Here is a 70,206-nt window from a genome sequence, read left to right on the forward strand (position 1 = left end):
TGGATGTGTTTATACCTCTCCTAAAGGCACAGGCACAGGGTGCTGTCAGACTTCAAGGCCTGAATTCCCCCTCTGAGTCCCGTCTAACACATTTTGCCAAGCTCCCTCCAGCCCCCACCCCAGCTGAGTGCCACCAGAGTTTGAGAACACGCCACGCCAGCCCAGCGGGGTAGATTTCTTTAGGGCCCAGACTAGCTGCCTTTGAAATCTAACAATAGTTTTACCAATAAGAATAGAATTAGTGTTAATAAGCTACATTTGTGGATTTTTTTGGTTGGAAAAGTAGGAAAGTATTCTCCTTAATATAATCAAAATATATTTTGTATGCCATAATTACAATAATTAATAATGCTGCTTAGCAGTTATTAGCACTCGGTGCATTGTTATGGTGTCTGCATTAGTTGAAGTTTAATAATGAGGTTCATATAAATCCAGAAGAAGAAAATAATGATATGGGGAGTGGTTGTAGTGCTGTGGTCTGATGGCTTCTTGCTTTAATGTAAGCAACAAATAATTCCCTCTGGCTCTCAGCATTTGTGGATAAGGCCATAAAAAAGGAGGAGAAGAAAAAAAAAAAAAAAGAGGAAACCTCAGCTTATAAAAATGCCACCCTTACTTTATGACTCGGAGAGAAACGTTTGTTGTTTGGCTAATGACAATATTAATAACTTGTGTTGGGGTGGCTGATGTCATTCTTGTGCACTGAACGTTTGCACCCAACGTGCGGGGGCCGTGGGCCCACCTTCCAGCTGGTCCTCAGAGTGTGGCACGGGCCATCCCCTGGGTCATTGCCACCAACACTGAGCAGTGTCACAGCGAGGGGACAGGCAGCAGCCCTCAGTTGGAGGTGACTTCAGGAGATGTTGGCAGGTCTTGCAGCTGAGGCAGGGAAATGATGTCCTAGCCTGGCCTTGGGGATTACTTTTTTAATGCAACACAATTTACTATCTTTCCTCCCAAATGACTCTTGTCTTTAGCTGTTGTGGACCACCTGCTGTCCCCTACCATGGGCTGGGAGGAGCTCAGTGAGGAGAGAGCTGGTCTTACGAAAAGTGAGGCAAGACTTGCTGGGACTTGGTTTCCTCAGATCCCAACCCTCAGCTGAGCTCTTGCTCACTCATACTCCTCCTCTCTCTCGTTGCATTTTTTGTCTCAGTTCACCACATCTGATCACCGTGTGTAAATCATTATTCACTCACTAGATGAATAAAAAGAGGTTGAGAGATAAAAACCATTCACCTTATATAAAAAACTGTTTTCTATCCAATATTGTCACCAGTTATCTGCTCCAGTCCATGCTCCATCCTCTCGTTCTCATCCCAAATTATGCCAGGATAGCCTGACAGGCCATGGGGAGCCTTCCAGTGTTCCCCGCCAGCAGGAGACCTTTGCATCCCTGTGCCAGGTCAGTTCTAGCATGAGCTGGACTTTGGGAAGGTGGGTAGGAGTCAGTGGGCAGGGTCAGGCTGCATGATCCAGCATGGTCCAAGCTGCTCATCCATGTGAGAAGGTAAATAAAGGGTCAGATTTTGGCTGGGACCTGTCTGCTGAAGGTGAGGAGCTACGCCAGTTTACACCCCCTGAGGGCCTGGCTGCTGGAGGTGGGTGACACCAAAATACCAGTGAAAGGCTTTAGTGCCATCAGTGTGCACAGAATTCTGGAAAACTCATCATGGCTCCAAAAGGAGATAAGGGGTCTCCAGAGGAGACCTGCACCTCCAGGGCTGCGTGACTGTTGATGTTTCATCCAGGCACAAACCAAGGGGTCTGTGCCCACATGTGGCCGTGCTGGTGGCTGGAATGTCTTCCCAGGGGGGTCACGTGCTGCTGGCACCAGAAGCCTTAGGGAAGAAGCTTCTGGTTCTGATCATCTCTCAACAGCCTGAGATATTGGAACCAGTGGTTTCCTGGACAGAGATGGCTTTTCAGCACAGTTCAAGGTACAGTAGGACCGACTCCACAGGGTCTCTGCTCAGAGAGGGATTTTCTTGTTCTATGGTGTGACAATGGGACAGAGAAGATCCCCTGGAGAAAACTGGCTTCCAACCACCATCTGCTTGCTCAGCAAAGCCTGCTCTCTGTGCTGGGTGTCAAAGAAGTAATTGTGGGTCAAACTACATTTCTGTGTCCTGGTGTGTGTTTAAGGAAGATTTTTCTGCAGTGACAATCAACAGTGCCAATGACTTTAGGGTCAGCTCCTTTCCTCCCTAATCCTGCTTTCTATTTTCACATACTTCTGCATGAGCAAGCCCTGGAGATCCTGCAGCCAGCTGCCAGCAGAGATACTCAAAATACAGTTTCAACACAAAAAGAGATGTAGTTTTGGTACTTTAGCAATGATTGCCTCTGGCTGCCTTCGGTCCAGGCTCAAAAGACAGAAGACAATATTATATTTTTTCCCTAATGATTTTCATATCCCCATTTTGAAGCTTCAAGTAATTTGGGGAAACATCAGACCAGTGCATGCTGGTCCCACAGACGTGTCCTGGGACTGGATTTTGAAGCCTGCCTGGCTTTTATTTTTTTTGCCCTGGCTGCCTTCAGCCTCTCTAGCCAATGACTCAGTCACTATTTCTATTCTCTTCCCACTTCTGTTCCTGCTTCTCTAAAGTTTTGGTCAGTGGCAGCAGCTTTTGCTAATGTCTTGTGGCTGCTTCCCTCTGAGTTATTATTGGAGATGCCTACGAAATAACAGTGGTGCTCTGTAAGACACTGCTGCACCACTGCAGAAAATATTTACCAAAGATGTGGTAAGCAGCTCTTTACTGGAGTGACTGGCGTCTGCTCTGAAGCGGACCAGACGCCAGTCACTTCAGCAAAGAGCTGCTGCAACAGAACAAATTGCCCAGGGCAGCAGATCTTGGGAAGGGAGAAAAGCCAGCAGCCCAGTCTGTCTGTCTTTCTGTTTTCTAAGGGAGAAAAATTATCTTTTTACAAGCCTGCCCTAGTTGGCTCTGACCAGCTCTTCCCAGAAAATACCATAGTAAGTAGAGGAGCAAACTATTGCATAAAGGGACAGGTTGCCATTTACATCTGACCTTTCTCAGATCTGCTTTGATGTCTTTGTCAACCTGTGCTTCCTTCTTCTCCAGCCCAACAGTGTTTTCAGCTCCTTCTTCAGGAGAGCACTACTGGACACAACAAACCTCATTTAAAATCCATTTTTGACATATTCCTGTAGTCCTTCTGCTCACTGGACCAGCTCCAAATAGAATAACCCTTTTTCTAATCCTGCCCTGCCAGGGAACTTCCAGGTTTATGTTTGCAAATTGTATGGGCAAACATGGAGAGGGGTAGATTGATTTTTTTTTTTAAAGACACTGGGCTTGGAAAATAATGCAGTTTGCTGCTGGGTCAGTGTGGTGGCAGCCTGCAGCTCTGGCCTGTTTTTCTTACTTGGATAGACCTTTACCAGCTCCAAATATGACAATTCACCAAAGCCAGGCCAAAAAAAAGTAAAGGGCAGTTTCAGATCTGGGCGTTATCTGTCTGGAAAAGGCTCCAGAAAGACAGACTGTCTCCACAGGCTGCTGAATACATGCAGATAAAAAGGACAAACTCCTGTGTTTGTTGGAGGTGGTGTGGTTTTTAGATGTGTCCTCTGGTGGACAAGGGAGGTTGTAAGTCCCTTCCTATGTGAACAGAGCCTCTGGTTTATGTGCTGTGACTTGACTGCTGTAGCCAGAGCAGGGCAGGAGGAGCTGAATGGCTGGCCCTGCTGTTTGGGCAGCAACTGGGGAAGCAAAGAATGAGGCTGAGGTTGGTGGCAAGAGTTTCTGTGGGTCTAGAAATCCCTAGACTGCTCTCATGCAGATGGATGCCTGGAGTCAGCAAGTCAAGCTTTCTCCTGCTGGAGTCTCAGAGGCTGCACCATTCTAGGCCTGGCTGGATGTGACTTCTCCTCCCCATCCACTTCTCCATCTTGCACTGGTGACATCGAATGAGAGTCCTGAGAGCCAATCCTTGTGCTCACACTGCTGTGGGATCTACTGGAGGGTGGTCACTCACAACTGATCATGAGGTGGGATGTCCTTCTAGATGAAGTGACTCAGGAGTCAATGTCTTCATCCTCTCTCTGCTGTACCATCACCCAACAGTGTGGACCTGTTGGGAGACAATTTTACCTCTGTGGGCTTGACTAGAAACCCAGGCTTGTGCCCAGGCAGCCCTTCCAAGCAGCACTTTGTGGAAACTGGTAGTTTGCTACCAAAAAAAAAAAAAAAGTTTTGGTTTTGCCAAACTGACATTTTCTGACACAAGAAAACATGTTGCCAAAAAAACTTCCCAACCACTCTGCTGGGAATGTGCTCTTTGCCATCAGTCCCCAAGGCTGGAGCTGGGGTGTTGAAATGTTACTACAGCTCTGGAAACTGTGAGTCAGCTTCTCCCCACCCACAGCAGATACTCGTGGGAAGGGCCTTGAGAAGCCTGGAAACTCAGCAGCTCTTGCCTCGTGGAGTTTCCATTAACCCATTAACATTAATTTCAGGTCTGGTGAAATGGAGGATTTGGAGAATTTCTATGGGATTTTGTCCCTTTTTTTCTTCCCCTGTCCCCTTCCTGATTCTGACAAATATTGGAGGTTATTTGATTTCAACTCATCCCTCAGCAATTCAGCTGCTGTGTCCTCGGTTGACCCCTTGAGCTCCATGGGACAGGCTGGACCTGGGCAGCAAATACAGCACCTGCTGCTGTGCCATTGGATCTGGAGTGGGGGATTGGGATGGGTCATTGGATGGCAAAACCTTCATTCCACGTGGAGGAAAGGTGCCAGTGGAACACTTTCCCTCTCTAGAAGTGCTCAAGGGCAGGTGGGATGGGGCTTGGAGCAACCTGGTCTAGTGGGAGATGTCCCTGCCCATGCAGGGGATTGGGACTAGATGGTACCTAAGGTCCATTCCAACCCAAACCAGGAGAGGTGGCAAAGGGTGACCACAACCTGAGCCCAGAGAAGCTGGGATGGGCTTTGCTGAAGCCCACCTGGGACAGGGAGACACTTCAGGGTGGTGGTGAGATCACATCCTCTACTTCAAAGATGCTGAGATCCGGGACCATGGATCCAGCACTTGTGACATTCTCCATAAAGGAAAAATCTCCAAACTTTTTTTTTGTTTTTTTTTTTTAAAGTTTTGGATTTATCAAAATGCCTTGTTCTGATTTTAGCTTTTTTCCATTTTGAAGACAGTCCAAGGTCCTATCACAGTGTGTTACTGCACAGAACAGAACATTTGCAAGGGTAAAATGAAAAAGTTGATTTGAGCTGGAAAATCACAGCAATGTCATTAAAACAAATGAAACAGGACATTCTGATGCTGTCAAAACTTTCTTCTTTTTTTTTTTTTTTTTTTTTCTTTCCCCCTCTGGTTCCTTTCAAAATCAGCTTCCAGTAAAACCAGCCTGATTTTATGAGGTATTTTAGATTTTGGCAGAGCCCCTGGCTCTGGTGCAGCAGTTTTGTGGTGATTTCTCTGCCTGGGCTCATGGTCTCTGTGCCCCCAAAGTGCCCCTCAGCCTTTGCTGCCTCTCAGCATCAACTCAACAGGGTTCCTGCCTCAACCCTGTTTTTAAGGCATTAAAATAATCTACATAATCATAATATGGGTGTTAAATAATCTAAATAATAATAATCTGAGGGTTAAAACACCATTTAAATGGCAGTTCTTCATGTCGTGCTTTAACCCCTGCATCCTTCTCTTTGGAAAGAAACGTGTTAAATATTAGAGATTAAAAAAAGGCAGAAAATGTTGCTATTATTTTCCTTTACTGAAAACTGTTCTCAGCACGGTCTGTGCCCGCAGGTTTGGGCTCTCTTTGTCACCTCCCTTCAGCTATGCTGGCATGGATGTGGTGCCAGTGCTGGCCCCTCTCCCCCAGCTGCAGTTGGGCTTTGGGAAGAGGTTGGTGCTGGTGCCCCCCCGGCCACCCACATCCTCCTGGGCCCGAGAGGGTTTGGCTTTATATAGTACCTGGGAGATCCATGTCAGATAAGGCTGGCAAGCTTTCAAAAGCCTCTCTCCAGCTTTTGTGCCAAGACCTATAGGATGTGTTCCAGAGCATCTCCCAGGAATGTTTGTTATTATGACAGGCCAAAAAAAAAAAACCCCACACAAAAAAGAAACAAACAAACAAAAAAAACACAAACAAAAAACACAAAAAACCCAAACAGAAAAAAAGAAAAAAGGGGGTAAAATAGGCAGTGAAAGAGCACATTGCTGGTAATGACTAGAAATCCTTTAATACCCAACATGACTATAAATTGTGTGTGCATTTTGACAAGTACAATTGAGCACTCTCTTTTTCTTGCCCCATCTGGGAGCCCAGAATAATGTGCTCTTGTTGCAAGAGCTGCCATGGATGGGACAGCAGGAGAAATCAGGAGCTCTCCACTTCTCCCACCCACACCTATGCCCCCAGAGATGGTCAGCACCCCTGCATCCCGTGGAGGCTCCATTGTTCTTGGTACCATATTGCACACACCATGATTATATAGTGTTGGAGAAGCAGTAAGAGGTTGCTTGCTGAAATAATAACCTACCCTTAGCTTAAAGAGTGCTATGTTTAAGGTTTATATATATTTAAATGGTGGTAATTGCACATTTGTGACATAGTGTAATTTGGATGGCAGTTTATAAATAAGATACTGGAAAGAAAAGCATCAGCTGCATTTGGGGAGGTAAATCTTGGGGTCATGCAGGGCAGGCTGATCCATGCGGATTTTAAACAAATGTTGGAACCTCTGGGGAGCAGCCTGGGGATGGACAGGGATCCTGCCTGGGTCCAGGATCCAGGAAATCCCAATTTCTGCTTGCAAGTCTGAAGGTGGATTATTTTTTTTTTTGCAGCCCTTCCATGCCTTTTTAACTTGCCTTTATCCCTAACATGAAAAAGGCCAATAGCATTTTCTTTCCCCAGCTGGTTGTTGCCTGACTTCTAGAAACAGCTCTAAACCATCATCTAGGTACCAAATGTGGCTGCTCTGCAGGTCGGTGAGCTCTGGGGTTTAGCACAGCCATGATGGGACATAATTTCCACACAAAGCAAGGCCGTGCTCAAGTAACATCATCTGGTTTTCCCCCTGGTTTGGTTTCTGCGCAGGGAGGGACCATCAATCCCAGGGGCAGCAGGTCCCTTGCAGGATTTCTGTGACTTTTTGATACTGCATTTTTAATGAGGTAAACCAGACATTTTCTAACACCCACCCCCCCAAAAAAAAAAAAAGAGGCAGGGGAAAAGGAACTTTGCCCCTGGTCCTTCAGGTCAGTGAGGGCAGAAACAACCCCAAAGTCAAAAGAATCCCTTCCCATACTGTAATTATGGTGGTGCAAACCTCAGCGGCCACATGGATTGATTTTAAACCGAGTATTTTGGAATCCCTTACGTGCAGCTGATGCAGACAGAAGAAGTTTGCCATAAAAAAAAATATAGTGTGGACTCAACAGAGTGTATTCAAATCATGGTTTTTAGGTGCAGCAGCGGAGGTTTGGGGCAACGGGGACATCAACCTTCAGTTACTGCAAGAGCTCCCTCTCCGCGCTCAGGTTGGTTGAAACACATGCATTGTTTTGGTTTGGGGGCTGCTTTCTGGGTGTTGCTTGCTTTTTTTTTATTCCTAGCTGGGAAATAAATTACCAAGATTGATTATTTTTTTTTTTCATTAGCAAAGTTTTCCCCCCTCCGCGGCTGGTTTTTGGGACGATGCTTGCTGCTCTCAGCAAGGTTCCCACGCGCGACACCAAGCCGCCTGAGGGGACAGTGGGGGGGCTTCGCTCACCCCCTCCCGCCTGGCCTGCCCCCCCCGCCCGGGGCCGCGGCGCACACGGGCACGAGGACCCAGCGCGGCGCGGCCCGCGGCGCCCGCGGAATGTCTTTCATTCACGGGCACGGCGCGCGGCGCGGGGGGGGGGGGAGGGATCCGGACCAATCGGCGGCGGCGGTTCCGCGCGTCACGCGGCGGCGAACCAATGGGAACGCGCCGGGCCTGAACTTTTGCCACGGCGGACAAGTTGATACATCGCGGGGGTGTGTCCCGCCGCCGCGGCTCCGGCGGGGGGGGCGGGGGGGGGTCTTTAACCCCTGCGTTGCCACGGCGTCGCTGTGACCTACTTTGATGGGACGGTTTGGGTGGGAAGGGACCTTACAGATAACCTAGGCCAAGCCCCCTGCATGGGCAGGGACACCTCCCACCAGCCCAGGCTGCTCCAAGCCCCATCCAACCTGCCCTTCAACACTGCCAGGGATGGGGCAGCCACAGCTTCCCTGGGCAACCTGGGCCAGGGTCTCACCACCCTGACAGTCAAGAATTTCCTCCTCATGTCTCACCTCAATCTCCTTTCTTCCAGTTTTCATCCATTCCCCCTCGTCCTCTCCCTCCCTGCCCTTGTCCCAAGCCCCTCCCCAGCTTTCCTGGAGCCCCTTCAGGCACTGGAAGGTGCTCTCAGGTCTCCCTGGAGCCTTCTCTTCTCCAGGCTGAACACCCCAACTCTCCCAGCCTGTCCCCAGGGCAGAGCTGCTCCCCCACTTTCCCCGGGGCAGCCGCGGTGAGCCCACCCCCTTTTTCTCAAACATCTACATCCCTGAGGAATGGGGGAAGGGGGGGAGTGTGTGAAAGGCGCTTTCCCGAGGGGAAAAGCGGGGGGGGGGGGGGGGTGGTTTCATGCGTGTGCCTGTCCCTTTAAGAGTTGAGAAACCGGAGCCGGTGTTTGCGCAACGCCCGGTGCCGCGCGGAGCCGCCAAAGTGTCTAGACTGGCACATGATGGGGCCGCAGCCAATCGCGCCGCCGCTCGCGAGGGGCCCTGCGCGCGCGCCCCAGACACACAAAAGCCAGCGAGGGCGGGAGGGCGGCGCGAGCCAGCGCGGAGGAGGCGGCGGCGGCCCCGGCGGCGCGCGGGGAGCGGCGCGGAGCGGAGCGGCACCGGCCCCACCGGCCCCAGCGCCGGGACCACCGGCCGCGCTCTGGGATACCTACAACACGTGCTGACACCGGCCTGCGCTCTGGGTTCTGCTGCTGGGCTGCCGGGGTTTTTTTAATACCTCTTTTCTTTTTTCAATTTTTTTTTTTTCAAATTTTTTTTTTAATTTTTTTTTTTTTTTCCTTACGATTTTTGGCCGAAGGGACCCGATACCTCCCAGCGCCCGTCCCCCGCCGGGGCATTCCCGCCCCCCTCCCCGCCCGCTCCCCGCGCCCCCGTTGTGCGCTGGAGCCGAGCGCTGCCCCGGGCTCTCCCCGTCCCGCGCCCCCGCCGGCCGCCCCCGCCGCTCCCCGCCTGGCTCCGCGTTGGCAGCCGATGTAGGGCACGGCGCGGCGCGCCCGAGCCCCAGCGCCGCCACGGGAGCGGCCCCGCACCGCCGCAGGCGTCGGCGCAACCCCCGCGGCGCCGTCTATGCCCGCTCCGCGCTCCCTCCCCGCCGCCTCCCCCATGGTGCGGCCCCGCCGCGGGCCGTCGGCGAGTCGCTGGGCAGGGCCGCGGGGAAACGAACCGCCGCGCCGGGTGCTGCGGGCAGCCCTGCGAGGGCGGCGGGTCTGAGATGAGATAAAGCCGGCGGCGGAGCGAGGAGCCCCGCGGAGGGGGGTGGCGGGGCGGGGGGTGGCGGCGGAGAGCGACGCGACCCCCGGCCGCCACCGTGTCGTATGTTCAGGTCCAAACGCTCAGGGCTGGTGCGGCGACTTTGGAGGAGCCGCGTCATTCCGGACAGGGACGGCGGAGATGGGAGCGCCAGGAGCGGCCACGACCTCGGAGTCACCGGTAGTTTTAAAATCCCGGAGAAAAACCCTTCGGCGGAGATCCGCGCGGTAGCGCGCAGCTTACTGCGGGAGGCGGAGGAGCGGCGCGGCGGGGCGGGCGAGGCGGCTCCGCGCCGCGGGGACCCCATGGCGGAGCGGCGAGGGGCCCGGTTCCGCGCCCCGCCGCGACGGGAGGGCGCCGAGGGGGAGAGCCCGCGGCGGGCGCAGGAGAGCGACGGCCGGACGGTGACCTGCTGCCTCTTCACGGACCGGGAACCGGGCGACCCCCAGGCCCCCGCCGCCGCCTTTGGCCCCCCCAGCCCCGACGGCGCGACCGACGGCGGCTCCCCGGAGCGGCGGGGCCGGGAAGGGCGGTCGCGGCTGCTGCTGCTGGAGCAGGAGCTGAAGGCCGTCACCTACTCGCTGCTGAAGCGGCTGAAGGAGCGCTCGCTGGACAGCCTGCTGGAGGCGGTGGAGTCCCGCGGGGGGATGCCCAGCGGCTGCGTGCTGGTGGCCCGCACCGAGGTGCGCTTGGGGGGCCAGGCTGCACCCCCCCACCTGCTCCTGGGCAAACTCTTCCGCTGGCCCGACCTGCAGCACCCTGCCGAGCTGAAACCCCTCTGCGAGTGTCAGAGCTTCGGCGTCGCCGACGGACCCACCGTCTGCTGTAACCCCTACCACTTCAGCCGCCTCTGTGGGCCAGGTGAGGAGCCGAGGGATTGGGGGGGGGGGGGCGGGGGGCGGTCGAGGTCTTTCCCCCCCCTCTGTTTAGGGCTACTGGCTCCTTGGCTTACTTTGAACCCGCGCAGCAGCGCGGATGCGCGGCCGGGATGCGCCTGGTCCGGGGTCTCCCTCCCCGAGCCGGCATCCCCCGTTCCCCCCCCCCCTTCCTCAGCCAACAGTTGTGCTTGAAAAGCCTTTTATTATCCCCCCCCCTCTTCCCGCCGAGGTTCCCCTGCTATTTAGGTGCAGAAGGGGCGATAATATGCAGTTTGCATCCTGCTGGCGCCAGGCTGGCTCGCTGGTTATCGGAGCGGCCGCGGAGCCGGGCAATTACCGCCCCGGCTTAAAGCCGCAGGGCCCCGCCGAGGGCAGCGGGCGGGGGTCGGGGGGGGTCGCGGGGGATGCCCCGGACCCGCGTGGAACCGGCGGCAGCTGGAACCCGGGCACTTCTCAGGCTTTTCTAACTTTTTTTGCCCCCCCCGTGGCCAGAGGGACGGCGGAGGACACCGACCTCCTGCTGACGGGCCCTTTCCTGGCAAGAGCTTTGATTTCAATTTTAGTTTTTTAATAATTTATTTTGCAATCCGGGATCCTGCCTGGTTTTGCATCATTTCTTTGAAAGAAACTTGTATGCTGGGCGTGCTTCCCTCGAAGATCGCTAGAGGCTGGAAGCAGCTTGCTTTTTTTTTTTTGGAGCAGGCGTGCAGTTGTAGGGACTGGGCGTTCAGTTTAGAACCGGGCAGAGTTTCCCAGTGACTTTCCTGCAGCGGGGGTTGTTTTCCCAGCGGTGTGTGGCTGCAAGCCCTGGGCAGGGAGTAGTAGAGAGCAGAGCTTTTCTCGAGTGGCTCTTATCGGTTTGATAGTGGGTGTCTGTGCCAGGGCCCCACCCGCTCCGCCCCGGCGCTGGGGACGGCGGCGGGAGCTCGGGAAGGGCCTTGATGCCCTTTTCCTCAAGTGTTTGCATGACTCTCTGCAGAGACCGTCCCCGTTTGCGTTGGACACTCACTTTTCTGTGGGGTGACAGAGCTGAGTGGTGTGAAAACACCCCAGCGCAGGACCAACCCCGCTGCGCGTGGCACAAGTTGTGTTACATCCAGACTGGGACTTTGGCACCATTATTTTTTTAATTTGAGGCTCTTTAAGTACCCTGTGAAAAGAGCACCTTGCTGCTGGGCCGCTTGCTCGATGAGGGGAGATGAGGAACTTTTTCATAGAAGCAATAAACGACCAGGGGCCATCCCAGAGCCATCATGGGGGGATGCTGAGGTTGTTCTTATTGAGCAAACGCAGGCTGAGCTGCTGTTGTGTGGCTCAGTGCCTTGTGCTTGGGTCTGTGGGGGAGCTGAGGAGCACACCCTTGTTTCAGTAGTCTGGGGTCAGTGTGGTGCTGCTGACTTCTCAGGACAATGTCTCACTAAAGTCAGTGTCTGCTTAAAGTTGCTGCCATGATAGCCCAGCCAGCTGCATGCTGCTCAATTTTAGCAAGTTATAATTCAAGAAACATAGCACTGCCATAGTTCTGAAGGAAAAAAAAAAACCTCACTGACCAGTGCACGAAGTTGATGGAAGACCTCGGTCAGCCTTTTGCGTGATCTTGACTTTTGCAAGGGCGGCATGAGCCAGTTAGATGACCTGATTCAGCAAAGCACTCTGAAGGACTTGCTTAACTTTAAGTGCATGACTGCTGATGTGCTGCTGCTTGAAGCTGAACGTGTGCTTGGGAACTTGGCTGAACCAAGGTCAGGGTGAGCGGGATCATGAGAGGCCTCTGCTGTGGAGCCTGTGTTGGGATGGACCAGCGTAACTTCAGTAGCTGAAGCCAGCCTGGCCCCTGGTGTCAGGCTTTGTAAGCTGAGAGAGGAGTGTCTGATCATCCAGCACCCTTTTTCAGTCCTTGTAATGTGTTTGGGGAGCTCAGCGTGTGTTTGAGGCATGGTTGGAGGGTTGTCTTCCAACACAGATGATGGAAGCATCATTCTTCGGCAGCAAGGTGCCATTTTGTGTGCTGTGGGTTGTGGGTATCCAGACAGGGTAATGGGGTTTGCAGGAGAACTGCAGCACTTTCAGTGGTAAAGCTTGCTCTGAAAGGCCACAGTGGAGCCCCCCTTTTTTCAGCGGTTTGGAAAACTCTTGTTCTTCAGTTGGTTCCAAGTGGGTTTTCTTCCATTGAGTCTTTATAAGGTTGGAACAGTTCCTACCCTGAAAGAGAAAGCACGAGGGTTTCGTTGAAGAACCCCACAGAGCACTAACATAAAGTTTTGTTCTTCCAGAGTCTCCACCACCTCCCTACTCTCGGCTGTCTCCTAATGATGAGCAAAAGCCACTGGGTACGTGTTTTCTCTCTTTTGATCTCCTGGCAGCTCTTTCATGGTGCAGTGCTGGTACTGGTTTGAAGACATCCCTACATAGCACGTCAGGCAGAAGCCAACACGTCGGGATTTTATGGCTGCTCATTATTTCTGAGCAAGCATCAGCTGACAGGTTTTAAGAAGTAAATGGATGTCAGTTTATCATACCAAATTATGGTGTAGACACATGCATATTTTCCAAAATAATACGGAGCTCTATTTTAAATGAAGGCGTAATGAAAGGTTACCTGACGCCGTGCCCTGTCTGCGTGTGTAATCTGTGGGGTGACAGAGCAGAGGGGGAATGGGAGCTCCTGGGTGCCATTTCCATCAAGCCCTGGCTGCTCAGCACCACGGAGGAACCTGCTATTACCCTTCCTCTCTTTATTAAAATGAGACATAAACTCTTTGAAACCCAGTGCTCTGTCATTTCTGAATGTTTTTTTCACTTCTCCTGATGAATTATAAAAGCTTTTTTTTAAATAGCCTAATGAAAGTGCCTTGGGTGGGAGGGTGGAGATGTTCTGAATTGGCATCACCACATCCTGACTATCCTTTCTCAGAGCCCACTTCTTGCTCAAGCAAACGGGAAGCAAAGATGCAGGAGGGAAGGGAGGAATCGCATGCCCCTCTTGGGATTCTTGTCAGGACTGGTGGCTGTGTCAGGAGTGTGGGATTTCTCTTTTCATCCTGTGGTTGGTGGCTCTGATTTATGGAGGGGAATGACCGAGGCGAGCTGCAGGGACAGGGAGGAGACAGGAGGCAGGGTTTGCCAGGACGTAGGAGCAGGACAGCGTGCCTGTGTGTCCCACCCTGCCCCAAGGGAGGGTGGGAGCTGCCCATGCCAAAGGTGAGTCCCTGCCCTGCCAGGCCTGGCAGCTGCCTGCAACCAACACTCCTGCACCCACTGCCTGTCAGAGGGACCAGCTCCTTCATTCCTGCAGCCACGCTGCAACAAAGGACAGTGACCAGAGCATCTTGCAAAGCAAAATTTGCAGGTCATGGCTTTTTCCCCAATGTTTGTTTTTTGTTAGGTATGGAGAAAAAATGGAGTTGTCCTTCCCCATGCTCCCACTTCCAACTTAATTCCCTTTAGAAACTGCTTGTGCTGCAGGGAGAGATGATAGTGAGTGACACGTGACTATTAAAACAACAGCCAGGGATTGAAATTTGCTTCAGTGGCTTGTTTGATTGGTAAAATAATAGTTAATCTGTGAGCAAACAGTTGAGCAGTTAATTAGAGGGGTGTAAGCAAGAGAGAATAACAAAGACTCTTAACTTGTTAAAACAAGGTTTCCTTCGCTTCAGCAAAGAGGAAGGAAGGAAGGAAGCAAGAATAAACAGCTTCAAGAATTTTAATGGTGATAATTAAGTATAGTAACTATGAATTGTTTAGAGGCTTAATGTAACTTTATCCAGTAAGCACCAAGTTCCTACTTGTTTGATCAACTTAACTGCAGTTATTTTTGTGGTCGAAGCAATTCAGACTTTGCATTTGCATGGTAGAGGTACAAAGTTAATCGCTGCTTTCTGGCCCAGTGAAGAGTTTCTCTTGGGGAGAGGTGGGCTGGTGACAGGAAGCTCAAGTGCTCATGTAGTACTTGCAAAGACAAGAGGACAAAAATGCTTATTTTTTTTTCTATTTTTTTTTTTTTCCCCCAGATCTATCAGATTCCACGTTGTCTTACACTGAAACAGAGGCTACAAACTCGCCCAACGTCACACCCGGAGACTTCTCAGGTTGGCAGATGTTTGCGCCTTCCCACACGTGCTGGGGAGCTGGTGGCTGGGGCAGGGATGCAGGAGGACCCAGGGGGTCATGGTGCTCTTGTTCATTTACATTCTTGGTGTGAAAAGAAGGAAGAAAAGAGCAGCTATTTGAGTTGATTGTTCAGAGATGTCTGCGCTCTATGGGTTGTGATAAGAAGCTGTGTGTGGGACGAGTGTGCTGGGACAAGTGGTGTGGCTGCAGGACCATGCATGTCCCCCACGGAAGCCACCAGGACCTCTCCTGAGCCCTGGGGTTGTGGGCTGGCATAAGGCTGGGCTGTACCCAGTCACCATTCTGGTGGAGGGAGCCATGAGGCCGTTTCAAATGCTGGTGGTTCTTGCCGAGTCTGCCCAGCTGGTGTTACCTCTTGGGTCCTGGCCCTGCAGTGCAAACCCTGCCTTTGGGAGCAGGGCTCCCAGCTCCCATCCCACTGAAGCACCCGAACAAAGCTTTTGCATAATTAGGTCCTGGTTTTCACTCTGCCCCACCCTTGCAACCTTTCATTCATTTAATGGTGCTCTGTAAGGCCTGGGGTGCTTTTACCTGCAGGCAGGCCGGGAGTTGAGGCTTTCGTTTGATGGTGTTGGGTTTTGGCTGCTGTGATTGTTTCATGTCTTAAATCTTGAGTGTCCTGTCCCAGGCTGGCTGTGTGGAGGGCAGGAAGGACCCGTCTGTAGGACCAGGTTTAATTTCTCTATAATAAATGGTCTGGTTAATGGTCTGAGAACTGATGAACACTGACTGGTCCTCATCCTGGTGAGGTCCCATGTGCCTCCTTCAGCAGTTGAGATGGGCTTTGTGGTGGGGTAGGACTTTGGGCACCTTGGTGCTGAGTTGCCAGATTGCTTGAGTGCATGGATAGGGTTTGCTGCTCCCTCTGGGAGATGCTCTCAGTCGGTGGTGGAGGGAACCCTTGGGTCCATGAGCCACAGCTTTTTGCTTCTCATTCTCTGCTTGCAAAAGCTTGTGACCGGTTTGGTGAGACCTGTGACTTCCTTGGGATGTTTAAGCTGATCCTGACTCCGTGGCAGTCTGAAGAGCATTTAGACAGCACGGCACCGTGGTGTCACGGTGTGGTGGCGCGTTCCCCTCTGGGGATTTTCCCTTCTCCTTTCAGGTTCTCCTGCCGCGGTCGCTGTTGCCGCGTGCCGGCCTGCCTCGCTTTTGTTGTGCTGCCAAGTGTCCGTGGCAGGGGAACAATTGATAGCCAGGAGTTGGATCGTTTGGGGTTATGCTATAATAAATATCTGCTAGCAGTGCCTAACGAACATTCCTCGGGGTGGATACACGTCCGTAAAGCTCCCCATGCCCATGGATTTTATTGTAACTTGGTAATTGCGATTAATTATATCAGCTGCGTTGAAAAACTGGGGTTCCTGAGGATGTAATGGTTCAGCTTCTCTCGCAGCTGAGCTCTTTATGGGACATCTGGTGGATTTTCTGGAATAGAAGAGAGATTTTAGCTTTTACTTAACAATATAATGATAACATGTGACTGAGATTGTACTGAAATTGGATACCTCCTCTCCCCCTGTATAGTTTCCAGTGGTGTAACTTTTAATAAGAGTCTGGGGCTGGGTGATTTATTTTTCCCCAGTGCTCATGATTGCTGAAAGAGGATAAGAGCTTTGCTGAAGTTAACCCATACTTGTCATCACAGGGAAGTAAAAGGAAAAAACCCACTTAGACTCAAGTTGATCTGCCATATTTCAGTTTGTTTATTGTCCATTTCAGCTTATTTAATAGGTCAGCTTGAAATGTAGGTCTGTGTAAAGGGTGCACAAAGCACAGGGTCTTCCTGCCTTTTCTTGTCTGTACTGAAGGAGCTCAATGTGCATTTAACTCTTGTTCCAAAAATAAGTACATTTTGGATCTAGCATCAAGCCACTACTATTTATTGCTTCAGCTTTGATCATCAAAAAGGCTTTTGCTACTAAAACCACAAAACTCAATTTTGGATAACAAAGAGAACCATTCTTTCCCTGTTACTTGTTTACTTGGTGAACTTCTAAACAGGAAGTTTTAGATTGAAGTTGAAGATCATCTCTCTCATAGGTATCAATTAAAAAAAAAAAATAACCCAACCTGTTTTTGAAGTCAACCTTTTCATAGCCGGAATACTGGTCTTAAAAAATAGGAAGAAGTCTTGAATAAACTAGCAAGCTCGCTATGAAATTTGGAATAACAGTCCATGTGAACTGGAAGCACAAGTTCTGAGTAGTTGTGCGGATGTGACCTTCTGTGTTGTGAGCCAGATTGATGGATGATACCCCAGAGTCCTCTTCATCTGAGGATCGAAGTGTTTGGGTCATTAAATGAAGCTGTTTGTCCAGGAATTGGTGTCCAGTCACAACAGTTCCCTAGAGAGCAGGTTTTAGGAGCACATGTAGTTGGGCTGGGGATGTTCCTGATTTCTCGGTGAGGTGCAGTGGCTTGGGAAGATCTGATTTGGTGGGGAAAGGCACCTGGAGACATTTGATCCTGATGGTTCCATCTTTTGAGCTCATGCAGTGTCACATTCAGGCTTGTGGGGTTACAAAGAGGGGCTTCATCTTTTCCTCATTTGCTTTATTTCTGGAGCCATCTATGCCTGGGAAGCAGAGGTGACAAAAACCAGCTGCTCTGGAAGTTGTATTCCAAGCCCAGGTGGTTCTTCTGGCCAGGGTTGTGCTGGTCCCCTGGGTTCTGGCAGAGCCTTGGCTGGTGTCGGCGTCCCCATGGCTCCCCAGGCTGGAGCCGGGAAAATACCAGGGAAAGGGCAAAATCCATCAAGGCAGAAACAAAAGCTCAGCCCCATGACTCATAATTGGTGGAACATTTGTAGTAATTTTTTTTTTTTCCCCTCAGACTTGGCTCCTCCAGCACATGCCAAGAAGCTGCTGTACCCGTTAGACTTGCCAGGCTTGTAGAGGGCCGCGCTGCTGCTGCGGGAACTGGTTCCATACAGTGGGGACGTGCTGGAGCAGATGGGGTGGGCCACGGCATTCCCTGTCTTCTCCTAAATCCCACAGGGCTGTCCTTGGCTTTCCTTGGGGAAGACTCTCTCTTAAAGATCATGCTCCTTGGTGTGCCCCTTGCACTGTGCGCTTCATCTGTCTTTCTGGCTAAAACAACCCCATGAATTCTGCAAGTCACAGCCAGAGTTTTTGCTAGTGATGGCTGTAGATTGTGGAGGTTCTGAGGAGGGGAAGGGTTGAATACAGCTAGGAGGACAGAAGGTGTTGCTGCTTGGAAGCCTTTTGTAGATCTCCACGGTGATCTGACCACTGCTCTTGTCTATCCTCTAGAGAGTGTAGAGATGTTGGTGCATCGCTTTTCTTTGGAGCAATAATAAATGAGGATGAGTAATTAGCTGTAGGAGCCTACAGGTAGGGATGGGTGCAGCTCACTGCTGCCTCACAGCAAAGTCCCCAGCCGCCATGCAGAGGTCCTACACTGCTGGGTGTCTCCATGGAAGATACTGAAGACAGTGCCTGCAGCAGTCAGTGCTGAGCTCTCACGGTAGCTGGTTTTCCTCCAAATGAGCGACTCACCAGCAGAGCCTGTCTTGTGTGTCCCTCTGTGTCTGCCCTTTACTCCTCACTTGACTGGGAGTCATCCCAGTGTTTGTGTGGAAAGGTTCATGGTGGGATGGAAGTGCCTTTGTGATCCCATGTTGCCCACAAGTCTGGAGGCAAGTTTTCTAGAGGGAAAAGGCTCCTTCCGGAGGGCGGACATCCAGCTTGGAGCTGGGCATGGCACCTTGGCAGTGAAGAAAAAAGTGCTACCAGGGGAGAAATGAGAGCCGGGAACAGGAGAAGGGCAGAAGAGTGTGGTTTGCACCAGCAGCAAGAGGACTTGCAGGAGGCCAGGGAGGGTGCTTCTTTCGAGTTATCAGCAAATAACTCTAACAGTCTGTTTTCTGTTAGACTTTGAAATCAATTCACTTCCCATGTGCTCAAACTCTTCAAGAGTTTCAGCTTTGAGGAACCCATTTGTAGCTGGGAACATGCAGCCAAAAGAAATTGTGAGTTGGTGGTTTGCTGGAGGGGTGATTAAGTTCTCTCCCCACTCTGGAGAGGTGGCCAGCCTTCCCCAGAAGTGGAAGCACATGCCTGAGTCTGCTCCAAGCAGCTTTCCCAATGCCTAGAAGATGACAGGCTTCATGTAGAGATGGGATCTGCTCAGTGACTTACTTCATGTTATCCCTTCCGAAGTTGATGGAGGATAATTGTAGATTTGACACAGAGAGGAGACCAAATGGGTTGGAGCTGATTTAAATTATTTTGGATTTTTTCAAGGCTTGGGAATGTGGAGAAGCTGTTTGTGGGGTGGTGGTGGGACCGAGGGTATTGAATTTGGGGAGCAGGGTCCCTATACCCCCAAAGGAAGGAAGGCAGGAACGTGCCCATCCATCCCAGTTGGTGACTCAGCTCCCTGAAGTGATGCCACGGTGCCAGAGCCAGAGGGTTTTTTCTGTTTCCAGCAATATTTAGGATGAACTCAAGGAAGCATATTTAAAATCTGCTGAATGGAGAAGGTGAATGTCTCTCTTCCTCTCCCCCCAGAAATAACAGACTGCAAGGATTTATGCTAACAAGGAAATTTATGAAGATCCTGTGTGTTAGGAGTAGGAAAAAAAAAAGCCTATAAATATGTAGGGCGGATATGTGTGGAAACTGGGCAAACATTGCCCTTTCCAGAGTGGGGGAGAGCTTGTGAAATGACCTGTTAACAGGAAAAAAAAGAAGATATTTTTCTCATTAATAAGGCAGCAATTTCTTTGGGGGGTGAAATGTTGGTTTTGCAACTTCTGATGCTTGCCTCTGGCTTTGGTGTGACTCGGTGCTGGGCTCCCACTGCAGTGCTGGCTCAGGTTGGCAGCACTTTGGGCTGGGAGCTGCGGAATGGGTCTGACCCAGCAGGACCTTGGGCTGGGGGCTGCAGGATGGGTCTGACTGGCAGTGCTGTGGAGCTTTTTAGTCCTTTTTCTTCTCCCCTTCTTAATGCAGAAGCATAAATCCATTAAGAAGAAAAAAAAAGAGCACAGCATATCTGTGCATCCAGTTTAATCACAGACAGATGTTTATTTGGGCCAGTAATGGTTTTGGTTTCCTTTTTCTTTCATATTTAACTTTAAGTTTGCTGGCGTGTCTCACCCTGCGCAGTCTATAACAATCAGGGTTTGGCTAAAAACCCTCCTTGTCGGAGGAGTGCGGGCGTTGCCAAGAGCTACTTCTTTGATGCAAAAAAATACATCCTGGAGGTGCTTTGTCAGATGTTTTTATATTAAACATTTTTCCTCCATAGTTGTAGTTTGCCAACGGGAAATAAAGTGCATCTATTTTCCAGTGTCGTTAGTTCAGAGAGGAATTCTTTGCTCGGTGTGAAGGTTTTTCTCACGTGACCGTGGATGGCTGCAAATGTTGGAATCCCCATCGGAGAGCGTGACCGTGCCACAGCATCCTTCCCAATGGGTGGGAGAACTTCAAAACAACAACCTGCCTCCACTTGGGGTTTGTTCTTGTGCAGCTTCTGGCCCTGCCTGGGGTTGACATCAAAGGCAACGTTGCGAACTACAGGGTGAATCATGGAATTAAACCCTGAAAGGGGAGGTAGAGAAGCTTTGGGAGTTGACATCCCCAGGCTTTCATTGCCTGTCCCCTTTGGAGAGATGCAGGTGTGCTCTTTTGTTCTCCAACAAATGTCAGTTTCTGAGTTGATTCTTGCATTGTGTTTGTGCTTGCCATGGTGGGTGGCAGCTCCTGGAGTTCAAACACTTTGGAGCAGAAGGAGGAGGAAAGCTATCATTAATCCTGCAGCTAGCAGGCTCCTTGTGTCCAAAGGCTGTTGATGACAGTGCTTTGTCCATGAGGAATGTATAATGCAGCAGAGAGTGCTTCACTTGGGTTGTTGACAGACAGCTGAAGATGTTGCCCAGAGCATTGAGACTGAATCAATACACCCCTATATACCTTGAATACCTATATACCTCCTTGAAGAAGGAGCCCCTTAGATCAAGGCCAGGGAAGATGCTCCGTCTGCATAGTTGTTTCTTCATTGAAGCTCTGAAGAGCAACTCAGGGTGGACCACCAAACCCAACAGCCATAGTGTTGAGGTCATCAGGAGCTTGCTCTTGTAGAGCTGGCTGATGACCACACTTCAATGACATAAACTCTTGTGTTGCCACCAGTACCCAGCACCCTGTCTGAGGAAGCTGGTGACCCTGTCCGTGCAGAGCATGGGCATCTGGACAGAGGATGAAGTTTCAGCTGTGGCTGTGCAGCTGTACAGGGGTTTCCAAACCAAGTGACACCCGTTCATGAAAAATATCCACCAAGTTAGGAGCTTGCAATGCAAACTTTTGGTCTCAAAATCAATTTGGAGCTGAGCCGGAGTAGTAACGTGGGGAAGAGAAGGGTGAGGGACCACTGGGTAATTTGCTGGAGGTGGGAAAAGAGATGGTTTGTGCTGAAGGTCTGCCAAGGAGGGAAATAAAGGTTGTTTGGAGGCTTTGCATCCTGCGCAGCATCATTACCAGCCTCCAAAAATACTGTCTTCTCTGAGGGCAGCTATCTTCTGGACTGGGAGACGGGGACTCGTCCCTTTGGTATTAGCTGTACAGAGGCTTTGTGAGAGCAGTGTCCTTCTCCATCGTATTGATGGTGTCAAGGGGGGAGGATGGGAGGGAGCCTCCACAGCACCCTGTGTGTAACCAGGGCTGCTGTGTCCCAAGGACCTGCCCACCCTGAAGACCATCTTCAGTTGAGACAGCTCCAGTGACGTTCTTCATCTGAGCTGATGAAACAGTGGTGTACTCCATTCTTCCCACATGCTTTTCCCTGTGAGGAACCAGGGAATCAGTAATGTTCATAGGGTAGATGGGGCAGCTGAATTGAGCTGACGTCTCCCATGTCACCTTCCATTGCTTGCATCACTTCACAGGGAAGAACATCTTTGCTCTTCAGTTATTATGATGGCTGATACTACTGCTTTAGCCCTCCGAAACAGACAATACTTAGAAAGATGTGGACAATCAGAGCTGTCCCTAGTCCAGAAAATGGAGTAAAAATAAGTAAATAATCTGCTGGAGCTGTAGGATCATCTGTCTGGAGTAACACTGATTGCTTGGTGCACAGAGAGTGGAAAAAGGTTGGTCTTATCAATCTTTGGCCCCATGCCTAGTGCAGGATTAAAGCTGCTTTGCAGATGATACCTCTTTATTTAGGTGTGTACACGCAGCTTCTGGCTCTGAAGGAGAATTTGTGGTGATGGAGCCAGGCAGGACGATGCCCTGAAATGAAGGTACCACAGGCACTATTTGGGGAGCACCATTTTGATGTAGGCAATACACTGAATTTCTCAGGATGTTTCTGCAGAGGAGAGTTGTTCTTTCCTCCTTCCCTTTACCTGGAACTGGGATGACTTTTCACAGCTAGCTGGGATGTTTTCAGCTTAGAAGTTCTTGGAGTAAGTACAACACCCAGACAAAATATGTTTTTGTCTGTGGTTCATTGAGTCGTTATGATGTTTGGCCTTGAATCACAGGATCATCGCATCCTTCACTTCCCCAAGCACCTAAGCATCTCACTTAAAAAAAGAAACATCAGGAAGTAAGCAAGTTACTTAAAAGTAAATTAGTTTAATCTTTGTAGCCAAAACATTACATTTTTGCACCCTCTTAGGATCTGGATGTGGCTTTCTAGGTAGTAAAAGTTCTTTTGATGTAACTTGGATTGTGTCTTTTAAATAGTGTGTATCTGATGGTGCGTCTTTGAACTTTTCCTTGTTCCCTTCTCCTGTGCTTTTGTTTCTAAACAGATTTGCTGAAGACTGGACACAGTGTATTTATGGCCTTTGAAAATGGTGAATGTTTTGAAGGAGGAATTTTGGCTTCTTCCAGGGACCTGTAGAGAGAGGCTTGTGTTCACGGTTACAGTAATAGATATTTTTTTTTGTGTGGCACTTTGATGAGTGAGAGGTGTTTATAGGTGTGATTCATAACTGAGTTACTAAGGTTTTCCACGGAAATAACTTATTAAATCGGTGGCGCTCACAGAAACGATTGAAGTCTGTAGATTTGCTGTTCATCAAAGGCACCTCCTTTCCCAGACTCCAATACCTAACTCAGCATTTTACCTCTGGAGGATGCTCAGACCCAAAAGGGCTGTGCGGTCTTGGGGCTCGAGACGTGTTTTAGTAAGGAATGAAAAAAAACCGCCCTAAGACAAACTGGAAAGGAGGGGGGAAAAAAAAACCAACCCTTTCATGAAAACATCCCTGGTCGTAGGGAGCTGCTGATGGTTAAAACTGGTTTTCTGGAACACTGCTTATTTGTGTGGACTTTACTTTGCTGCTCAGCAGCCGAAAAGTACATCCCTTTACTGCCGCTGGCCGGGCTGCTGCCGGCTTTGAAGTGCCTCAAGCCCCTGGAACCGCAGGTTCAGTTTACTGGCAAAGGAGACTTGGCTCTTTGTCCTTCCAAAGTGCTTGGGATCGGAGGGGATTAGGCACGTGGCTGCTGGCATTCCCAGCCCTGCCATGTGTCCTGCTGTGCTGGGGTCTCTGGGAGGGAGGAGAGAAGCAGGCTGCCTCCCTGGTCACTGGGAATTGAGTGGTTCAGCAGGGCAAAACAAAACCGGGGCAGCAGGGATCAACCATCCAGTCCAACCCTCTGCCATGGGCAAGGACACCTTCCATTAGGCCAGGTTTCTCCTCACAGCAAAGAATTTCTTCCTCAGATCTCATCTCAATCTCCCCTCTTTAAGCTTGAAACAGTTCCTCCTCATCCGTCACTCCCTGCCCTTGTCCCAAGCCCCTCCCCAGCTTTCCTGGAGCCCCTTCAGCCACTGGAACGTGCTCTAAGGTCTCCCTGGAGCCTTCTCTTCTCCAGGCTGAGCAATCACAACTCTCCCAGCCTGTCTCCAGAGCAGAGCTGCTCCAGCATTTTCATGGCCTCCTCTGGACTCTAACCAGCAGCTCCATGTCCTTCTTAGAGGGAATGAAGAATGGGGAGGGACATTGGATCAGTGAGGTCTCACTTTGCTCATGGGGCATCACATTTATGTGGTGCTTGTCCCAACCATGGGCTGCACTCTTCCTCCTGTTCTGTGCCTTTCCCTTGGTTGATTTTCGCAGGAAGTAGGTGTTTAGTCAGAAGAAAAGCATTGCTACAAGGGCTGAGTGCTGAGAGAAGGGAGGTTGATGAAAAGTTGTGCAGTGCCAGCACTGGGGTCCTGCTTTTGGATGCTGACCACTGTTGAATTCCTCCTTTGGTTTTTTGTTTGGTTTTCTGTAAGAGCAGAAACATTTTGCGTGGAAAGGCCTGTCTTGGCTGACCTCTTCCAGAGTTGCTGAACACTTGTCATGCCCTTCACAGTTCCTGGGGCTGGAGCAGGGATTAAAGGGTCTCCAGCATTGAAGTGCTGGGGCGTGTTCATAGAATAATTGAGTCGTTTTGGTTGGAAAAGACCTTTAAGATCATCAAGTCCAACCATTAGCCCAGCACTTCCAAGTGTTGCTGTCCCTTCCTGGAAGGTCTTTTCCTTAGGTGAGAACCTGAGCATCACTTCAGTTTGTCATCCCAGGTTTTGGTTATGGGAAGACACCAGCAGCATCGTGGGATATCAGTGCAATTAAAACCAAAGCCCTATTCCTGCCTGAGCATCTCCTTAATCAGCCTTTTATTAGCCGGTTCAAGGCAAGTGGCTCCTGACAGTAATTTGATTGCCCCATTGCTGTGATCTGGACTTACTGTTCAGCTGGTGGTAAACAAACACACCACTTCTCCTGGGTTTTTTGGTTGGTTTTGGATTTTTGTGTTGTTTGGTTTTTTTAATGTGTAATAATTAGTTCTGATGGCCAGACCTGAATTCCCTCATACAATACAACCTGTTCCTACCTCTCCACAGGGATGCAAACTTTGGCTGGGAACAGGCAGGCTGTGAAGCTTCTCTGTGAACTCAGCATTTTGCAGTTCAGGTTATAAAAGCCCATGGACAAAACCTGCCAAAAAATCAAATTCCCAACAGTGCAGGAGAGAGGCATCAGTAGAGAATTTGTATTTTTCTTCACAGCAGTTTTCTGTTCCTGGGAGAGCAGGAGGCCTTTCCTGGCTGTGTTTTAGAGGCCAGAGGAGGAGTTGGAGGCTTCATCCTGCTGCGGGCGCATCTCTTGATGCACAGAGGATCACACCAGGGATACCCAGGCAGAATTTCTCACAGCAACACTGTGGAAGGGTTTGAGACACAACTGTGTCAGTTTTATCTACATATTCCATTAGCAGGAGTGAAACGCGCCAGCAGAAAGGCTGTTTTTCAGCTCTTCCCATTTATTAAGGTCTCATTTGCTAGGATTTTTCCATTCAAGGAGCCAAAGAATGTTATAGACTTTAAAAAAAAATCCCAGTTGCTTTATGCTTTTACACATTGTGATGCAATCCACTGTTGCCTGTTGAATGAGGAAAAAAAGCATTGACTGAAGGGTTTGCAAAAATGGCCCTGTAGATACCTGCAGGGAGGTGGAGCACTTGGGTGTCTGGTTAGCAGGTGATGACAATGCTGTGTTGTCTTTAGGTTTATTCCTCCAGAGACAGGTGGATCCTGGAGGGATAGATGTGCTGTTCAGAACACATCACTTGCCTTTTTTGTTTCCCTTCTGGCTCTTCCAAAGCCAGGCCTGTTCTGGGGCGGGTGCCTGGCGCTGCGCTTGGACAACGCTCTGTTTGTAAGATCCCGCACTGGCAAAATCCCATGTTTGTCCACTTAGAAGAATGAGGCAGCTGATTCATCTCCCCTTCTTTGCAGAAAGGCTGTGGGATCCCAGCCTGGCCTGTCCCACACTGGTGGCAGGGAAGGCAACCATGGCCCATAGTGGCTGGGAACTCCCCTGGCTTTGCTTTTCCTCCTCTCTGAATTAGTGCTGGTGTGTCACTGGACCCCAGCAATGCCTTTGGGAGCATTGTCACCTCTTCCCCCAAGCCCTGTAGCACCCACAGATCCTTGTGCCCTCAAACTCTTGGGCTGTATGTGAAAGTTACCTATTTGTAATATTTTTCCCCATTCTTAGGATCCCAAGAGGCTGTGACATAACCTGCCTTTTTGCAGAAAGGGAACTGTGGGATTCCACTGAAGGCCTCACCTTGTGCTCAGTGCTGCGGGTTTCTGTAGGGTCCCACACTTGGAAAAGGGAAGCAAATGTGTTGGGGAAGGTCTTTATGCTAATTAGGTCTAAGTAATAAGCGAAACGTGTGGGAAGTGCTGAACTTAAGTTGTAAAGACACTGTGAAATACTTTGTAGACATAAAAAATGCTGGTGGAGGTGATGCTGCAGGGGCTTGTTCCTGAGGAACATGGGTTAATTGTCAGACTTGGTAGAGTTAGATGAGTGTTTGGTAGAGTTAGGTTAGTGTTAGGTTATGGTTGGACTTGATGGTCTTAAAGATCTTACCCAACTAAAATGATTCTGTGATTCTGCTGGGCTTGATGTGGCTGCTGATGCTCTCTGCTCCTGTCCAGGGGCCCGTCATGGTAGTAAGTGCATTGTACAGTCTCTCTGTTGGGGTTTTTGATGGAGCAAAACTGTTGTGGCCCTTGTGATGTTGGCACTGTTCTTGCCCATCTGAGAAGAGGAGCCCTCATCCATGCAGATGTTGAGATGTGTGAGTGAAAGTTATACTGAGTCTTACAGCTGAGAGTCACGGGTGCTTCTAAACAGCTCAGACTCCAAGATTAGATCTGGTGGGTTTTGTCTAGTGCAACAACTTGGTGTATCCAGCTGTGGGGAAAGGGAGCAGATGTGAAAAAGGGGAGTTCCAGACCCAAGCTGTCCATATAAAGTGTGTCTGCAGCTGCCATTGAAGTCTTGAGCTGTTTCTGCCATGGGGCTGATAATGGTAAATCTGAATCCATGAGACCTAGACTGTGGCCTATTCAGAACTAGAGAACTCATTCTAACAAGATTTTATGAAGCCCTGAAAACACAACTCCATAGTTTTTGGGAGGGAAGTAGGTGCCTGTGCCAGGCTGAGGAGCAGCAGTCTTCCTTGGGGGGGGCAGGGCTTGTTTTTACCCCAGTTTCTCAGGAATTGCTTTCTGAGATCTGCAAAAAAAACCCCAACTGAACAAAAAAAAAAAACAACAAGAAAACTTTATGAATCAACCGGGAAGCCAGTAAAAATTAGTAGTAACAAGCTCATTTCAATAGAAATGGGTTTGCTGCTCTGCCGGCTGCCAACCATTTATGAGACTGGCTGGGTGCCGGCGAGCAGGGTCCAGCACACTGCATCCTTCCACCCTCCTGCTGCTGGAAATAATTTGTGACTTAAAAAAAAAAAAAAAATAACTCTATTGTGGAGCTTGTTTTATGGTTGGGGCCTGAGTTGGGCAAGGGTGACAGCTCTAGCTAGCTCCAGTTTGCAAAACCCGGTTGGGGGCTTTTTGCTCCCTCTCAGGTGGCTTCCTGCTGGGTTTTGGCAGTGTAGCTGAGGACGCTGGGCGAGTGTTTCATCCGTGGCACATTCAGTCTGCTGGCTGGATCCGGTGCAAGGGGAAGAGCTGGGTTGAGGTAGCCATGCTGATGTTGCTGGGAGGGTTGGATGCTGTCACGTGCCATGTGCTGAGAGCCAAAGGTCACTTGTCCTCCTGGTTCAGCCAAAGCAGTCAGTGCTCCTGCAGTGTGAGCTCTTGTCCTCACGGGACAGGGTGATCCTTGAACAGGGGGTGGGCAAGAGGAGACTCGAGCTATTTTGTGTCCCTTCATGAGCTGATGGTACACCTTGTGCAGGAGCCATTTGCTGGGATACCCTGGGCCACTTTGCTAAAGCCACTCGCGTGTGTGGCTGTGGAAACGTTCACCCCAGGGGAGAGCAAGGAAATTCCTTTGCGAGTACAAAGTAAGGTAAAGACCCTGTACACGGGGTGAGTTGCTCTTCCCCCCATTGTTGAGCTATTTTAATGAAAGGGAAAGGTCAGCAAAAGTATGTTTTTTAAAAAAAAAAAGTCACTTGCATATCACTGTTTTTAGACTAGGAGCACTCTGAGCAGCTTCTTTGCCGCTGAAACAAGAATATTAGAGTTATTTTTTTATTTCCAGGTAATCAGAGCCAGATATTTTGAAATATCCATGGTCTTTTTCACATTGAATTCGGATTGAATTCAGCTGGGCTTGAAAGGGTCAGTCATTTGAGACTTTTAACATTAAAGATCTTTGCAAATTAGTTTTGCTCTTGCTATGCTGAGTTTGTTTGTGTAAAAAACCCTCAGTGGATTTGGTATGTGTCTGTCTTTGAAGGGCTTTGCTTCAAAGGCTGCTTGCACTTGGTGTTTGATGCTGAGCTCTGCTGGCTGGGAAGCTCGGCTGCTTCGCGGGGAAGCCTCAGCTAATGACTTCATGAAAACCTGCAGGAAGGACAAGCTGAGCATGGCTTTTCAAAGCCTTCAAGGAAACTGGATGCCTAGGACTCATTCCTGATAGGAAACTAGTGCTGGAGCTCCTTCAGGGCCTCACGTGTGCTGATGTACAGTCCTACCCCATCCTGTACTGCACACACAAGGATGCCCTGAAGCCTTCCCACGCACTGGCTGCACGGAGCCAAGCACATACATACATACATACATACATACATACATACATACATACATACATACATGTTGATGTAGCAGGGGGTATAGCTATCTTTTTAATTATCCTAAATGAGGCTTGCATGCAGAACTGGGGCAGTTTGCCTCCCATGGCCAGCAAGGTGTTTGGGGCTGTGGAGATGGGTGTTTTGGAGGGGTCACCAGCTGCTGTTTGTTGCCTTGTCCCAGGGCTGTGGGTTGTTTGGGTCACCCTGGGTTTGGTCTCTGTGATTGATAGAGTCTGAAATGTGGTTCCCTCCTTGCTCCTTTCCTGCTTGCTTTGGCAGGAGACAAAAGGAGCCCGTGGGTGACCTGCATGGTGTTGAGAGATTTAGGAATAGTTGGTCCCAGAAAATTAAACTGAGATCTTTGCACTCAGAAGCCAACCAGGAGATGCAGTTGGACCATGGCTATTTACGAATTATTTTTAAAAAGTCAAACAGTAAAAATAATATTGGAAAGTTTCCTGATTTTTTGGCTTGAAATCTGTCTTTTCCAAAGGTAATTTAATCTCTGAAGCAGAAATGTGAGAACCTGTCTGACGTGGTGGTGTTTTGCGTTTTGGATCAGATCTGTCACCAAACAGGTTTTGTTCACGGTGGGGCAGGAAGCCCTTTCCCATCCAGCCTGATGTACACGTGCACATCCCACCGTGCTGCAAATGTTAATTGTTCCTTCTAAAATACGTAAGCAGCAGCAAAAAAAGGAAGGGCTAGTGGAAGGGCTGTCACGTCCCAAAGCCTTGGACTGCTGAAGAGAGTTGCTTTCAGAGCCCAGCAGAAAACATGAAGGTTTATGTGAGCAGAGAGCTTGTTGTCCATGTGAAACACGAGGCTTCATTTTGGTGATGCTCTTGGGCTGCCTTCTCTGGCTGATGGGAAGGGGCTGCCCTGGCTGGATGGAGGCAATATGATCAATCAGGGTTTAAACGAGGACAAAGCAACCAACCCCAGAACATTTCTGAGAGCCAGAAGATAATCCCGGATCAGCTGGGGCTCAAATCGCTACCGCTCCATCACTGCCTTGCAGAAAACGTTAGTTTCTCTCCTCTCCCCCTTTTTCTCCCTCTCATTGAGATTTGTACACAATATTATTTTAATCCCGATACTCTCACCCCTCCTTCTCCCTCTGCCCTTCCCTGCAGGCTCTTCCCCCCACGCAGGCTGCAAGAGGCCCACAATGAGAACCAGATTTCCCCTCGGAGGCAGAACAAGCTGCGCGCGGGGGCCGGGCCAGGGCTGGGCTGGCACTGTGCGGGGCCCAGGCCTGCTTGGCCCTCACTGCTGCCTGACTCCAAAATGCTTTTTTTCCTGCCTCTGTCCTCTTTGAAACCCAGGGTGTTTTCACTCCTGGAGTTTTGGGCTGGCTCCCGAGCCATCCCACCTCAGAGCACGGCCTGGGTGCCCGTGCTGGGATGCGGGATGGGCCACCCAGCTTTCCGGCTCACGGCCCTGGCTCGGCCACCCCCGGCCATGGCAGCACAAGCTTTGCTTTGTTTGCTCGTTTGTTTGCTCATTTGTTTCTCAGGCTCTTCTGTGGGTCAGGCTGCCTTGGTGCAGATCCCTGGGTTCGAGTGCTTGTTGAGCATGGGAAGCCTCTGCTGGGATTTCAAGGCATGTTTTGCATCTTAAGGGTCTTAGGCACTCAGAGGATGCTTCCAAGGCAGGCAAGCAAGTTGAGGATTTAACTGCAAGCAAAATTGGTTTAAAGCATTAACAGCTCACACCCTTCTGCTTCATGAAGTCTCAAAAGGCCTGCTCATGTCTGTCCTTCAGCACCCTAGACCAGTGCAGGAGGCACAAACTGGAGAACTGAGGGTTGTAGCTAAAACCTTCATAGAGTTGTAGGCTAGTTTGGGTTGGAAGGGACCTTAAAGCCCATCCAGTCCCACCCTCTGCATGGGCAGGGACACCTCCCACCAGCCCAGGTTGCTCTAAGCCCCATCCAACCTGCCTTGAACACTTCCAGGAATGGGGCAGCCACAGCTTCCCTGGGCAACCTGGGCCACTGTCTCACCACCCTCACAGCAAAATAATGTCTTTCTAATATCTAATCTAAATGTCCCCTCTCTCAACTTAAAGATTAAGTTTTAATTTAAAGAAAAGCTTTAGCTTTTTTCCACATCAGGATTAACACCTTGGCTTGGGCTCTCACCTAGGCAGGGATCTCTGCTGGCTGTGGTTGAGCCCCATAAATGACAAAGGGGAATTGGCAGTTCCCTGCAGAATTGAGGTTCCAGATCCTAGTGCAAGGCAGTGTCTCACTTAATGGGGTGCTTGGGTACCCCTGAGCTGTGAGGGTTAGCAGGATGAGGCCACCAGGATGCATGCAGCCATGTGCCCTGATCAGAGGAGAGGTTGGACAGAGATGGGGCTTGATGAGAAAATAAATGGTTCCAGTTGGACCTGATGGAAAAAAAAATGCAGCTGCAGAAGGTGAGGGTGAGCACAGTTACCTGAGGTGACTTAAAGTCTTACCAGAGGGTTTCTTCAGTGCCTGGGTGAGTGCCCTGACCTGAAGGAAGCGGCACAGGCTCACCTTGGAGCTTTTATTACTTATTTCTCCTTTAAAGTTGTATTTAATGCTTGTGTTTATGTGGTTAAGGTGAAATACTGTGTAAGGAAAAATTTCTTCACTGAAAGGGTTGTCAGGCCCTGGTGCAGCCTGCCCAGGGCAGTGGTGGAGTCCTCATCCCTGGAGGGATTTAAAAGCCATGTAGAAGTGGTCCCGAGGGATGTGGTTTAGTGGTGGCCTTGACAGTTCTGGTAGGTTAATGGTTGGACTTGATGACCTTATCCAAGGTTTTTTCCAACCAAAATGATCTCATGATTCTAGGGCCTGTAACATGTAGGCAGCAGAAATGGTTTTCCAGAGTTCTTTGTTTTCATCCCATCATAACTGAGGGTGCAGGGATGGGATTGCATCTCTTTGGTGTGAAGCTCCTGAGCTGCCACTGTGAATGGTGTGGAGTCATATGTGACTGGAGAATCTTTGGTGCTTTAGAGACTGACTTGAATTGGTGCTGCAGAGGCAGGAGCAAGTGTTGTACACAGATGCAGACTTGAGGTATCGGATCACCCTGGTACCTTGAAATACTTCTCTGGTGCAGTGAAGCAGACTGTGATGCAAGGAGGTATTCTCAACATCTCAGGGCTTCAGGAACATGACTTTTCTCGTTAGCCCCACCTGGTAGCTCCCTGCAAAGGGATGCCTGTGTCCTCCTTGGGGCCGTTGCTTCCTTCCCAAGGTACCATCCGTCCTGGTGGTGTTCCTAGAGCAAGGAGGGGGAAATCAGGGCTAGTTTGTTGTTGTTTTTTTTAAATAAAGCGAGTTGAGTACTCCCAGAGTGGTGCCTCTCTGTTTTGAGTAAGGTTGTGGGTGTTTATTTGAGGGAAGAGCAGCTCAGCCAAACATCCTGCTTTTAAACTTGAGTTTGCAGCAGTCGGAAAGATGCCTGCAGCTATATTTGTGTGAGCCTCCGACTGCCGCTGTTCCGAGGCTTCTTCGTCTCCAGACACAGATGGGATGTGCAGCCAAGGCTTAGGAACAGGCTCCTGTCCTTTTGGGGTTTCTGGGGTGTTAAAAGCTCTGGTCACCTTGTCTTTGCACTGTAGAAGCTCTGGCTGTGGCAGCACATGTCCAGCAAGACATCCAGTGTCAGGTGGGGAGCTGGGTGTCTCGCAGGGCGCTGAATATCCCACCTCTTCCCAAAGGAGCCCTGGGTTTTGAGACAAAATAAATGGCAGTAAGAGCTGCCAGGTTCAGGGGGCACAAGATCTTGAGTTTGGGTCAAAACTGATGTGGTTTGTTGTTTTTTTTAATCCTGTTTCAATCCCAAACACAGCCCTGCCAGAAGCTTGGCTCAGCTTAACCAGCAGCATGAGGCACATTTTTGTGTTTTGGGGTATGTGAGGAAACCTGAACCCAGGTGAGTCTGGCTGAGGCCAGGGAGCTGTGCCCTTCTCACCCCATCCTCTGGCTCCTCTCTGGGCTGTGGAGAAGAACAATGATGTGCTGAGGGAGGGTGCAAGCAGGACTTATTTTTGTAGATGTTTTTCTTAGCAACTAGACTAAAAAAGAATCTATGCTCTGGCTTTTGCATGGCACACAAGAGGAAACCCTTTTTCAGCTGATGCAGAGACCCTTTTTTGGCTGGGACAGGTCTCTTGTCTGGCAGCAGCCAGGGTTTGGCCATCACAGGCCCCCTGAAGCTGCAAGAGAAGTTAATGGCAGCTCTTATTTTTAAAACTTAATTCTGAGAGTGTGGATGCACGAATCTTGTATCTTTACCACCTCCTGCACACCACAACTTTGTGCTTTTTCAGCACTTTGTTCCTTCAAACAGTCCATTTACTCTTGTATCAGCCTCTTTGAATTTTTGCAAAGCTGGAGTGTGTAGTTTTCAGCTGTGAATGACCATCAGGAGATGTCCTTTACCTTCTTCAAGGCATGGGAATTTGTTTTCAGCAACACTGAAAAAGACTGAAGACATCCTTTAGTTACATGGGTATAACTAAATGCCACCAATTCCACATCAATTTTGTGTCTGCAGGTAGAAGGATCCTCTAATGTATTTATATTCAGAGTCCATCCCCAGCTTGATTTCATAGCCAGAGGAATCTAGGACACATTATCCATAAGATTTGAATTCTCTTAGTGAGATGTTGCTATTGCGTGTAATGAAAGGGCTGATAATTTTTTGGGGCCATTTTGGTGCTGTCTGGTAGCAGTCCTCACATTTATCATGAGTTAATACAGATGTTCATGTCTGAGCTGTTCTTCTAGACACTTAACTGCAGATGGGGGAGAAAGAGCCACTTGTAGGGCACAGTTCATCTTCTCTGTAAGGGAGAAGTCTAAAAGTCAGATGAGTTATGCCCCAGAAGTGCTTATGTCTCATTATTTGATGCTGGGGGTTGTAGCCACAAAGGTCTGGGCTTGCTCACACGGACCCAGGATGCTGTGATTTATCCTGGTGTCAGCTGAGCCAGAGGAGAGGACTTGGGTGGCCATGAAGCATGTGAAATAAGACAAAATAATCTGTTTTTAAAAGGGAAATGTACCACACTGGCCACTGACACGAACAGCAAGGTTTTTGCAACTTCAACCAGTGCTGGACTATCTCCATTGTTTAATAGTGGTCATGAGTGTGATGTCATGGGCAGAAATAGTGCCTGTTGTTTTCAGAGTAAAAGTTGAATTTCTTGTAATCTTTTCCTGGGCTGCCACCCCCTCCAGCCTTCCCCTGGAACCTGGGAGCAGATCTCCAGCCCCTTCCTGATTGTTTTTCCAGCTCCATTACACAAGGCGCATTTGTTTGGTTTTGCAAATTGGTCATGAGCAGTGTCAATAGCTGGAGATACACAGAAAGGGGAATGGACTTTATTTGGGTTTTAGGGCCTTCTAAACGAATAGTGCCAAAGCAAATACGGAGTTTTATGCTGGGACACACTTAACTAAACAGCCCTGTGAGCTCGTGGGGAGAGGTTCAGTGGAGTACAGCAGGGGTGGAACCACCAGGGCACCCTGAGCGTTGAGCAGGACTTGGGATTCAAGAAGACTAATGTCCCCTTGGGTCTGGGTTGTTGTTTTTTTTCTTTGGTGATGGATTTACAAGGAAGTAAGAACGTAAAGGCTGGTAACAGCCCAGTTACCTTCTGTCTTTGGAAACCACATGATGTTTATCAAGCTTTATTTTAAAAGAAATTCACATTTCCATTGCTCTGCTACTGCTGCCTTGTCCTGCGATGAAAACTTTTCTAGTGTTTCTACTCTGGGTGGCCTCATGGCAAGTGTATCTCCATTTATTCAGGATCTCTGTGGTTACTTGTTCCTTCAAGCTTTGCAGCACTGACTGGGAGAGGGCAGGGTAGACCTTGTTTGCATCGCAGGGCTTGAGCATTGTGCTTTGTGGTTGCAGGAGTTGTACCTGCACAAATTTATGGACTTCAGACGGGCTCCTCAGTGAAGGAGACATCCCAGGGGTGTGTGGTCCAAGCATGGTTCCATTGTCACTTTAACGCTTTTCCAGCATCTCACATCAAGGTGGCAGCAAGGCCCTGGATTCTTTGCCATTGGTGTTGTCTGTGAGCATAAAAGTGACCTTGGTGAGATGCTGTTGCTGAGAAGCAGGGGATGGCCAAAGTATCTGTGGCCAAACCTTTCCTTTAGGTGCAGGGTTAAAAGGAATCACAAGTGAATTTTAAACTTACTGGAGCTGTTTCATGGTGCTGATAGCAGAGCCATCACCCATGTTGGGATGAGTAAGGCTGACCTCACCCCTGACGGCAGACTGGAAGGGCCCAAGTGTTTCTAAAAAAGACAATTTGAACGCCCAGGCCAGTTTCTGCTCTGAGCTACAGCTGTCTAAATACAACCATGGTGAAGTCAGTTGAGTTACTTTGAGTTTCTGGTAAATTTTTGGAGCAGAACCTGGCTTTGCCCATGTGTGGAAGACTTCATTTGTAAGAAAAAGAGGAAAATATGATGGTGGTTGCAAGTGGGGGTTGGAGAATAAGAGTTGGGCTGCCCTGCTCACCATGAATATTTACTGTCCTGCAAGAACTTTCCCTTCAGAAAGCAGGTTGCCTCAAATAGCTGTGGTCTCTTGCTGAGGGCACTGGGTTAGGATAATAAATGAAAGCAAGCAGCACTTCTCAAAATGCAAGGAATGTGAAAATGTTTAAATGATTTAGTACGAGAAAACTTTATTTAAACATTTAATCGAAGAGCGTGCTTTCATCTTTAAAACATTAGTGTTTGAACTCCCATCCAAGTTTTTTCCGGACTTTCTTTGCACTTCATCATGCACAACAGAAAGCTGTGCTTTGCAAAGTGAATAAACTTCAGTTCCCCATTTCCATTGGGTGTTGTCATTGCCTCAAACACACCTAAATGATAGTAGGGGTCTGGGGAGAAACTGTTGATGTTGTTTCCTATGATAGATGGGAAGATCTGCATTTATTTTGAAGAACTGGAGCTGAGAAACACCATGTCCAAGCAAATCTCATAAAGCTGCACAGCTTTCCATATGGAAACCACCCTGAATGCAGATGTGTCAGTTGGCAAAACTACTTTTTTTGTGTTCTAATGTAAGGGAATATTCACCTTGGAGAAGTTCATCTCTGCTGACAATCCCCAGGAGAGCAGCTGCCTTGGGTGGTTGGGACTGGTTTGGTTGCAGTTGCCTGTGTCATGGAGGGGTGCAGAAGTCAGCTTTGTTTCAAACCTGCCACATAGTATTGGGAAAAAAACCCAATAATTTAGTCTTTGCAATGGATGTGTGTTAATGGTTGATTTTAGACTTAAAGATACTTTTTAGCTGTATGGTGCTAAATCTGGTGCCTCATTTCAACGAGGAAAATGTCAGGACTTCTCTCCATAACCCCACCAACCAGGCAGTAACCCCAAATAAATATTTTAATAACAAAGAGCCTGGAGTAGCACTCACTGCAACAACTCCTTGTACAGAACCACGCTCCATTTTGGGGTGAATAAGGGGATTATTCTGGTAATTACTGGTAATTATTTCTGGAGGATTGTGACCTTAGGGCCTCTCAGGTCCAGCTATTAGCATTAGAAATGTCCCTGTTTGTGTTCCTAAAGCCTCTAAGCGTGCGCTGTGCTGGCCTGCCCGGCTCTGCTGGGGAGATTTATGCTTCCTAAGTACATTGTAAAAATTTTATAAAGTAGCTTAAATATTTACACAATAAGCATTTAAGGAAACAGTTATGTCTCCAAAGGAGCTGCTGATCCTTTCAGTCCATCAGACCATGGACGTGTTTTGTTGTTGTTGTTTTTTTTAACTGTCTGACCTCCAGAAATGTCTTTTTTTTTCACCTCACTGTTTTTAAGCAGACAAACAAATGGAAACTCATACACAGGAACCTATAAATAATGTTAATGACCTGGCTTGTGTCCTCAAAAGTCAGGAAATTTAGGAACATGACAGCAAGCTGGCCCTTAGCTCACCAAAGGGTGGAAAGCATAGCTGGGAGGGGGTGGTGCAAGAACAACATGAGTCCTGGGGGTGAGGTGTGTGCCCCCAAATAGGGTGACCAGTTTGGGGAAGGCCACAGGCACCCAGCCCTGGCAGCAGGCACCTTGCTGGAGGCACAGCAATTGCAAATGCAAGGTCTTGTCTCCGTGCAGGGTTTGGTTTATGACTTGGGGACTCCTGATGTGAGGTTTGGGGATTCAGGTGAAGCTGGCATTGGGGTCTGTAGGTTGTTTGACATATGGGACATACAAGACAGAGGCAGTTGTTGTATGGTGGCTTTTGGGGAGACATGAGCATCTCCAGCACTTTCACCCTGCCCTTGCAGTTACTGATTAGCCAGTCCTGCACCTCTGCATCAGCACGATCACCTGTTCTGTTTCATTCAGTGCTGAGATGGGATGGATCACAGAATCCCAGACTGGTTTGGGTTAGAAGGGACCTTGAAGATCATTTAGGCCAGCCCCCAGCCATGGGCAGGGACACCTTCCACTAGACCAGGTTGCTCCAGACCACATCCAGCCTGCCCTTCAACACTGCCAGGGATGGGGCAGCCACAGCTTCTCTGGGCAACCTGGGCCAGGCTCTCACCACCCTCACAGCCAAGAATTTCTTCCTAGTATCTCATCTAGGATTCCCATTTGGATGGCAGGAGGTGGAAACCTCACTGTGCTGGCTGGCAGGGGTTGGGTGCCTGCTCACTCCCCTCCCTGTTGGCACCCACCACCCCTTTCTCTGAGCTTCCTGAGGTACAGAGGGGTTGGTTGTGTCTTTTTTTTTTCCTCTTTTTTTCCTTGCACGGCAAACGGATGTTTAGATTAGAAAGGAAACAGGATCACTGTTTTCTCTGCTCCTCATGAAGCAAACAGCCCTTCAAAATAACTCGGGTGTCGTAAGTGCCAGGAAAAATAGCTAAGCCAAAACGTTGTAAGCAAATAATTGGTCTTTTTGTTAAAGGTCTCCTCTTGGGCTCTCAAGTTTGCATCTTGGAATGGTCATTTTTAGGTTTTGTTTTGAGGTTTTAGCAGTTACTTTCAAAGCCAGCAGATTGAGTACATGGTTCTGCTGATCCCAGAGTGCTGCTTCCAGGTGATTTCCCTGGGACAGTGGAGCTTTTGGGTGGAAAATCATAATTACTGTAATTCTACAGCTAATATTTGGACCCCCAGTGCCCAGGACTGGGTGTTACCCAGGAGGAGGTGGCCCCAGAGGACAGTTCCCTCTGGGATGTCTCTGCAGCAGTACCCCACTTTTTGGCCAGCATGATGGAAAGAGCCTGGCTTCCTAATCCTGCTTGAATTGCTCCAGGCAGGAAAGGTGCTCAGCAGGTTTTGAAAACTGGCTGGAAGGGCAATGCCCTGCCTGCTCCCTGCCTGCTCCAGTGATGCCAGGGGTGGCTGCAGCTCCAGACCTATCTAATTGTAGAAGCCCAGGCTGATTTGCGTGGGAAGAGACCTTAAAGACCATCCAGTCCCATCCCCTGCATGGGCAGGGACACCTCCCACTAGACCAGGTTGCTCCAAGCCCCATCCAACCTGCCCTTCAACACTGCCAGGGATGGGGCAGCCACAGCTTCCCTGGGCAACCTGGGCCAGGGTCTCACCGCCCTCACAGCACAGAATTTCTCCCTCAGATCTCATCTCAATCTTCCCCCATATCCTGTCACTCCAGGCCCTTGTCCAAAGTCCCTCCCCAGCCTTCTTTGTGGCCTCCTCTGGATGCACTTCAACAGCTCCATGTCCTTCCTATGTTGGGGGTTCCAGAGCTAATCCAGCTCCCAGGGCTCCCCAGACATCATCACCCTTCACCCCCCCCCCCCCCCAGTGCTGTACAGGCACTTGGGCCCTTCCAGGGTGGAAAATCCTGGATTTTTGCAGGTTTGGTGAGTTTGATATAGAGGATGCAGGGCTGGCAGCAGGTCCCACTCCACCTTCATCTCCCTGGGGAAGGGTTCTTCCATGTGATGACTGCAGACACTGTGCTGTGCTGAGGTGGGGAGCAGGGGGAACAGGTACTTTTTTTTTAGGCTTTATTTTATTTTTTCATTTGGAAAAGCAGCCTCTTGCAGTCATGCAGTCACAGTTAAAATTAGGTTTAAATTACAGGCCTGGCTGTGGCTTTTTCCCTTTCTTTCAGAATTTTTGCCAACTTGCAATTTACTTAATGAAATCCTGCTATTCCGTTTAACAGGGATATTTTTTGCAGATGTTGATTTAACCCAGCTTTATAAAATATGTTAACTGTGCAGTTTCTTTCCTATTTTTAACAATTTAAAGATCTCTAATGCAGGAACTTTGACAGAGTTTATAATGTTGATAGCATTGGTTTGTTTGTACCATGCAAATACCAGGGCTGGACACTGAGGCTTCCACATCATCTGCAGCCCCTTCAGGAACAGTCAGAAATGTTGCAATAACGAGCAGAACTTGTCCCAAAGTGGAAACTCTGTTGCTCGTTGGAGCTTTGTGAATGTGTTTCTGTAAAATGGTTGACTCTGATTTTGCACTCATTTTCACTTCAACTTTCTTACAGGGGGTTCTTTGCATCCATGTGAGTATTTTATGTGTGTATATATATGGCCTGTACGAGACTGGATAAGTGGGATGAGCCTCTTTTAGGCTGCTGACATTTAGGCTGCTGTCAGGCAGCCTTTTTAATGTATAAAACCAAGTGTCTTTGCCCCCCAACAGCTTGTTTTATATTTTAAAATCAATTTCCCTGGAGGGGGAAGGGAAGACTCCGACATTTCTCTGTGAGCACTTGGCTGTGCTCAGGTCTGCAGGCTTGGACTCCTTAGCCGTAACAAAGTGTTCTCATGCTCTGTTAATCTCCCTGTCCTTGATTTACAAAGAGCCCGGCCTGCTCTCCTTCCCATTTTCCTCTCGATGGGAAAATCACTTACTTTGGTACTGAATTTGCAGAGTTTATAAGTGCAGCCTGTGCTTTGCCCCCCCTGCCTGAAGCGTCTGGTGGAGGAGTTGTAGCCACGAGCCCTGCAAAGGCCAGCCCTGAAAAGAGCTTTTAAATTTCAGCTGCCCTGTAAGAAAGAGGAGACCTTGTGCAAGAAAGGTGGGAGGGTTTTTAATCTGAACGAAGACCCTTCTTCATCTCTGCTCCTACACCCACAAATTTCTTTAGCTGGGTTATGTTGAATGAGCATTACTGGAAATGAGGAGACCCGGAGCTGATGGTGGCAGCGTCTCTGCTGTGTGTCTCTGGCCATGTCTGTGCCATAACTCATTAATCCTTTTCTCTTTGAACATCCTGAGTGAAGCTGGAATATTGGGGCGTCTGGGATTCATATTAGTGCAACAGGACAGGATGTATCCCATGGAGTTGTGTGTATGTTTTGGTATTTCCCTATTTCCCCCCCTTTTTTTTTTTTGTAAGAAACTGTGGTTTTTAGAAATGAAAACAACTCCTTCTTGGCCAGTGAGGGTAATTAGCATGAGTCACCTCCACTCTCCATGTGCAAATACAGGCTTAGGAATTTTGTCATTTGGGAGATGATTGTGAAGATGCTTTTGGGGACTTTTGGAGGCTGCAGCAATGCTTGTGAATGTGGCACATCTCCTGTAGATACATTGGTTTTCATCCCCCATCCCCTGCTTCTCCTTTGCACAATTTTTCTTGATTTTCTTGATTTCTAGATTTACAGCCCTGTTCCAGTGAGGATGGGAAAAAGATGATGTTTGGTCTTTGGGTGGGTGATCTTAGCCTGTACTACCAGAAGTGCATGCTGTTGTGCTGCATCTGCTCCTCTGGATTACAAATTTGTGGATTTCACAGAGAAAGGGTCAGGACACCCTTCCCACTGCATCCACCATGGCACTCAGATGACAGAAGGATTGTTACCCATCATGTTCATGGTGGTGTAGGTCCTCCCTTGAAGCAGAAGGCGCCAGCGTGGCATCCTCACTGCTTCCATGGCAGATATGAGGGACCAGCAACAGAATCCTGAGATGCTTAAGTCATTGTTTAGTCTTTGCTTGAAGTGGGAATAAGAGCCCATGGATGCTGGCCACCAGCAATCAGTGGAGCAAGCTGCTCGCTTGGAGTAAGGGCTGGAGTAGACCCAGGAAGTGTTTACAGATAAATCCATGAACCAGCTATCGGAAAATCTGGCGAGTGTGGGTGCACACGCATGCACGCATCCCTCTGCACGTTCCTCCTGGCCCAACAGGAGCCATCCCCATGCTCCCCACCAGCTCTGTGGGACTGGGGACCTGCCTCGGTGGCCACTCACACTGTGTACAAACGCTGTCCCCATTGCTAGTAATTCCTCTCCAACACATTTGAGCCCCAGGACCTTCCTGTACAGGTTTATCCTTTTAGTGTGACCAAGTTGGCTTGCACATCCAGGGTGGGGAGGATTGTTTTCCTCACCAGGGGCAAGCTGGCACCCAAAATCCTTTAATTCCCTGTAAAACATGGGCAAATCTGCCACGAGAGAGGACTTGGAAGCAACCACAGGCAGCGTGACACACGGTGGCAGCCACGAAGCTGTAGCTGTGCCCCTCTCTTGCTCAGGAGTCTTGGGAGAGCTTTGTCAGGAGCAGGATCTTGTGCTTGGGCCAGTGAGAACAAAGCCTGAATTCCCGTTTCATTCTCAACCTTTTGTCTGCTTCCCATATCTGTGAGGGCACTGATACTGTGCTGGGAAAAAAGTGCCTTTTTTTAAGGATGCTGGGGGAGAATAACCAGGCAAGGGGAGGCATCGGCCAGAGACCTTCTAAGGTGCAAAGAATGGGGTGGGAAGAGGGACCCACAGCCCATCTGGGTAGCAGCAAGGGTTTGGGAGGTACCAGCGGGGATTTGGGGTGAAAGCCCAAGGTTTTTGTTTCTCAGAGGTCCCAGGTTGGGATCTAGTGGCCAGACTGCACCCAGGGAGGAGCAAAGCGGCTCATTCCCAGCCCATATGGAGGAAAAACCTTTGACAGGCTCCTGCTGGTGGCCCCCAGGGAGCCTCCCCAGCCCGGCACTCCTCCGTCGCCGCTTGTTTTCCAGGCTGGTGATAGTTCCCTCAAGCTTTCGCAGTCCTTGATATTTGCGGTGGTGTTGGCATCGAGCCGACAGACATCTGTCTCCAGCGCCTCGGTCTGCTCCCGAGGATGCTGCTTGTGGCTGTGCAGCCCCCTTGCTTCACAGAAATCAGGGTGGCCTTGGGCTTCCTCAGCCTTCTCGCTGCTTCTCACGTCGTTCTGCCTCCACTCCCAACACCCCTGGCTTGAATCTGACGGAGATGCGATAGTGGGACCAGGCTGGCTATGGCCTCCCTCTGGAGGGAGCAGCTTGGGCTGGAGCACAACTTCAGGCCCTCAAAGTATGCTTGATAGTGAAGTCGTATTTGGTTTTGCTTTGATTTTTTCCACCCAGGAAGCATCTCTTCTCATTTTCTGGTTAGCAGAAATAGAAACAGGGGTGGCCTGCTTCATCTGCCTTGTGCTGGCAGCCCAAAGTTTCCAGCTTTGCTGCTGGCTTTTTAGGGCAGGTGTTACATGACCAGCCTGGATCATCCAAAGGAGGCCTTGGGTAGGGGAACTGCTGAGTGTTCACCTTCTGGAAATGGCAAATTTGGGGTGTTATGGTGTGATTTGCGGTTGGGGCTGTGCTGAGGGCAGGGTGAGCGGTGCTGGTGTGCTGCTGGCTGTGTGGCCCACTCAGGGCAGCCCTGATATGCCCTGGTATTATCTAACAACTAGAGGGGGAAAAGGGCCTTTTCTTTTCATCTGCTGCTTTTCTTTGGAGGTGTCAGTGTTGGGTGTCCTGTGCTGTGTCAGTGGTCCTGCTGCCACCAGGGATGCTCCAGTGCATTTGGCAAGTGCTGGGAGTGGGGAGACTTGAGCATCTCCAGGAGCATCGCTGCAGCCATTTTGGCAATGTCCTCACCAACTCAGCATTCCCAAAATCACCTCAGCGTCCACTCCACCCCAGTATATACCCCTTCATTTAATGCTGGTGTGAACCAGGCAGGGCTTTGGTTAGGTTACAGCCCAAGCCTAGTGCCTCTGGACTATCACCCTCCAGTTAAGATGATTCCCAGGCTCAGCCAACACCCAGTGTGCTCTGCCTGAGAGGTGTGATGGAGGTGGAAAGTGGTGTTATTCCTGTTTCTCTTCAGAGGGACCTGCTAATTAGTTGCTGCTTTTAAAATGCTTTGAAGCCCTCAGCCGAAACTCCATTATGAGTGAGAACTATTATTATTTATTTATACCATTTTCCAGAGTCTCTTCTCCACTGCGGGATGTTCCCATTTGAGCAGATTCTTTCCCTTCCCCGAGGACATCAGTCGGGATTTCACAGAGCACCTAAAATTGCTCTGCAAAGCCCAAACGGCTTTGAAAAGGGAGAAAGGGAGCTCAGGAGGTCCAGCAGGACTTGGCCAGTCCAGGTTCTGCCCCACCAGCCCAGTCAGATGCAGTTGGTGTAGCCAGGATTGCAGGAACCAGCCCCTGGATTAATTAATAGCGAGGGCTGGCCCAGAGCCAGGCGGGAGCGGCGCAGGGAGGGGAGCGTTGGACGTTGAAAGGGAAATCTGCTGTCGGGGTGATTTATGGGGTGATTTCTCCCAGATTCTCTGCATTTTTCAGGCTCTGGCAGAAAAAAAAAAAAAAAAACAAAACGATTGTGTATAGATAGTTATTTGGAGGAACCGAAAACGTGCAAGTTCTCAACCTACAAAGGAGGAAAAAAAAAGGGATTTTTTTTTTTCCCCATTTTCTTGCCCCCAGGCTGACAGCAGAAAAAAGCCAAGCCCAGTGAGACAGTGCACAGAAGACTGTGAGCAAACCTGATTTTACAGAAGATCAGTTAATGGAGACCTTCCCCCTGTCCTATCCCCGGTGTCCTTCACCAGGTTGTTTCTCTCCCCCTTTCTTCAGCTGGTTGGGGTGCAGGGTGGCAGCGAGGGGGCTGCGGGTGCTCCCGGAGGTGCCGAGCGTGGTGCCAGGATTTTTGTCAAGCTTGGGTTTACCCAGGGCTTGTTTCCAACAGTGGAGAAGTCTCAGCCAAATTCTGGTTGATGACAGGTCTGGTGCTTTCATAATTGGCAGCCCATGTAGGTGATTACGTTTTGGGCTCCTTTTGAAGATGTATTTACATTGTTGTGTTAACTTTTACATGCTGGAGATAAAGCAGTTATGTGCCCAGCCCAGGAACTTTGAAGCAATGAATGTGACTGTGAGCAAGAGATGATACGGGGACTGTTCCACTCAAAAAAAGTCCAAACACCTAGATCTCTTGGAAACGTTGGCTTTTAGGAGTAACACATAAAAATGTCAGTGAAAAATACCTGAGTTGGGCTTTTCCAGGTGTTTTTTTTTTGCTTTCTAAGACTTTTCACCCTTGGCTGAAAAGACTTTTGTAAACCATGCAGGGGAGCTGGGAAAAAAAAAACCTGCTAAAATACCTTCAAGTCATGTTCTGGACTGAGTGTTTAATGGCCAGAGAAGGGACTTCAGAAACAAACTCCTTGAGTTCAGCTTGAAAAAAAGCTAACTGATGCTGGCTTACAAAACTAAACATGCCGTGTGTTTTTCTTTGAGGGATATAAAAAAAATGAGCATGAGCTGATGATTTTGCAAAGCGGTTTCTTTTATGCAGAGAAAATTGTTTTTCATCCTAATTCTTGGCATTGGCTCCTGCCCTGTGTTGCTGTTTCTTGGGCTGCCATGGTAATGTCCCCCTTCCCCCCAGGCCTCTCCACACACCTCTTCTACTGGCTCTGTTGCCCATCAGACCCTTTTTTTGAACTCATTTAATGAATTAGCCCAGCACAAGTGTTCTTCTGAGTTAATCATCTACTGGGTTGATGAGTTAAATCAGCTCACGGAAGGAGACTGAGGAGCACTAAAGCTCTGCTCCAAGGTAGAAGCTGGAAGAGGAGGAGATGAAGGATGAGGAGTAAGAACATAGAGATCCGCAGTGGGTATGATGGTAGTGAGGGCTCTTTTTAAGCTGTCGTGGTGCTTTCTTTGGTGTTGTTTTCTGCCAGATTAACTAGTTGGTCTTGGTGACTGCACAACAGCCATGTCCAACATGAGGAACATGCTAGTAACCATGCTGGGGTTGGAGGAGTTAGGACCCTTTTGGCCACAGCAGTGGTGACACCACATTAGTTTTAATATGAAATAATGTTCTTATTCAGAGACATGAGCTGGGCTGAATCTTTATGTCTCTCAGCAGAGCAGACCAGCACCCAGGAGAGAGTTTCATGCTCTCCAGTATGGGGGAAGGTCTAGGACTGCTGTCCCTGTGGCTGACCTCTGTCATTAGCTGGGGAGCTGGTGACAGCTTTTTCAGGGTCGGTCTCTGTGAATCAGGGAGCAAGTTTGTCTTGGTTGAGGCTGAGACATGTAAGGATCCTCAGCTCATTCTGGGCCTTAAGAAGAAGGTCCAGGAAGAGCCTAGGGCAGCCCACCCTCCTGCTTGCACCCAGCTGCCATCTCTTTGAAGAAGCTCGTTGTCCTGCTGTAACACACAGTTTCTTGCTTTATCAGAGAAACAAAGAGTTATTAGAAAACGAGACTAAACTGTCCTTGTCCTTGTCAGGACTTTCCGACTTTTGCTGGGGGACAGGATGGAGAACCTCCTGCTTCCTCTGCTCCTCTAGTGTCCCCAGGGCCACCTCAGGATGGCAGCCCAGGTCCTGCTCAGCCTCCTGCCTTCATTTGCAGCTTAATTGTTGCCTGAAATATAGATGGTGGAGCCAATGGTGGAGCACTCCCATGGGCTGCCAGAGGAGCTGCTGGCTGAGCAGCTCACCAACAGCTGCAGCTCCTCCGGGGGTGGGAAGGTGCCTTCAAAGTCCCAGCCCACTGCTCCTAGAGAGGATGGACAGCCAGATGGTGGCCAGTTTGTGGCCACATGTCCCCAGGGCATCTGCTCAGCTTCTCCCCTTCTCTCTAAGTAGGGTCTCATGCCAGGGCTGGTGGTGGCACGGGGTGTCCAGGGGGCCACAGAGATGCATTCCAGCTGAAATGTGTAAGGCCAAGGTATTTTAAGTGTATTGGCTTAACGAAAATGGTGGTGAGCTTTGCTGGGGCAGATTGACAATCAATTTCTTCTCTTTTTTTGCAGAGCCATAAAAATTCCATTTCTGCTGTGGAAAGTTTTAACCCCTTCCTTATCCTGGAACTTGTTTTAAGGGTATTAATGGGGGATTATTTTAGCCAGTGGCTCCCCAGTGAACTGTTACAAGATTTCTGGGGGAATGTGTGTGCGTTTTGTGCTGGGCTTTTTATCTGGACCTTGTTTTAGTGACCTCTGTGTGGCTGTAACCATCCTTCTGCCATGCTCCTGTGGGGTGGGTCATGTCAGCATGTGTCTGTGCTATGGCAGAGGGGAGAAAAAAGACATAGCAGCTGTCTAATACTAAAGAATGAAACTGAATAAAGACCTTAACCATTGAGAGAGGGTGTAACTGAGCTCCATGGCCAGAGGAGCAGTATGCTACCCTGAGACAGGTGTACAGGAGGGTAGGACATGAAAATAGGGGGTAAGGACACCGTTGGATGTCCTGCTTCATCTCTTCAGGTGCCCGGTTGGGCACTCTAGTCCCCATCATGTTTGGAGTATGCAATGTTTTGGGTTTTTTTAACTTGTGTGGCCATCTTAAATGTGTTTTGAAAGCCCCTGAGAGTGGTTTGGGGTTTTGGGGAGGAAAGGAGGGCTGGCATCACCCGTTTCCTCAGGGTCTCTGCTTGGAAAAACAACACGGCACCACTTGTGACTGTTTCATCTGTGCAAAAATGGGAATATTCCTCAAAGTACCACAGCAAACTCCCCCTCTCAGCCCTCTTCCCTTAAGCAGCAAGGTCTTACTTGCAGCCATATGTTGTGGGGGCCATTTGACCTGCTGAGAGGAGGTTTGGTGGCTTGGGAAGAGCCAAAGCATGAATCAGAGAGATTTTAATGGTGTGTTTTGTGATCTGCCCATGTTTTCCATCCTGCTTTTAAGTGCAACATCAGTGCAGGGTTTTGTTTTGGAAAAAGGCATCTTTCTTTTCTCTTTTAATGCACTGCTTTGAACTTTACTGGCATAGAGCACTCTCAAGTCACAAATAATCTAAAACCTCAAGTTATTTTCTTTACCTCCACACTGCAGGGACCGAAAGCAGCAGTGCTGCGAACGCCACAGGGATGTACAGAATTTGCTCTTTTCATTGATTCCCATACCCGGATTCCTTCTCCCTGAGCCATAGCAAGACTCTTTTCCCATTCAGTTCTGGTTTTGATTCTCCATCTTGCTTCCTATCTCTTTTTTTTTTTTAATCTTAAATAATTTGATTTTCCTTTGGGGATGTGTCTGCTGCGAGGCATTGCCGCGGCGGGGGAAACGGCGGCTCAGAGGAACGAGTAAACAAGAGCCAGAGTTTCAGCTGGTCCATCTGATCAATAAAAGTGGCTTTGATGGGAGAGATAGCCCTGACGCCAGCCTAAACGTAGCTGGGAGAAGTTGTAGCTGCCTACAATGATAGTTGTTCAAAACGCTGTGTGTACCATCGAGGGAGGCACTGCCGGACTCAAATATTTTTCTTTCTTCAAAAAGAAAGCTAACAAGCCTGCCTCTGTTCCAGAAGAAAAGGGGGAGTGAGAAGGGGGGGAAGTGGATTTTCTTGTCTGTGCATAAAGGACAGTGTGGAAAAAGAGGAGGAAAAGTGGAATATTTATTTAAAAGGCAGAGGACATGGTCGGCTGTCGGCTGAGTGATGGTGGCGAATAGCTGGAGGCCAAACTAAGACTTGGCAGAGGATGAGACACAGCACAGGCCCCCGTGTGTTTGGGGCCTGCTGAAGTGTTTGCTTCATCTCAGGGCTGCTAGATGAGTTCAGCTTCTCAGGCTTTGGCTGAGATAAAAGAAGGAGAAGGAACCCACCACGACACGGGGCAGCCAGCATGGGCGGTGATGGATGGGCCTGGGGAGAAGAGGGACCTGCCCAAAGTTCTCTGCAGGCAGAGGTTTTTCAGATCAGCCTTTAACTGTCTCCTCTCAGGGTGTTCTGTTTGCCTGTGAGCCATGGGCAGGTCGCTTTTGCAGCTGGTGTGTGTTTTTTAAAGCCTTTCTTCACCCCTGGCCAGGAGAAGTGGGGTGGAAAGGAAACCTTGAGTTACCTGATATGCAGGTACCTATAACTTGCATCCTCGCCTGTGTGAAAGAGCACAGGACATCTCCAGGGGTTCTTTGAGCTGGCAGTGCCACTTAGGAGCTGTGACAGGGTGACAGAGATGAGAAGCATTTTGACAGGGGGAATTACGCCCCTCGAGATGCATGCATGGATGGATGGACTGAAGCATATGCCATAAATTGCGTGGAAGGGATTTTAATAAGGTTATTTTGGATGCATGAAAGCAGGAGGTTTCAAAAAACCTTTCCCTGTTTTCAGGGTGGGTGTAGATTGATGATTTTGCCAAAATATTTGCCAGTTCCTGGAAAACAGGGCTTCAGGGAGCAAAATACAACTGTCTGCATGAAGGTCAAAAGATTTTAGCCCATGCCAGACTGTTGATTTCAGGGGTTTGTACAGGTGTAGCTAAAGATGGTCTTGATTCAGTAACGTTCAGTTCAATAAGAGTGTTTGTCAGATTCGTGTCAGTGCCATGAACTTGATTAACATCATCTTTGCAATTGCTGCAGAAATACTGCAGAGAGGTTCTAAAACTTTATACCACCAGTGTCATCAAAGTTGCAGTTCTTGTCAGGGCTTTTCCCATGCCTTTAGAAGGCCCAGGACATCACCTCCAGTATTTAGGGAGCATGAAGCTGTTGGCTTGTTCTTCCATGGAGCATTGCCATAAATGTAGGGAAGTGGTGTTTATTTTCCCAGTGGGGTTGGTGTCTGATTGCTGGGGGGGTCTCCGTCCCAGGTCTGAATAAAATGAGCATTAAACTGAACAGGGGCCATTGGCTGGGTCCTAAAAATTATTTGAACAGATGATGGGGGGAGTAAGCGACTGATCTGGCATTTTTGGGGTGGTTTAGACCTGTGATGGCTGAAGGGGTTGGTGCAAGATGACGAGCATCACCCAGTGAAAACCCCACCCCCTTGTCCTTTCAGTCTCCCTCCCCTTAAATTTGTACAGTTACAACTCAAGTTAAACTCAAAGCTGCTTCATTCAAAAGCTGGTTAATGGGGAGGAGAGCCTGTCCCCCTGCAGGGTCATTTGAGCCTGAAGAGAAGTGGGGCTGTGCTGGAGACCCCGTGTCAGTGGGGTCCCTGAAGCCAAATAACGGCATCAGCCCCGCGCGGTTAATGGGAGGTGACGGCGCGAGGGCAGAGGGGTCAGGAGGCCACGGGCGCCTGCTGCATTGTCAGGGAGCTTAATGTGGGATGGAGCAGGGCTGGCTGGAAGCTCCTTGCTGGAAATCCCAGGGTGGTTTTCTGTGAACTGGTGTGGTAGGAGCAGGAGTGCTGCTTGGCAAGAGGTTAATTCGCCCTCTTTGGGGCTTTTTTAGGCCTGAGAGTTCCCATCTTCCTTCTGGAGGCATCATACACTCTGGAGGCATCATAACTTAAACAGATTTTTGGCAGTCGGCATCCCTCCTGTCTTCCTTGGATGTAATTCCTGGAAAGAAAAGCCATTTCTCATTGTTCTGCAGAGCGTTCCGATGGTTTTGTAGGAGGACATGTATAGTTCATAGCAACTACTGCCCCTCAGCATGAAATGCCTCCTCAGATCTCACGTTCCCCATGGGAACGTCAGCATCCCTGTCAAAGAATATTACATAGCTGAGATAACTGGTCAGTCATCCACGCAATTCATGGACATGCCCTGTGTTACAGCTCAACACAAATTGGCCTTCAAAAAGGGGGTACATCACCACAGCAATGCTGGAGGAGCTTGGGGACCCACCAAGCTCAGGGCTGGCTGGGTTGCAGTGGTAGAATATCTGTAGTGGCTCTTGGTAGTAGTTCTCAGGGTCCTGGCTGCTGGACACAGGATTGGACATGAAATTAGAGGCACTGAGCTCGATTGGACCTGGTGGGTGGTCACCAGCCTTTGCTTGAGCTTGTTTTGTGGCAGCATTTGACGTAATTGAAGGTGGGCTTTGGGTCAGAGATGAGCTTTGGGTTGAAGTTGAGCTTTGGGTTGAACACAAGTTCCATTCCCATATGAGCAAAGCCGGTGGGTGGGACAAGCCATTTGCTTACCCCCCCGTACTGGTCTTTCCCCAGGTGACCACAGCAAACCCTGACTCTTCCTCTGCTTCCCCCCAGATGCCAGCACGTCGCCCGATGCCGTGAAGAGGAGCCATTGGTGCAACGTGGCCTACTGGGAGCACCGGACGCGCGTCGGCCGCCTCTACGCAGTGTACGAACAGTCTGTCAGTATCTTTTATGACCTACCTCAAGGAAACGGCTTCTGCCTCGGACAGCTAAACCTGGAAAACAGGAGCGAGACTGTGAGAAGGACTCGAAGTAAAATCGGATACGGGATTTTACTGAGCAAAGAACCGGACGGCGTGTGGGCCTACAACCGCAGCGAGCACCCCATCTTCGTCAACTCCCCGACACTGGACATCCCCAACTGTAGGACTCTGATCGTGCGCAAGGTGATGCCGGGATATTCCATCAAGGTGTTTGACTATGAGAAGTCCTGCCTCCTGCAGCACGTGGCCGAGCTGGATTACGCCGACGGGCCCTACGACCCCAACAGCGTGAGGATCAGCTTCGCCAAGGGCTGGGGGCCCTGTTACTCCAGACAGTTCATCACGTCGTGTCCTTGTTGGCTGGAGATTCTACTCAGTAACAATCGATAGCAGTCAGCCTCTGACGAGAGGAAAAAGAGGAAAAAAAATTAAAAAAAAAGAAGACACAGACTATCCCAAATATCATCTACCTAGATTTAATATAAAGTTTTATATATTATATGAAAATATATATTATACTTGTAATTATGGAGTCATTTTTACAATGTAATTATTTATGTATGGTGCAATGTGTATATGGACAAAAACCAGAAAATGCACTTTGGCTTATATAATTCTTTCAATACAGATTTTTTTTTTTTTTTTTCTAAAAAGAAAAGAAAAATTATACAGCAAAAATAGGAGAAAGCCCTAATTTTGATGTATGGTTTTTTGAAATATTATTAATACCCAGACAAAAAGCTAATACCAGTCACTCATTGATAATAAAGTATTCGCATTATGGGGGGGGTTTAATTGTCTTTTTTTTTTTTTTTGGCCCCCTGACCGAAGTATGTAGCAGTGTCTGCTTGGTGGTTCTGCAGTCAAGAGGGTTTCCAGAGGGACAACCACTGCCTCCCATCTCAGCCAGGACCCCTTAGAAAAACAGTAAAGGAGTTGCTGGAAGCTGTGGTTGTCTCCAAGAGGAAGGTACATGAGGATGCTCTGAGAGCCAGGGAGCAAATAGAGAAGGTCAGAGGAAAAATCTCCTGTAGTTGTTCTTGTTCAGGGCTCTGTGATCTCTCTGATAACACAAAACACCATGGGGACACGGTGAAGATGAATGTGCATCTGTGTGTGTGTGCAGATGAACAGGTATCAGTGCAAATCCACAGGTGTCAGAGTGGTGGGATGAGCAGAATAGACCACGGCCCAGTTTGCATCATCAGCCTTGCACTGGGGGTGTCTGGGAGTCCAGCATCTCCTGGACGTGTCTGGTGGTTGAGAAACAAATGCTGGTTTTGGACAACTCGTGGTTGGGTGGATCCTCAGCTGGAGACACCGTAGGCTGGCCTGAATTTTGGGAACCTCTCCAGGAACTTGAAGCAAGGCGGAGGTGGGTTGGCTGAGTTGTCTGTGGATTTGGCCTGTAGATCCCCTGGTCTGTCATCCAGGCAATAAACTGATACCGAATTGTTTGGGCAGAACACGTTTGCTCTGATGAGCAGTTGCAAGCCAGAAGTAGCCCTGGTCAAATGAGCTTGTCTCAGCTGATTTACTCTCTCCTGGACATCCTGGATAAAATCAGGCCCTTTGCTGCCCTGGGTGTTGCTGTCAGGGCTGCAGCACCCGGGCTGCTGTGGGCAGGTGGGACGTTGCAGGGCCTGGCTGGGGGAGTGGAGTTAGATCTTGCTGCTGACTGGAGCTGCCAAATCTTAGGGTTATATTCCAAGTCCCTGTACCTTTGATTTTCATGAGCTCCTGGCCTGTGGAGTCTGGTGACTGCAGAAGCACCTCGGCTTGCAGTGCTACAGAAGATGTTTTTGAAGATTACAGCATGAGATGAGCCCTCCTCTGTGGCTCAGAACTTGGAGAGAGAGTAAAACAGGACATAAACTTACTATTAAAAAGCTCTCCTGGTGTGTGTCAGGGTCCTGCATGTTAGGAGCTGGAGTTGGTGTTTGCAGCAGCCACAAGCAAGGATGGGGAAGGTGGGGACCACATCTCCAGGGATGGGAGCTGCATCCCCCCAGGGGAGGGGACCACATCCCTCCAGGGAGCTGCACAGACCTGGGTTGGGCGTCGGGCAGGGACATGAGCAGGGAATGTTGCAATGACATTTCCACAGTCATTTTTCAAATTATAACCATACTTGATATTTAATTGGGACCACATTGGTGGAGTTCATGCAGCACCAGTATTAGCACTTGACATCATTAATTTATGTTTGTGTTACAGCCATTGTTGTCAGGGAACGGTGTCAAAACATGTCACTATCATTTAAAGCCAGCTTTCAAGAGCTTTGCAGGGGTTTTTTTTATCCCCTTTGGATCAGATCCTGCATGTCCTGCCATACCACCTACCTCACTCCCTGTATCACTTTCAGGCAGTCGGTCAAAGGGCCATTTTTATGCTTTTTTTTAATTTATTTTTATTAATGTTATCCTCATTTTAACTGGGAAGAACCAGCCAAAAGCCGAGTTGCATCTCCCTGTTTGCTTTTCTCTTTCCCAGCTTTTCCTACCACCCCCCAGAAGGTTTCTGCATTCACGTCCTGAGTTGGCTGCTGCCTTTCCCTCTGTCCTCCTTCTCTTCACACACACAGAGCAAGGCCATCACTGGTCATTTTCTACCATCTTTTAGACAAAACAGCACCAAGGGTGGACATTGTTTGCCACCAAAGGCCTCGTCCCTGTACCCACAGAAGCTCTCCCTCAGGTGCCATTGATTTTTCCTGATTTAACTCCTTGCATGTGTGGTGTGCTCAGGTGCCTCTCAGATCCATGCCAGATTTCCATCAGCAGAAGGATTTTTGTGGGTCAAAATATGAGGGTTAACTTCAAGGTTTCCCTCATGCAATCCACTGATGGGGCTTCATTTATTTTTTTTTTCCCCTTTATTTCTTACTACTCATGTGCTTCCCCAGGAATAAATCCAGAGTTTTAGTTCAGTGGTCAGCAGAGCTTTAAAGGGAATAATAACAAAGGGTTTTACATTGAGGCAATAAGACATCAGGTATTTTCTGTCCCATTTCTCCCCGTAATCATTCAAACTCGGGGCCCTTTAAAGAAACTTTAGGCCTTCCAGAGTATTAAAGTCTGCCCTGGACCCTCACAAAGTTTAGCTGTGCAGTGCCTCATACCAGGTTTGAACCCAGGGGGCTGTTGGGTGGCTATAAGTTGGCACTTGGGGTGGAAAGACAGACGATTCTTTCCCTGCCCGGGTTTGCAGGAGCAGCTGAGCCTCGTTAGGCCTGGCTGATGACCCAACGAGCCTCTCCTGTGTGTGCACCCGCAGCTGCAGGTGTTTGCTCATCTGCCCCGGGCTCTAAAAACAAGATGGCCCCCAGCTCCTGGCTGCCAGCTCCTGGTCTCCTCTGAACATGATGTCTTCTTGGAACAGTTGTGGTCTTCCAGTACCTGAGGTAAGTGCCATGTTATTCCTTAAAGTTCTGTCTGGGGTTACACCAATTTAAGGGCAGAAATGGGAACGGTTTCTTGGTAGGGGGTGCTGGGCTCTTTCTACCCAGTCTGTGCTTGGACTGAGCTCCTGATGCTGCTCTGGGTGCTGCAGGGTTTTGTGTGGTTGCTTTTGAGCTGGAGCTGGTTTAGCCAGGAAGGTTGTTAGGTCGTTCTGTGACTGCTTGTATCCCTGAGAGCTTTTTTGGAGGCCTGTTGGGCAGAGGAGCAGGGAAGTGCTCTTTTGTTCTGTAGTTGTGCCGGGCTGCTCATTGTGCTGCTGCAGGGGGTCAGACTGAGCTGAAGGACGTGGATGTGGCACCACTTGGTAACATGGCAGGATCCCTGTGATGGTCAGAGGAGGCCCAGGGGCAGCAAAGCCCTCTTTGCACCTGTGCTGAAGGGCTTCAGCAATCCCCTGGGCTTGGTGCTTGTTGCAGCTCCCCAGCTCTGTGTACAGAGAGGCTGTAGTTTTGTTGTGGGATGGAGGAATTATTGCAGGGGTTTGGTGCCTCAAATGATCTTAAACCAGTGAGTCTCACCTGTCTGAGGCTGGGCCTCAGGTGGAGCTTCCCCAGACCACAGCCCTCAAATTTCCTTGTGAAGGAGGAGTAAGATCTTGATGCTGCCAAGGAGCCTGAGATCAATGGTGTGACTTGCCCTGGCTGCTTTATGGATCATCTGTGGAAGTGGTGGGACATGGAGATGTTGTTCCAAGGTGGTTCTCAGGTAGCAAAACTCTCTGGACATCTTTCTTGGGGTGTTACAGAGATTGAAGGTGGCACAGTCTGATTCTGGCTCCTCTGGGCCAAATGCACCCAAAGGCAGCTTGAGTGGAAATGCTGAATTAATAATTCTAGTATTGGACCCAAGACCTTATGGGCTTTGATTTGTGGAGTGTGTTTATTAGACAAGATCCTCCTAATTTGTGTAATGCTGCATTTTAAAGCTGTCAGTGCAATGGGCTGATGAGAAGCAGCCAGTTGCTGCTGGGAAGTCCCAGAGGCTGCTGCTTCTCCTGCAAGATGTTTGTCATCCCTGTCCTTGGCATTCATTGCTGCTATGACTGAGAAATGCTTTCTACCAGCCAGAACAGAAAAGACAGGAATGCTAGAAGGAGCCATGTTCAGCTCCTTTTGAAAAGTGAGGCCAGGATCCTGTTGCGGGACAGGTTTTGCCACAGTTCTGCAGGGCCTGTGGGTCTTTAGACCTTAGTGGTCCCTCTTGGTATTTTATCCCAGCAGTTAAAATGCAGGAGACTTGTTCAAGGCATAATTAAAAGCTCAGAATTGCCCCCCATGTCCATGTGGGCAAGGGGGGGGAAGAAGCCCTCCCTGTTGGTGCTGAGGAAGGAGCTGGAGGTTTGTCTCAGGGTGTGATGCTGCTTGACTTTGTGATCTTTGTAAGTAATGGAACATCTGTAGCTCTTTGTGTGGGGTGTGAATTAGTGTTTTGAACATTTTAAATATAAATATTTAACAGAGCAGCAGAGTTGTTGAAGTGCTGGTGCATGTACCTGCCCTTCCTAAAACTTCAGTGGGTCCCATAGGCTCAGGCTTTCTGCCAGCTCTGGAATTGTCACTGCAGGTGACAACTTCAAGCCAGCAGGTGAGACTGAAAGGGAGGAAGAGCTTGAAGAGCTGCCCAGGACACGGTGTGGTCCTGGCTCAGAGGGTGAAGCAGCGTGTGGGTGAAGCTGCTGCTTCCCTGCTGCCTCCAGGGGGTGGGAAATAAGCCTCAGGAGCTGGGGGGGGGGGCGGATTGGTTTTTTTTGCTGGCAAATGCCAGGACCCAAAATCAACTGTTTTGACTACAACTTCTGTCTGTAAACGGCCGTGGGGAGGGAGCTGCTGGCTGGGGCTGTGCAAAGAGCTGCTGGAGCCCCGTGGTGCTCCAGGGCTTGAGTGGGGCTGGTGGTGAATCTGCTGCTTCCTGGTTGTCCTACCTGGTTTTTAAGCTGTTTTCCAAGAAACTGGATGTGGGATGGCTGTGGATCTGTGCTGGGGGATGAGGCACCCTGGTGCCTTCACCCCATGGTGTTCCTCCTGCCCCTTGTCTGAGCTGTTTGGGAACAGGAGCTGCCTCATGGCTGAACATGAATTGAGTCTGACAGATGGTCAACATGGACCACAGCCTTCCTAGAAAGCAAAAATCAAGATTTATCTCCGTTTCCCCTCACTTGAGGTGGACTGGTGATGCCCATGGTGACTGCTGAACCTGGTGATGCCCCAGCGAGGAAGGTGTGCTGGGAATGGCAGGGCACAGCAATGGGGTCTGCAGCACCCCTCCATGTTGGTGACACAACCCCTGCCCCAGCACCCCAAGAGTGGGCCCAGGAGCTTGTGACACAGCAGTTAACTGTGGGGCATCCAGAGGTATTTCCTGTAAATAACTCCTGCTATCCTCAAAGGTCCCGCTTCCCGTTGGGTGTGCGGTGCTCACTGGGCTGTGGATAATCCTCTCTATATTCCTAATTTATGGATGTGCTGGGGTGATGCACAAAGTAGCATCTGTGCTATATACACTGTGGGAACAACCCAAAATTGCTCTGAAACTCGACTGGCTTACAATTATATTGGATTCTATTAAATTAAAACACATAGCACATATATTACACAATAAACCACAGCTATTTCATGGATCAAATTAAGTTTTATTTGGGCAAATTACAACCTTTCTTACAGTTGGGCCTTTGTGAAACCATTCCTTTTTAATAAAAGCAGGCATTTTTGGCAACTGCTCTTACTGTGCATTCCCAATAATTGCATATATTGTTGCTATTCTTTCTGGGATATATGTGGCTAATTATCTTCTCCTCATTAGGATAGGCTTAAATGAGTAGTATCTTCCCTTTCCTTCTTCCCCCACCCCTCCCTTCTGCTGGAATTTCTTATTACTTTCCATTTTTATTAGCTTGGCTATGGAAGTCAGCAGGAAAAAAAAAAAAAATCTTGTTTAAAAGCTGGAGTGCCTCTCCCAGCATTTCTTGGGGAAATGGGATTCCTGCAGCCACCCTTCAGCCCCAGCTCAGAGGGGTGCAGGTTTTGGGGGACAAAACTGAAAAAGAAACCTCTGAGAAATGAGGTGAAACCTGGTATGGGAATGAGGGGGGGTGTAAAATGCATCCCAGTTGGGGAGGCTCCTCATTAAATCAGTGTTTTGTTCCTGTTAAAGCCTTTTCTGGCACAGGGACAGCAGAGGGTGGGGGGTGGTGAGGTGATTTGCCAGGCCCTGGGAAATGGCTGTTGTGGTGGCTCATCCTCACGTAGGTTTTGCTAAAAGGCAAGTAAATATTGATAGGTAAATAGAAAGTAAAAAATGGCAGGGATGGACAGAGAGGTTGGTTTCCTTAGGAAACTTGGTTAACAAATAAACCCCAGCAGCTGCTCTGCAGTTCTGAGAAGAGCTGCTCTGCTGGTTTTCCTGCCTCTTGCTTTCCGTTTGCTGTCAGGCTGTGTGTGCTTAGAGCTGCTGACATTTTCTGGGAATCATTTTTCCCACAGTATTTTCAGCCTGGACCAGGAAACAGAGGAAATGTCCTAAGTGCAGTCTTCCTTGAGTAGCATCAGGGTGACTTCTAGACCAGTGAGACAGAAACAAACAGCAGAACACAGCACCCAAGCTTCCCAAATCTGAAATGCTCCATGAATTTTAGGCTTGGATTTCTTCAGGCAGCAGGATCTGGGGGGTGGGAAGGGTGCTCAGCCTCTTGGCTGGCTGGGACAGAGCTGATGGAGCTGTTGCTGTAGAAGTCCTAGCACATTGCATAAAACTTCGAGTCTTTTTTTGTCAGTTTTCCAAATCCTTCTGGGCACCATTGTCAGAAGATGAACAACTGTTACAAAGCCTCCCCAGATCCCATCTGGATGCTGTTTATGGGATTGTGTTTGGCATGATGGCATCTGTGGTAGGGGGTTAGCCCTGGCTATGGGAATTGTCCTGGGGATGCCAGCCTGCCTACTTGAGGGCCCTGGACTGGTGGCATCTCCCCATCCTGCTTTCAGCTCAGGGTTCTGATAAAGGCTCACTGGCATTAATAGTTTCCCTGGTGCTTTACAGCTGCTGCCAAGTGTTTGCTCAGAGGCTCCTCCTTCATGTGTTGGTGCTTTCAGCTCCTTCTCTCCTCAGCTCCCTGGGGTGGGACAGCCCTGTGGGTGCAGGGAACCTCCACCCACAACCTGATGGTTCTGTGGTACATGTGATGGGACAGTCTGGGTCCTCCCCTGTTCATGCAGGGAGTGGGCATTGACCTGTAACATGGGAAAGAGGGAGTGGGATTATTCCATCCAGATAGAAGATGCAGAAATTGTCTTTATTGATCCATTGTTTTCAAATAATGGCGACTATCTCTAACCTGTTGCCTGCTTCCCAGGATGGGGTTCCCCATTGCTACTGTGATGTAGTGCGTGACTGTGGGGCAGGAGATGGTGGCATTTGCCGAGTCCCCAGTGCCTCTGCACCAGGGACACATGGTGGGGCAGGAACCAAATGAAATGGCCACAAAACTTTTCTCGTGTCCTGCCTGTGTGGCCACAGTTTTAGGCAACAGTGGAGGCTGTGTGTTTTGGTTGCAGTGGCAGGAGGTGACATCCTGGCTCTGTCCCCAGGCTGTGTGATCCAGCCTGGCATCACAGGGAAGAGTGATGGGAGAGAAAGGGAAGGGTCCCCAGAGCAGCCTGGCTTGGGGGTTTGGAGGGAGAAGATTGTGTCTTGTCCCTGGTGGTCTCTTTCATCCAACACCTGTGCCTTCTAGCATCTTCAACTTGGGTTGCATGTTTTAAGGTGGGTGATGTTCTCCATCTCAATGCTGGGCTGAGTCAGGTTGTGGTGGGACAGCATTTGGGACGTGAGGCTTTACAGGCAGATAGTAGGAACTGCTCTGGGGAGCTAACTGAAACCCTGGCTGTGGTTAAACACCATCATCTGAAAGGCTTTTTGTGGAGCATGTGCTGGGCCTCCTCCCGTGGCAGCAGGGATATCTGACACGCTGCTGTGTTCACTTTGGGGACACAGAATTGAAACCACAACCCATTTCTGGGGCAGAAACACGATGTGTGTGAAGTGCCTCCTCCCAAAGGATGCTGGGGAGGGGGAAGGGTGAGAAGAAAACCCCCACCAGTCTCTGGAAATTGCTTTCCTTCCTCTTCTCCTTCCAAAATAGCATAATCAACAGAAATTAACTTTGCAATGCTGTTAATTTTGAAGGTCTTGCATGCCAGGCTTGAACACGCAGAGCTCAATGGAGCAGGCGCTGGGAACAGTTAATTATTACCCAAATGGTGTCTGAGTTAGTCTGAAAGGATTGAAGAATTATGAAACTGTAACGAGGGAGGCCTGTTCCTGGCACACACTGATGTGATTCAAATGCTGGGGAATTCAGTGTGTTTTTTCTTCTGAGGGCTTTGTAAACCAGCCGATGGTCCAGATCGTGTGGTGGGGAATTGAGTGGGACCACCAGTCTGGGGGAGCTGATGCTGTAACAGCTTCTGCAGTTCTGTCCCAGCAGCTGTTTAAAAATAGCTTTGAGTCAATAATTAACCCATTGTTCCTTAAAACTCTCAAGTGTGTGAATTTCTGGATGCAATGGTTTGGTGCTGGATCTGTAGGAGAAGCTCTTTGGCCCTGCTGCAGCTGGGACCTCACAGTGGCCCTTCTCTCTGCTCTCCTCTGCAGAGGTTTGTGTGTAGTCTTTGGACCCACATGTCCAATTTTCACAGGAAAGGGATCTGCTTCCCTATAAAGAGCTCTTTGGCCTTGGAAAGACCAAGAAAAAACTGTTTCAAACATTAGAGGTTGTGGCAGAAACTCCTTAGTTTTTTGTGCTGAAAATCTGAGTTTTGCAGAATCCCCCTTTGTTTCACCTTCAGACTATGTCCAGTCTATTCTGGATCTTAACCTGTTTGTGCCTGCCTGGGAAAAAAGAGATCATGGTGCCTCAAGAGCTTCTACTGTCTCCAGACATCGTGGTCTGTACATGAATGGTTGGGATTTGGCTTTTTTCAAGCAGAATTGCAGTCCCACATCTCTAATAGGTGAAGGTGGCCAGTCTTGTCAATGACAAGAAGCCTCTAAACATGATTTGATTTGAAGAGTCATTTGAACATGGGTTGGCCTGCTGTGATCTTTGTCTTGAGCTCAGCTCACTTTCTCCCAGTTCAAGTCTTGGAAGTATCATCAATAAATAAAGCTGGGAACTGATGCTTATGATGGTTTAGAAATCATTTGGTGACCAATGTCCTGATGTTCCTCTTCAAGCTGACTCATGAGCCGAGGCCCTCTCCAGTTGCTCACAAGCATCCCCCAGTCTGGACTGTGCTGTGACACCCTTTGGGAGCTGAACCCTGGGCATGGAAAACTTGAAAAAGCTTTTTCCTCCTACTCGTGTTTTTTCTTGGTTCTTGTGAAAGGAGTTAAGTGTGTGGGAATGTTCTCTAGTCTTGGGGGTTTGATGCCTTTCTTTCTAAAGTCTCCTTCATTCTTCCCTCCCTGCATTCATCTGGTTTTTACTTGCTTCTCTTGCAGGTTTTCAAGGCACAGTTGCACATAGATGGTCACTAAAGCTCTTCTGCTTTGCTCCAAATGTTTCCCCCCAGAAAAGTCCCTTCTGAGTTGTCCTTCTGGTGCATACAGTGAACAGCACATGATTCCCCCTCTGGTCATTGGTTCTGGTATTTCTCAAGGCCTGATCCTTCCTCTCTTCCAGATGGTTCTGTGCCCTACAGGGCCTGTGCTCTGCTCCAGAAAGTGACTGGGAGGAGCCTTTGACATGACTGACCTAAAGTACTTCTGAAAACTCTGTTCTTCCTGGTGTGTCTGTGTAGGCTCAGTGACAGACTGCTCAGGTGCTGGATTGGAGCCTCTTGGACATGCCAAGGAACAGGTTCCTTGGAGAAACAGCTTTGACACTGGAGTCTGCCATCTGCCTCCATGGGTTATGATACTTGGCAAGGGGGAGTAGAAAGTGGTTCAGCTGCATGAGGTGTCACCTTAGTTCATTGGCAAAGCTTCCCTAACCTTTAGGTTGGAAAAAACCACCATGAACTATGTAAAGTCAGTTATAGGCTGATGTGAGGGTGGTGAGACCCTGGCCCAGGTTGCCCAGGGAAGCTGTGGCTGCCCTATCCCTGGCAGTGTTGAAGGGCAGGTTGGATGGGGCTTGGAGCAGCCTGGGCTGGTGGGAGGTGTCCCTGCCCATGGCAGGGGGTTGGAACTGGATGGTCTTTAAGGTCCCTTCCAAACCATTCTGTGATTCAAAGGTAAAAGCATGGACACAAATTTACTTGTTAGCACCACTGTTTTGAGACAAGCTGGGCAATGTTCTGTTCTCTTCTCTAGACCTGCTGTTGATGATGTATCCCTCAGGTGGATCAAGGAGAGGGGAGCATTTAGAGGCTGATGTTCATGTAAAGCTCTGACACCACAAGGCATCACGTGTACACCAGGTCACTGTACCACAGGCCCTGTGGCCAGAGGTGGGTTTGGGCTGCAGTTGGGGTAGTCTTGTTACTGATCTGCCACTTTGCTGTGCAGCCTCATGTTGCTCAATGCTCAGGCTTGGCTGATGGCCCCAGGTGTGGTGGAGGTGACACCAGCAAACTGGGAAGCATGAGAGAAGAGCCCTGAGCTCACCATAGAGTTGCACCAGTGTTGAGGGACTTGGTCACCCAAGGAGCTGTGATCCCCCTGTCCCTTTGTGGCATTGATTTCCCACCATGGAGGTTGTTTCTGAGGACTGGGAAGTTCCTCTGGGAAGGCTGGTGGTGCCAAGACCCTTCCTGCCTGCCCCAAACATCCATCCTGGTTGAGCAACACAGGTCAAGGTCAGCATCTCTCTTTGAGACTCTGGCTGGGTGCTTCCACTCCAAAGAGGTCACTTGTGCCAAAGCACGCAGAAAAATAGCTCAGCAAAGTAGAACCTCTCTTTGAGTTGCCTTTATTTTTTTAATTAAAAAGAGAGAGAGGAGGAGAACCATCAAAATCAACCCTCTGCCCCCAGAAATCCTGCCCTTGTCTGGGAGTATTGAAAACATCCCAGAGCTGGGACCGTGCTCGTGCTCCTCAAGGTTGAAGGAGGATTTCTGCCAAGACACTGACCCCTTGTGGCTCTTGCAAACGTCTTTGCATCTTTTAAAAAATACATTGAAAACCAATTTTCTTTTGGTACTTCACGTTGTCCCTTGCAATCCAGAACTGCCCAAAGATTTCTTATGAAACGGAGGCTCCAGGGTGATTTATGACATTCCAGCTGAGCCGCGTTGTGCGCTGCTTACAAATTGCAAAGAGATTCCATGGGACATAAGCTCCAACCAGCACGGGATATATGACACTGCAGGGAAAAGGGGAGCTTAAAACCAGCTGGCCAACTGTAACAACTACAGCCCCTTCTCTTTGAGGAGATGATCTACATCTGGGTTTAATACAAAACACGATGGACTGACACCAGGGTTTGGAATATCTTATACAAACTGGAGGATTTGTGCTTGTTTTTTTTCCAGAGCTGCAGCACTGCTTTCTTCAAAGTTATATTCATTTTTTCCTGTTGTTTCTTCACGTGTTAGCAACTCCTTGGTCAGCTTTCTGAAGTGCTGGGGGTTGTTTCTCACAAGTTTCCAGAAGAAGGGCTTCTTCAGGCTCTTCGAGTGTTAAGGCTTGAAAAAGGCAAAGCTGCAGCACCATCTGTGGAGTTGTGGAGCTAAATTGGCCACCTATAAATATTGCCCAGATGTTAATAGGAAAAAGGAATCTGGAACATATTATCAGGGAGGATGTGTCGTCTTTGGAGTCAATCCCTCCCATGGAGACCCCTCCTCTAGCTGTTAATGACTGTGCTTCTCCAGGAGAAGTCATGGTGTGGTGGGTGTGGTGAGTGTGGCATATTTTAAGGACACCTCTTGCAGCCTTCCGCTCAGTAGGATCTCCTGGTCAGCTGGATGCTATGGGTTGTAAAGCCCTGTTGTTGTTCTGAAGATGAACCCAGTGGAGCTCTGCTGGTCGACAGAATCGGTCTAAAAATCTTCTGCCACCCACACAGCTGTGTACTGGTCAGGTCTTGGTAGTGAGCAGGGGGAGCTCGTGAACTGGCAAGATCCCTTTCAAGCACTTAAATCTAAGAGGACAGCAAAGCTTCTGCATGAGCAGTCTTATATTTTGGTTTGTTAGCAAGTCCATGACATTTTTATTCAATTCTTTGTTGGGCAACAGACCACTTAGCCCTGTTTTGTGCTCTGGTCTGGGTGAGCACTCAGATCTGAATCCTGTTGTGAATATTTAATGACAAGTCTAGAATTTCTTATGGTTTTGGTATAAATTAGCTGCTAGGACTGACTAATCCTGACGTACCCATTTCTAGTAAACACTCCTTGAAGTCTGAATCCAACTTCCCTTTTCCTCAGACTTCACAGCCTGTGTCTCTGCTTCCCTGTCAGTGTTCCTGGGAAGCACCTAGAAGTATCCACTGAGTAGAAATCCTGCTTTCTAGTAGCTGGTGGCAGAAGTCCCGGCACCTCCAAACCCTCTGCGAGTCCTGCAGTTTGGGAGGGGGCAGGTTGCATCCTTCCTGCTCCACCTCAGCCTCTTGCATCTGGGACCTGTGCCTTGGGTAGGTGCAACCACCCAAGCTGAGCTTCTCACCCTTGAGCTTCAAGGGACAAAATTTTGCAAGCCTGTCCCCACAGTAATGGTGCTTTATCTCACCTGTGGGCCAATGCTTGGGTGGCCAAGTCCTTGTACCTCTGTGGTTGGTACAATCCAGCATGTTCCCAAATCTGGGTTCAGGCCAGGGCACTCTAGCTCCTAGAAGATCCTGTTTCATTCACCTTTTTAGGACTCATTGGGCCAAAGTGTGCTTTGATGTCTGGCAGTTTGGCCTCTGGCACACCCCGTGGTCTGGCCTGGGAGAAGTGCTGGGAGGACAGAGTGTAAATTATAAATTTCTGCAACATCAAATAGTCATGGCTGAGCCTCCCTGGTTGTGAAATACCCACATGGCTTCTGAGATGCTAATTAGTGATGGACAAACCAGAGGGAAGAAAATAAATCCCTTTGCACTCTCTCTGGGGTTAAAGAAAGTTCAGCTGACTTTCTACTCCCCTGCCCCTCTGTTTTTCCCTTTGGTGCAAGCTCTTCTCATCCAGGTTCCAGCAGGGTTGGGATGTGAAGCTGTTGAAGCCCTGGGGGAGGCTGTAGCTGTCGCTGCAGGATTTCCAAACCAGGCTAGAACAAGCCAGGAACCTAAATCTGAGAGAGCCTCCTTTTTTTCAGGCAAGTAACTTCTCTTCAAGGGATTGTAAAACGAAAATGATACTTTGAATGTTATGATCTCTAAAAGATTCCTGTGTTGTCTTTTTTATGAGGCAGGAGATATCTGGAGGTGGCCCTTGCTTGGGGAAGGGGAGGTCAGTGATGGGGCTGTCACCACCTCCTGTCCTGTGACCATCTGAGGAGATGTGTGGGCAAAGAGGTGGAGAAGTCTAAAAACAGGTCTCTGAGCCATCTTCTGAGGCAATTCCAGATCTTATTAGAAGCAGGAAAGACTGGATGTCACAAGGGATCCCAGTCTGAAGAGGCTGTATTTCTGGTTGAGCCTTTCTTTGGAGCTCTGGGTAATGGATGGGGCTGGAGGTATTTGCATCAGAAGACCTGGTTTCCCCATCTCCAAGCCTTTTGATGTTCCTGAGCATATGCATGCTTGGAGATGGACTTCTCTGTGTAGTAGTGCACTGTGGAGCTGGCAGCAACAGCCAAATCCAGAAGCTAGTAATTAAACCTGTTCATCTTCTTGTTGTGATTGTGGTGGGTTTGGGTGAAATCCTGATGAGTTTTAGTGTGAGAGCATCACTCCTGTGGTTGAACACAGGCTGGTTGGTAGGTTCATTTGGAGCCAGAAGAGATTACTTTGGGTCCAGGCTGACTCTTCTCCAACCTTTGTGCTTGGTGGACCTTCAGGACACTGGGGAGCACTAGCAGTGGGCAATGCTGCTGTGGGTGCTTGCACCAGCTCCCCAAGCATCCTGCCCTCATGAGGAGTCTGACCCTTCCTGCAACAAACCCTCGTTGGGTTTTGTCAGGCTGAAGCACCTGTCAAGCAGGTCCTGTACCCTTGGGTAGCTGATGACAATGTGCAACCTTGTGGTCTTGCCTTAAACAGGTTTGAAACAAGCTGAGCTAATTCAGGCCAAGGTGTGAGAGTGATCTGGAGGCGTGGGGAGCATCCCCAGCTCCTCTTTCTCCTTGGGGCCTGGTCCTGCTCATTAATGGGAGGCTGGTGAATCAAGGCTGCTGTGGCTTGTTTGAACTGTGGGGCTGCTCTGCTTGCACATGTCTTCTCCACTTTGAAGGTTGGGTCACTTTTCAGTTGGTGTCAGAAATGGAGGCTCTCCTGATCTGCAGAGCCTACCGAGGTCTCCTCTCCTTGCTGTGTAAAAGACCTTTCAAACAACTCCCAAGGTCTCCCAGGGCTTCTCTTCTCCTGAAAGCTGAATTGCCTGTTGGTTTTGGAGGCCCTGAGCTCTCCCTGGCAGCCTTCCACACATATATTTAGAAAGGAAGATCATACCTTCCATCTCAAAAATAACCAAACCTTATGACTTAATTTAGAGCACGAAAATTAAAAGCTCCCTCTTGAACTGCTGAGCTGTTCAGGCTCCTGCAGCCTCTTGCTTGCTCATCAGCTGTGGAGTTTTCCCACTTTTCTGTAGGTTCCTCTTGGTCAGGTTTGGGCATCTTGTGATTATTTAGGAGCAGGACTGGGAACCGTGTCCCCATGCCTATTCTCTACCTCCACTGGCTTCTGTTGGTGTCTTGAGCATTGGTGTCAGACCTGGAAACTCATCTCATGGGAGACTCTTCGCATTAGTAGCAGATGGTTCTAAAAAAAATTGTAAGTTAAAGTGTCTTTTGATTAATAATGGAGCTTTACACTTTCTGTAGGCTTTCTGGGGCACCATCAGTTATGTCTGCACACCACTAGTAAGTGGGCTGGAAACCTGAGAAACCTGTGTCATGGCATAGAAACTATCTCTACAGGCAGCAGCAGTGTCCTTGGCACAGGCTGGATTTTGGTTCCTTGCTCACACAGATGGTTGTCTCCTTCAGCAGTTTCTGCTCACATAGATTAAGAGCCAAGCCAGCTCTGAGCCATGGCAGGGGCAGGACACCTGTTTCCCACCTTGCCTCTTGCCATGGCTTGCTGGGCCAGCTTAGTCCAGCTGCTCAGTTAGTTATCTGTTTTTGGTTGTAAATCTGAGAAGTTTTGGTTTGGGTGGTTCAGACTGGAGAAGAGAAGGCTCTGGGGAGACTTAGAGCCTGAAGGGGTTCCAGGAAAGCTGGGGAGGGGCTTTTGAAAAGGGCCTGGAGTGGTGGGATGAAGAGGAACAGTTTCAAGCTGAAAGAGGGAAGATTGAGATGACATCTGAGGGAGAAATTCTTGCTGTGAGGGTGGTGAGACCCTGGCCCAGGCTGCCCAGGGAAGCTGTGGCTGCCCCATCCCTGGCAGTGTTGAAGGGCAGGTTGGATGGGGCTTGGAGCAACCTGGGCTGGTGGGAGGTGTCCCTGCCCATGCAGGGGTTTGGGACTGGATGGTCTTGAAGGTCCCTTCCCACCCAAGCCAGTTAGGGATTTTAAAAGCTGAAACCTTAGTACTGAGCTGGGGTTCCTCATTTCCCTGCTGCCCCGGGTTTGTCCCTGGTGCAGATCAAGCACAATGTTTGGTAGCAACATGGGGCTGTTTGGGCTTGGTTTGTGATCCATAAGCCCTGGAGACAGGCAGAACAGAGCTGCTGGGTGCTGCTGGGATACAGGCTTTCATTTCACTCCTTGAGGCTCAGCCTTCCCTGTAGCTGCTGATCACACTGCATTTTTGAATATATTTTTTTTCCTTACTCTATCAGCTGGATTATCTGAAGTGCCCTCTGAGTGATTGCAATGTTGAAAGGCCCCAGAGTTAATTGGCATTAAGAAGGGTGCAGTGTTATGAGGTGTGCCTTGCTGTAACAATCTCCATTTTGGTGTATTTACTCTGCACTACTGAGCAAACACGGAGATAAAAGAAGGTGGAATTAGCACTTCTCTTGCCTGCACTAAAGCCAAGCGGTGTTATTTTCTTTTCTGTGGGTTTAGGCCTAAAAGTAGCTCAGGTATGTGCAAGTTTAAACAAGAGGAACCAGGGCCCCATTAAAAATTACTCTCTCCTGGATAATATTCAACACAGGATTAATAGTAAGGAGGCTGATGTCATCTCCAGGCTCCCGTGACCCTTCGCACTCCTTGAGCAGGTTGCTGAAACGAAACGTTTGTTACCCAGAAGACTTTTCCCGCTGGAAAATGTGATGGTGCCCTCCTCCCACGAGTGGAGGGAGGGGTGTTTGGAGCTGTGTTCCACATCGATGGGGTATTAGGAGCTTAACCTGAGAAACCACCTTCTCCAAAGAATATCCCTGCTGCTGCGAACTGGGGTGCCATGCAGGTGGGATCAGGGGAGGTTTAGGTTGGATATTAGGAAACATTTATTTCTACTGGCAGGGCTGTCAGGCCCTGGCCCAGGCTGCCCAGGGCAGTGCTGGAGTCACCATCCCTGGAGGGATTTCAATAGCCATGTAGATGTGGTGCTGAGGGACATGGTGTAGTGGTGCCCTTGGCAGGGCTGTGTGGACTTGATGACGTTAAAGGTGTTTTCCAACCAAAATGGTTCTATCAGCAATGCTGCTAGGGCCCAGCACTGTTCATGTAGAAGGTCTCTTGCATTTTCACATGAGGTTTTATCTCCCCAGCTTGGGCTGGGCTCTGAAACCTGGTTTGTCCTTCGAGGGCTTGGATGAGTTGTGCTCTGCACTGTGCCAGCCTGGCTGCTGCCAAACCAGCCTGGAGACGGGCTGGATCAGACCCAGGTGTCATTCTAGGCCTTGAGGTTATGACCAGGTCTCTTGATAAGGCATTGGGTGTGCCATGCAATAATTATATAGCAGCTCTCATCTCTGGATCTTGACAAACATTAATTGGTGGATTTCATAAGATCAGTTAACTGGTTTTCCCCGTGCCCGTGGGGACAGGTGGATGTGACAGCTCTGCCCTGGTGCACGTCTGCCTGTGGTGGTGTCAGTGCCAGAGCCCTCCTTCCCTTCTGGCCTTGTTCACACCAACTTTCACTCCAAAAGCATGAAGGTGCATTCAAGTTTGTCAGGTTTATATCCCAGGTATAAATATTCACCCTTGTGCCAGGTATGAATGACTTTGCTGGTGATGCTGCTCCAAAGGGTGGGTGGGATAGTCCCCAAACCCCTGTCCCACAGGTGGGGAGGTTGAGGTGAAGCTTTGGCTGGCAGAGTTTGCTGCAGGAGTGATAGCCCTTGTTAGGTCTTGGGGGAATGGTTTGTTGTGTGTGGCTCTAGAAGGTCCATCAGCCCCTGTGTGGGAACTAGAAGATCTTTGAGGTACCTTTCAACTCAAACCATCCTGTGACTGTGGAGCACCCAGAGCACAGTTATCCCAATTCCACAGCTTGGGCTTTAGGAGTGTGGCCAAGGCTTGGGGAGGGACTGTGGATGGGTCTGAGCTGCTGAGCCAGGAGCCACCTCGCTGGGACATGGGCTCTGTGGCCTCCCCTGGACACCTTCCATGGGCCTTGTGTGGAGATGGACTGGAGATGTGCCCAACAGAAAAATGTCAGGGGACAAGTTGTGCCTGTTTTCCCAAAATCAGCTCTGAAACAGCCTGCAGGGAACAGAGCTGCTTCTTCCAGTTTGTACCATCAGCCCTAAGCTCCTGGGGCCACAACCCCTGCCAGGACAGAGCCACGGGTGGCCTGGAATGGGGCAAAAATGCTCCTTTTCTGTGCCCTGCAGACCAGAGGCTGACCTTCCTGTGCTCTGTTGGGTTTGAGGAGGGGGTTTTGCAACTCATCCCCTTTCTGCAGCACTACTCGGGCTTCCTGCAAGGTGCATTATCTCACCCAAACACTGTTTCACTTCACATGGTCCTATGTGAAGGTTAATCCATTTTGAATGATCCTAAAAGAGCTGCTTTTGCACCTGCAATGATGTCTTTTTAAGAATTAAAATTAAATATTAGGTCTTGCAGTGATGCATTTAAGTACTTTTAAGTATCACCCAAGGCTCCCAGAGGAACCAGCTTTGGTGTGACCTTTTCTTGAGGTTCTATTCTGCAGAAAATGCTGAGGAAAGTACTGCTAATGATTAATCAGCACCAAAGCCTCTGTCTTAACCCCTTGGGCATGTGGGCAGCAAATATTTTAACCCTTGAATAGCACAAGTGTCTAAAGAGGTTTGATTGTAGACTGGGATATAAAATAAATGGCACAGAAGATCACAGGGTAATGGGAGGCCAGATTGGTGCAGGTTAGTGTAACAGTGGTGAGAAGCACCAGCACTAAGACCAGTCAGCTCTGCTGTGTCATGGAGTGCTGAGACCCTTGGGTGTGCAAAGGAGAGGTGGGATCAGAGCTCCTGAGCTGTGGCAGTGGTGGGCTTGAAATCCTGTTGCTCTTTTCTTCATAAGCAGCATAACGGTGGTTTATCTCTCTAGGAAAATACAGTTGGGACCTGCAGAGCTGTCCCCTTTCACAAGGGCTTTCAGAGCCAGGCTTGAGAGATTGCCTCTCTCTGCTTAGCTGGGGTTTGACCTTCTGTGCTCATTATTGCAATTAGCTCTCAACAGCTGACATCTGCAGGGGAAAGTTGGGCTGTTTCTAAGGGAAAATCCTCCTCATTATGGAAGAAATATCCTCGATTTCTAATGCAGGCTTTGGCAGGTTGAGGTGGAAAGGCAGAGGATGGGGCAGAGCCCCCATCACAGGGAGGGATGCTGGAGAAGTCTGTGTGTAACCAACAGCAGAGCTGTCTCCTCAAGGGAACTGGAGGCTGAGATGGGCCTAGCAGCGATCATTTATGCTGGAAACAACCCCTCTCCAGCCATGTTTTGGAAAAGGATCCCTGAAAAGTTGCTCTTGCCCTGGTCAGGGTGGTGCTGGTGTCCTGTGGTGGCAAGGATGCTACCTTGCCCCAGGGAGGGTACCTGATCTTTAGAGGATGCTGTGTGTCACCTTTGCTTTAGCATCCTCCAAACAAGGAGCTCTGCATGGTTAGCAAACATTTGGGGAAAACCTTACCAAGTTTTTCTTAGGTGATAATTTTTCAGTTATGGGTTTGTCAGGGATTACAGGACTTGCCTTTGATATGGAGGGGACAAATGGGGACACCTGTGCTTGTTCCAAAGGTGACTCCTGCAGCTCAGGATTAATGTTGGGATCTGGCTGATAAAAATGAAGTGCCACACAAGAATGCTGTGCTGCCAAAATAGATGTAAACTGACCCAATTTGAGCCATGAGCTGAACAGAACAACTGCTCAGCAAATGTGAATTAGGCTTCTGTGGCTCAGGTTGAAATCCCAAGATGCTGACGGCGATTGTTCACAACTTTGCTTGTCCCTGTAGGTATTTTTAAAGCCTAGCATGTCTTTATCAATTAGGCAGCCAACATGTTTTACAGGCTCCCTTGTCTGATTCTTTTTTTGGTGAACTCATGCAAGATAAAAGCTTGACTTGTAATGAGCCCCAGTGTCATCTGAGAGCAGCTGGCGAGCAGAAACTGCCGATTTGGAAACGCAGACACGCTGCTGGGGACGTGGCAGAGATGGTCAGGGAGGAGGTGAAACCCAACCCTCCATCCCTGGGCAGCCCTTGCCTTTGGTCAGCATGGAAACCTGCTGTGGGGCTGAGCAGCAGCTATGCCTTCAGGGACTGAGTTTCTTATGGGCAATGGGAATTAACCTCTCCTGTTGGCTGCAACAGAGAATTGCTTCTCTTCCTTTTGGCTGAGATTTATTATAAAGACCTGGGGACCATTCAGGAAAGCTGTTGTGGTGGTATCAGGGTGAGAAAGATGATTTTGCTCATCTTTCCCCTTCTTGGAGAGGTGCCTGATATGCTGGATGTGCACCCTGGTAGGACAAGTGTTCCTTGTTCCAGCCAGTGAAGCTCACTCAGCTTGTCAAGGTTGTCCCATCACTTCAGGCATGCACAGAGTTGCACCCCAAAAAGCAAACAGAGCACCAGGTTTGAGCCCTGTCCCTCTTGTTCTTGCTATGTGGACTTACAGGTGCTTGGACAAGTGGCCCAAGTTAAAATTAATTACAAGTTTGAGTCAAAACTGTTGTTTTGAGTGCTTTTGGTATAGCAGAGACTTCATTTAAAAGAAGCACAAATATTCTGGAGCTCATCCAGAGTGGCA

General features: G+C 49.2%; 1 protein-coding gene across 1 annotated transcript; it reads left to right on the forward strand.

The window, feature by feature from the left end:
- Positions 1 to 8,839: 8,839 nt before the first annotated feature.
- SMAD6 (SMAD family member 6) lies at positions 8,840 to 50,309 on the forward strand. Its single transcript, XM_051628954.1, has 4 exons — positions 8,840 to 10,425; positions 12,716 to 12,772; positions 14,456 to 14,533; positions 49,377 to 50,309. Exons 1-4 carry the CDS (start codon positions 9,630 to 9,632, stop codon positions 49,916 to 49,918), a joined length of 1,473 nt encoding a protein of 490 aa, XP_051484914.1. The 5' UTR covers positions 8,840 to 9,629; the 3' UTR covers positions 49,919 to 50,309.
- The last annotated feature ends 19,897 nt before the right edge of the window (positions 50,310 to 70,206 follow it).

The sequence above is a fragment of the Apus apus genome, chromosome 10 (assembly GCF_020740795.1).
Source record: "Apus apus isolate bApuApu2 chromosome 10, bApuApu2.pri.cur, whole genome shotgun sequence".
In the NCBI taxonomy this organism is placed as follows: domain Eukaryota; kingdom Metazoa; phylum Chordata; class Aves; order Apodiformes; family Apodidae; genus Apus; species Apus apus.

Coding starts and splice junctions, on each gene's coding strand:
- SMAD6 (XM_051628954.1), top strand. CDS start 9,630: ATGTTCAGGTCCAAACGCTCAGGGCTGGTGCGGCGACTTTGGAGGAGC. Junction 10,426..12,715: donor CAGCCGCCTCTGTGGGCCAG/GTGAGGAGCCGA, acceptor TTGTTCTTCCAG/AGTCTCCACCACCTCCCTAC. Junction 12,773..14,455: donor TGATGAGCAAAAGCCACTGG/GTACGTGTTTTC, acceptor TTTTTCCCCCAG/ATCTATCAGATTCCACGTTG.